Here is a 71738-nt window from a genome sequence, read left to right on the forward strand (position 1 = left end):
ATGAGCGAAGTCACGAGCACTACTCGGAAGATGCGCGATAACGTCCGACAGGATATGGGCACCACTACCCAGGGGGCAGAGCGCTTGGCGAATGTACTGATCGCCAAGTTGGACACACTGCAGGAGACCCTGATCGAGCTCTCCACCACACACAGCAGGGCCACTTCGGCCATTATCTCCCAGCTTGGGAATGTCACAGACGGGGTCACTCTCCTCATGGAACAGAACAGATTGAGAGGAGGAGCCACATCCTCGAGGAGACCCTAGCTGCTTTTGTTTTATTTTGACATGTATCTTTTGCTTTACTTATTGTATTCACAAATGTATTTATATATACATCAATACAATGAGTAGACATATTCATTTCAATACTGTGCCAATTGATCTCTGCTTGCTTGTGTGTTCTATTCACTTCCTTTTTGATACGATGACAAAAAGGGGGAGAAATATGTAATAGATATGTAAAAGGAATAAATGAAAATCAATAAAAAAAAAACTTTTAAAACACACAATAATTTGTTCTTAGTAGATTTGATACCTCGAGGCTCATTATCTCTCTGTTGGGGCTCCTAATGGAGTAATCTCCAGAATCTATTCAAGGGATATTCGGAGATTAGTTGAATCCTACTCAAGAACAAATTGACAGATTTTTCCTCTAAAAACCAAATACTTAAGTTCAAAAACTTCAATGCATTAAAAGAAAATTCAAAGAATCAAAACAAAGTAGAATGCATATGTTGAGGGGGAGAATCTGAATTTTTAAAGCTAAATCATTAAATATATATAAGCCAAACAATTGATTGCATGATATGAAGGCTTATATAATTCCAAATGAAAGGGGGAGCTTTAACTCCAAAATTTATTGTTTCACACCTTTCAAGCTTGGATAAATTAAATAACCAGACACTTGAATTCATTTATAGATCTTATTTCCTTGTTTATTGAGCAATTCACTTTACATATACTCAATGTTTTATCATCATCAAAAAGGGGGAGATTGTGGAGTGATTGATTAAAACCCTATTTGATTTTGATGAGCTCAAAGCATTTGAGTATATCTTTTGTTTACTAATGAATTCAATTGAGTGTTTCAGTGAAAATCTTGTCTAAGTGTTTCTAGATTTGGTTCAAGATATTTTGATAAGTTAAGAAGTCAGTTTGAGCCAAAGTCTGAGACTCGAGTCGACTCCAGAATAGTACGAGTCGACACCAAGCGTATCAGAATCCCTGGCACGGGCTCGAGTCGACTCCGGATCATTACGAGTCGACTCCGACTGAGAACAGACAGACGAACAGAAAGACTCAACTCAAAATCTGTCAGCGAGTCGACTCCTGAAGTGCGCGAGTCGACTCCGATGCTTACAGAGTCGACTCTGGAGTAGTATGAGTCGACTCCAAGGAGTTACAGACAGAAAAGTCAGAGAGCGATTTTCGACCCTGAGATTCGAGTCGACTCCTGTAGAACGCGAGTCGACTCCGATGGTTGGCAGGTCGACTCCAAAGAAAGCGAGAGTCGACTCTCAGTGGTACACAAGGCAAAAGTCAGAGAGCAGTTTTCGGACTCTGAAATCCGAGTCGACTCCCGCAATGCGCGAGTCGACTCCGAGACAGCGCGACCCCAAAAAGACAGAAGACCGAATTATTGTCTCTGAGAGCCGAGTCGACTCCCAGACAGCTCGAGTCGACTCTAAGGCAGCGCTACATCAAAAAGGCAGAAGGCTGTATTTCGGAAACTGAGAGCCGAGTCGACTCCGGAACAGTCCGAGTCGACTCCAAGACTGGACGAGCCAAAAGACAGAAGATCGGGAGTTCGAGCTCTGAGCGCCGAGTCGACTCCCAGGTTTGTCGAGTCGACTCGAGTGGGCCAAGTTGAAAAATTAGCTCCATGGACTTCATGGGATGAGCCGACTCCGAAAATGGCAAGTCAGCTCCAGAAGTTGGCGAGTCGACTCCGGGTTAAGTCGAGTCGACTCCCAGTCGCGGAGGTCACTTTAATTCAAATCTGGAACAGTTGCCGAGCCGACTCCAAAAAAGCATGAGTCGACTCCCTCTACAGCCGAGTCGACTCCAGATCGCGCGAGTCGACTCCGACCCCAACGGACATATTGTCAGGATGTGCAGAGTGTGCAGAACGGGCAGAAAAAGGTGTCTAACGGCTAGTTTCCGTGGGGGATGGCTTAAATAGCCACAGAGGACTGTAGCAAGGTAGAGAAGCACTATTCCACTCAAAGAAATCAAGCATCCTATCTCTGCCAACTGATTTTCAACAGAAAAGAAGGAAGAGCGCCATTAACTCCATCCAGCTACCTCTTTCCAGCATTTAAAGAAGTCTCCTCCTGCCTTCAAGTCGACCAGACATTCAAGAGGAGACTCACAGTTCAAGAAGCCCTACTCTACTCCAACTCAAACGTGTTTGAGGGCTCTTAACTTCTCTCTAGTTTATATCGCTGTATATCTGTTTTTTAGAAGCTTTGTTTTTCGGTTTGTCTCTGTTCTTTCCATCTTATCTTTGCTTGATTCAATCAGGAGATTGAATCAAGAGTGTGTAGAGGTTGGTTGGTGAGCCGAGGGTAAAACCAACGTGTAAGGGTTCGATTGTGATCCCGAGAAAACAATCGGGGTGGTTCTAGTCGGTGAGCCAGGGAAAACCGACCGAGTTCGTTGTGAGCTCGTAAAACAACAAGTTGGGTTGTGAGCTTGTAAAACAACCGGCTGTAATCCGAGAGGTTATAGTGAATTTCCAAGTGAGACTTGGGGAGTGGACGTAGGAGCTAGGATGAGCTCCGAACCACTATAAACATTGTGTTTGTGCTTGCTTGTGTCTCTTTCTCTCACTCTCATTTCACTCACAGCACATAGCAACTAATTATTCATCTTGCAAAAGTATTAATTAGTCATTCACAAACGTTTCAATTGCAAAATTATTTTTAAAACCCAATTCACCCCCCCTCTTGGGTTGTCTATCTGGGCAACAGTTTATATTTTCGTGGCTCTACATAGAATCAAAACATAGGTTTGAAGATTGTTCTTATGTTTGTAGCTCGACATGGTTGAAGAACTTTCAGTAATTCACTATATGGTGGTGCAAGCATGTGAACTCTCATTTTGATTATTCAAGAGGTGAATCATAGTTAATGCTATTACCATCTCTCTCAATAGGTTCAACATGCGAGATCTCACCAACATGAATATGATGTTTTTTCCTACTACCACTTCTCTTCATAAGTTGAATAAAACATGTTATCCAATATGCAAGTCTATTATCAAGTGTTATTTAATAAGTTAAGATCTATGGGATATTTTAGATGAGTTAGAGATGATGCTCATAGAAACTCTAAACAATAATATTGCAAAAAAAAAGTGGAATCTGAAATCTAAAAAAGTGATGTGGATTATTCAAGTTTTAATTGATAGAGAAAATTATCTCCATTTTCAAGTTATACAAGAGCTGAAGAAAGTATGAGATATATTTGCAGCCGTCCATTCAAGTTCTAGCAAGACGAGGCTTCACAAATAAAGAGTAGATTCTAGTCTTAGGCTTTTCCAAAAATCTAAAAAAAGAGCAGAATTGGTTTAGAGATGAAATTTTGAAGCAAGAGGAGCTTAATCAATCAGAAACTTGATCAAATTCTGAAAACTTAAAAGCATGACAAGTTTGATTGGTTCAAAAATAAATCAAGTCTACGCTAGCATGTGAGCCTTAAAAGCATTAGAGTAAACCAACAATTGTGCTCATAGAAAGATTGGAGATGCCAGCATGTGCGCTTCTGCAGTTTCTTGGTTGATGCTTCTGTGTTTGAAAAGACTACGCCATCTAGAAAATTTGAGAAGCTGGTACCGGAGCAGCCCAATATATTTGGGGGCCTAACCGCCTAAGCCTGTTTTGTCTTTGAGGCCTTTTCTGCAGTGGGCCGACCTAAGGCGAACTAACGGAAGGATTTTTTTTTTTCTATTTTGTCTTTGAGATCATTTTTACGATGATTCTTTTTTGAACCGGAGCCTTGGATGACTGTCTTGATCGTTTGAAAATTGGGCCGGTCCTAAGCTGATAGCTGAAGAATGTCTATCTCGTCCCCCCATTAACATGGAACTGCCAAGTGGTGCCACCTTGACAGACCAGCAGCAACCTCATGTTGCGGAAGATCATGCAGGGGCTTTTTACATGCAAGTGGTGACGTAGCCGTGGCTTCTTTCTGGTGCTGATAAAGTTCTTTGTCCTGAAGATGAGGATGAGTCCAAGAAGTCTGATATCTTCGAGGCGGGTAATTTTGACTTTACCGACAGCGAAAGGAAAGAAAATTTCAGAACTGCTCCCTTCAAGCATTTATGAACAAGGTGGATCAACTTTGGTCTCATTTGCCTCTAGCAATAGGGTCGATGCATGGGATCCTCGAAATAAAGGAACTTCTTGACAAGACGTCTTCAGTCGATGCAAGTTGGTTGTCAGCTTTTGCCAACAAATACCGGTTGTGTGGATTCTACGACGAAGACGTCTCCGGTCAATACAAAACACACACGGGTATGGGTATGGAAGTATCACGGTTACCCTAAAACCATTTGCAGCATTCTAAAATTTTACCAGTCAAAAATTAATTTTTGATTTTTTTATCCTATATAGATATTCAAGATATTTTCAGCAAATAATTAATGTGGAACTAAATACAAGCTCGCACAGATTCTCACATCTACCTCAACCCATTTGGTCATTTTGTTATTGGTGGACTGTGATGAAGGGTTTATTGGCCACAAGAGCATCATTAACATTTATGGTAGCTAGCGAGCCCATGGTGGTGGTGCTTTCTTTGGCAAGGATCCTCCAAAGTTAATTAGAGTGGTGCCTACATTTCAAGGCAGGCAGCAAAGAGCATTATTGCTAATAGGCTTGCATGCCACCATATTGTGTAGGTAATGATTGATGCTCTAAAAAGCAACAATTGTAGCAAACAACTTGAGGTTCAATGATGTAAGCTGGATGCTCGGTGCAATCCCCGCATAATGGCCATGGAGTTGGAACTGAAAGAAAGTGTTGAGGGATATTACCAACTCTAGAACATGGATCGAAAAGGACGAGCCAATAAAGACATTATTGTTCCAGCCAACAAACGAGCTCTATTATTTAATTGATTCGATAAGTTATTGCATATTATTGTTACTGTTGTAATATTGACAATAGCTATTGTAGCATTTCACAACATCAACGAATTCAATATTATCGGCATGAACTTTGCAATAAGAAAGAGTATTGAAAATCCATTGTTGGCCTTTTTTTTGCACTAGAATTTTATTTTTAGTTTATCTTTACTTCGTTTTGTTTTTTGTAAGACATGGTGATTTTTTTGTCTTATAGTGGGATAGAGAATGTGGTTTGTAAATAGAGGGAGACATATGTGAAGAGATTGGAGAGGATATTTTTGGTGAGGTGAGGCTGCTTCGTGAGAGGGTGCAAAACTTTTTATTTTGGCTTTTATTTCCCTTTGAATAAATTTGTTTCTCTCTCAAAATTTTTTGTTCCACTATTGTTGCTTGATTTGATTGATATTTATTCTGAATTCTGAGCTGGCACAGCCAATCTACGTTAGGTGGCACGCCATTTTACAAGCATAACTTCGGAATAGCTATAAGCACTTTTCATTATCCCAATGTAGTAGAACTTCTCATGATGCAAATGACAGCACGAAGACTTTTAGTTTACTATCTCATTCTTCATTTTTTACATAAAGGATTAGAAGTTGAGAATTTTGGGGTGCTTTTACAGTAAATCAGGCATCAGTAAAACTACTGTCTAAAGCCTAAATTGGTGAAAACGAAAAGGGAAGACAGCTCCAAGTTCCAACATCCGGATAGCCTAGTTAACCGCTTATTTTTGCTATGGAATGTACTTTCCGGATGTGTATTTTTTTAAAAAAATTTGAAAACTTTTTATCTGTTTAATCTCATCCCTTGAATCTAACAAGGCATAACTGATATATATATATATATATGCTATGCTAACTTTGGAAGCATCAAACTAGAGAGAGTGAGGTAGAAGAATAGAACTAGAGAGAGGGTATTGAACTAGAGATGGGTATTGAACTGGAGAGAGGAAGTGAGAGCACAAGGAGAATGGCCTGGAAGCAGGCGAAGCTGGAAAACAACAGCGGCGGGAGAGCGTGTGTGAGAGAGAGGAGTGATGCAATCCATTCCCATCATCCCACAAAGCATACTGCGCCATTTTAGTTCTAGCTAATCACAATGTTACTAGATATTTCTCACCGGTTCCTTAAGTATGCCTGGTTATAGCCAATCAAGCATGTAAATACGAGATATGGGATTGGTTTAAGTTGAGGGTGGCAATTTATGACCCAACCGATTAATCCAACCAACAAACAACTTGCTTTAAACAATTTGGGTTCGATATAAACAAATTTCGGCCATAAGCAGGTCAATCCATCTACACTTTATTAAATAGAATGAGTTTGAATTTTTTGATCCATTTTGATCTATCTAATAATTAGATCGGTCATTACTTGACTCATTTAACTTGTATAAAATTTGTTTAACTTATTTGAAACTTATTTAATTTGTTTCTGACCTATTTAGCCTGACTCATTTAACTTGTTTAATCTGTTTAAACCTGTTTAGTTTGACTTGACTTATTTAATAAATAAGTTATGTGAATCGGATCGGATTATTATTTTAATAAACAGATCGAATTCAGATTTAAAATTTTAACCTGTTAAACTTTTTTAAGACATATTTGTGAAAATCATGATATCTTGGTCACTATACTATTGGCCACAGTACTTGGGTTTTCGGCATTCACGACAAAAAGTTTAACATGTTAAAACCTCCCCTATCAACTGAAGATGAATTGAGATTTCATGTATCAAAAGATGACGGATAACGGATTAGATTAACATATTTTTGATCCAAACTTTCACCCAAAAATGGTCCAATCCAATATGAACCCGGTCGGTTCGATTCGGGCTTAAACCCAAAAATTTGACCTATTTGAATCTAGATCATATATCACACCAATTTGATGCACAAGTATACCATGTTTTTATCCACCATCCTGAAAGTTCTGGAATACAAGAAAATAACTTGGTATGCAGACACCTTTATATAACTAAACATCTAATGTGATAAGTTATATGTGATTATTAGTTAATCTAATATGAAAGACGTTGATAACTCCAATATATTGTTTTCTTTGCTGTCTTTTTGCATGATGAGATACATCCATGATGCAACCGACAGATTCAATATTTTATGGTCTGTGATTGAAATATTATTAATCCGATCCAATTTGAACCAAATTAATGAAAGTGGGGCCAGACAAGGCATCTCCACCCTAATTCAAGCATGGATCAGGCTAAGTCACATGGAAATCCCACTCCACCAAAGGAGCCGGAAGAAGCCTTGAAGGCAAAAATGGCTTTTAATGCTCCATTTCCTAACTCCATCTTATAGCGACATCTAGGCCGTTGAATGATGAAGCCCAACTTGCCTCGCCACTTTGTGGGCCCCGATAGCCAACGCCCTCCCACCCTTCCCCATTTCATTCAATTCCCCTCCGCCTTCGGTCAACGCGTTCCCCAACCTCTAATTCTTCCCTTCTCATGGGTCCATCCCCACCCTTCCCCTATGGCTGCCTTCTCGTCTCCTCTCCTCCTCCTCCTCCTCCTCCTCCTCCTCCGGCGCTTGGTCTCCTCCGGCGCTGCTACCGTCTCCACCGAATTCCTCTACCCCAACTTCACCGCCTCCACTCTCCATCTAATCAGCACCGCCGGCGTCTTCCTCGCCGCCCCCGGTGCCGCCTTCTCCGCCACCTTTCTTAACCCCGGCGGGCAGCAGCAGACCCGCTACTACCTCGCCGTCCTCCACTCTCCCTCCGACACCATCGTCTGGTCCGCCAACCCTAGCGCCCCCGTCCCCTCCTCCTCCGTCCTCTCCTTCTCCCCCGCCGGACTCTCCCTCTCGTTCCCCAACTCCTCCCTCGCCTGGTCCACTCCGCCCCTCCCCCGCCCCGCCGCAGCCCTCCGCCTCCTCGATTCGGGAGAGCTCCTCCTCCTCGACGCCTCCAACGCCTCCCTCTGGTCCTCCTTCAACCACCCCACCGATTCCCTCCTCCCCGGCCAGCCCCTCCCCGCCGGCGCCGCCCTCTCTTCCTCCACCTCCAACTCCGACCTCTCTCCCGGCGACTATCGCCTCCTCGTCACTCCCTCCGACGCCTTCCTCCAGTGGACCAAAAGCTCCCAGTTCTACTGGAGCTTTTCGACCGACAGCCGTTCCGTCAAGGACTCCAACGCCGAGGTCGCCTACGTGGCCATCAACGCCACCGGGCTTGACCTCTTCGCCAACGGCAGCGGCGGCCCAAGGACCGTCTTCGAGGTGACCTTCCCCCCGCCATCCTTCGCCGACGAGCTCCGCTTCGCCAAATTGGACTCCTCCGGGCGGCTTCGGGTACTCAGTTATGCGCCCAACAGATCTTCGTCGATGTTGGCGACCGATTTCGTGGCTCCGACAAGCAGCTGCGAGCTCCCCTTCACCTGCAAGGTCCTCGGCCTCTGCATCACCAACTCCAACTACTCCACCTGCACCTGCCCGTCCTCCTTCGTTTCATCCCCGGGCGGCGGGTGCTCGCCGGCCGACGGTTCTGTTCTATCCTCCTGCAGCAGCAGCAGCAGTGGCAGCGGCCTGCCACCTGGCTCCTACTTGAGCCTCGGAACTAAAATCGGCTACCTTGCGACCAAATTTGCTACGCCGGTATCCTCCGGCAAGGAGATCTCGGCGTGTCAAGACCTCTGCTCGGGAAACTGCTCCTGTCTCGGCTTCTTCTATAAGAATTCGTCCAAATCCTGCTACCTCCTGAAGGACCAATTGGGCTCCCTCGTCCGCACCACAGGGGATTCCACGGACACCTCGGTCGCCGTAGGCTATATCAAAACACTCAAGTCCTCTCCCTCAACCCGAACAGATCCCAAATCATCCACCCACTTCCTTCCCATCTTACTCCCCTCCCTGGCCATCGCTCTGCTCCTAGTCCTTCTCTTCTTCATTGGCTTCCGACGGTGGAAGAGGAAAACAAACAGAACTGTGGAAAGAACCAGACGGGGCACCCGGAGAGGGATGAAGCTCAACTTAGGGGCGGCGACGACGCCCTCCGACGAAGAGGAACGACCGGACAAAGACGACGATGACGACATCTGGATCCCCGGTCTGCCGACGAGATTCACGTACGCCGACCTCGAAGCGGCCACCGACGGATTCCGCACCCGGATCGGCTCCGGCGGCTTCGGCGCCGTCTACAAAGGCCAGCTCCCCGACAAGACCCTCGTCGCCGTCAAGAAAATCAACAACATCGGCGTCCAGGGCAAGCGCGAGTTCTGCACGGAGATCGCCGTCATCGGCAACATCCACCACGTCAACCTCGTCCGGCTCCGGGGCTTCTGCGCCCAGGGATCGAGAAGGCTCCTCGTCTACGAGTACATGAACCGGAGCTCGCTGGACCGGTCTCTGTTCGGGCCCGGTCCGGTGCTGGAGTGGCAGGAACGGCTCGACATCGCCATCGGCGCGGCGAGAGGCCTCGCCTACCTCCATTCCGGATGCGAGCGCAGGATAGTCCACTGCGACGTGAAGCCGGAGAACATCCTCCTCCATGACCGCAACCAGGTCAAGATTTCGGACTTCGGCCTCGCCAAGTTGATGAGTCCGGAGCAATCCGGGCTCTTCACCACGATGAGGGGGACGAGAGGGTACTTGGCTCCGGAGTGGCTGACCAACTCGGCGATCTCGGACAGGACGGACGTCTACAGCTTCGGGATGGTGTTGCTGGAGATAATAAGGGGGAGGAAGAACCGGTCGGAGGAGAGCTGGCCGGGGTCGAGCGGGTCGAGCGGGTCGAGTGGCGTGGCGGCCGGGAGGTGCGATTATTTTCCGATGGTGGCGTTGGAGAGGCACGAGAGGGGGAGGTACGAGGAGCTGGCGGACCCGAGGCTTGACGGGAGGGTGAGCGGACCGGAGATCGCGAGGATGGTGAAGGTGGCGCTGTGCTGCCTCCACGAGGAGCCCGGGCTGAGGCCGAGCATGTCGGCGGTGGTGGGGATGCTCGAGGGAGTCGTCCCGCTGTGGGAGCCGCGGGTGGAGTTGCTGCGGTTCCTGAGGGTGTACGGACGGGGGTTCCTGAAGGAGGGGAGCATGGGGAGTGGGGGTAACCATACCGGCTCGGTGGCCAGTGGCGCCACCACCACCAGCGGCTCGTCGCCGCCGCCGGCATCGTACTATATGTCGTCGCAGCAGCTGTCAGGTCCGAGATAGCGGCGGGGAGATTCGATTCGGCGGAAGTACGATCCGTGCAGGGAGCGGTACAACGCTCCCCTGTATAAATTTCCGAGCGGGAGTTGGTGTAGAATTCAATAATTAAGTTTTGTTAATAAGGATATGAGTATGTAATTTTTGAGAAATTATATTTACATAACTTTGCATTCCAAAATTATACGCTTTTTTTTTATATATATAAGTAAGATATTTTAGTGAATTGTAATTTATCGGAGAAAGAAAACAAACTGCCTGTATCTTTGTAGATGATGCAACAAAAATATTACACCAATGGAGAGTATTGTATGTTTTTCCTTGAGAGGACAAAGTTAGTGTTTTTTTGTATTCTATGTTTCACCATGCAGTGCAAAAATATCTATGGAGATGGAAAAAGATTAACAATGAAGATGGATATTATTGTATTCTAAGTTTTAGGGAGAATAAAAGTTAGACTTGCAAGATGGAGTCAAATTTTGAGAGATGCTTGAAAATAAAGTTGATTGTACCTTGTGCTAATAAAGTGGGGCCCTTACTTTAGCTAAGTCCAAGCTGTGACGGGTGCCAGACGTGATTATTTGACCATAATATTTTTAATTTAAATGATGATCACTAAGTCATGCATCAATAATATTTTGATTTAGATGGGACAATACTATTAAGTTACTTTAAAAGGAAGAATATCATGTGGATGTGATGTACAAGATGCAATGTATTCTTATATGTCTAGCTCTTGTTTAGAAGCAAACGCCAATTCACTTAGTTTTATTTTTTTAAAAAAATTTAGAATACTTTGTTTAGATAAAATTCTTTCAGAAATTCATCTTACCTAACAAGAGATATATCCATTCCTTGCTTTTATTTGGCGAACAACTGAACATACGTATGAATATACACGAAGAGTTGGTAAATTATTTGGGAAGAAGTGATCTCACTTTGTATATTTTAAACCAAAAATAAAATTAATAGATATTAAAACCATTATTATAATATTTTTATAGTAGAAAACGATGTCCAATATATAAATAATAAATTAGAAATCCTGCAAATTCAAAGAACATAAGAATTTGGTAATGCAGGTAGGACTTGAGTTCCTTTCGATGGGAAATGTAGAAATTAATGAAGAGGAAATCGTCTTGGTCACAACGCATGGTAGGGGCTGTGGATAAAATAATCATTTGCAAGCCACTTTCTCTTCCTTCGAGACTACGCCTTCCCTTAAACTCAATATTGGGAAGCGTAAATACCGCCCAGGCCCCAAGGTGGGCATTTGTTCAATGTATCAGTTTGATTGCGTCTCTCTCTATCTAAATTCGTGTATATGCACAGTAAACATTATATTGTATTTCTTCATCTAAATTGAGTAAATTCAGATGCTGCATCGACTCCTTTAAAATTAAAATAAACAAATTGTAGCCCTCAAATCATACAGGGAAAGATCAGCCTCGTCAACCTCACGATCACAATAGAACACAGTTCCAGTCCATTGAGAAATTCTACACGACTGTATCCAGGATAGCATTGTCTCTGTTTGCATGCATCTCTCTCCAATAATCACTTCTTCGTGAAGCAATTCCGTGACTATTTGATTTTTGTCTTTTAGATAGAATAAAAATACATATAAAAAAGATAAGAGCAACTTTTTTTTGCCTTAGTCATAGAGGATGGACCACTGTTTGGTTAAGTCTGATGGCCTTTGAAGAATTGCTGACTCAGCTAGTTGTGGTGGTTGAATGGATCTAAATAGTAGGGGTAGTGATCACTCATCTACACTTATATAATATTTTTAGGATTGAAAAAAAAATATGTCTGCATATTTATAGAGAGACGATAAGGCAGCAGACTGACATGTAGCATATGATTCTAATGAAATTTCTTTTCTCTATGATATTTTATTATTATTTAATTTTGCTGATTGTATTTATATCTGATGTGTACTATTGATCCGTCTAATTAAAAGAAATAAAAAATTTGTGAGAGGTGGAATGCCAAGATCCGGTTTTCCTGCTATCTTATTTTAATACTAGGTTGTTGGCGGCCTTTTTTTTCCCAGCTAACCAGAGGCTAGACTTAAAAAAATAAAGGTAGCCACCTTTAAAATGCGTCTTACCTCTTGAGGAGGACGTGAATTTCATCTCGGTCCTCTAAAAAATTTTGTATAGGAAAAGAAAAGCATGGCCCGTGATGTGGTGGGAATAGGTCATAGTTAAGCCATCCAAGATTTGTTGAGGTTGATGCCTGAAAAGGACACTGAATAATTTGGTGAGAACAACCAAAGCTGAAACTTTAGCAGCATTCCCTTGTGAAGGAGCCCTACTATGACCTATCAGCTCTGAAGGGAATTCAAGGAGATTGTGAACTTGTTATGAGTCCAATAAGCTTAAACTGCAATAGCTGTACATACGCAGGCGAAACAGTCCAGAACAATGATCTCCTCTTCCTCCTCCCATGGTAACATCCCCAAGCAACATTTCCTGATGTCCTGATACCTAGTTATGAGAAGATACATGAAATTTGCCAGACTTGGAGCCAAACTATCAATTATTTTTCTTTTTCCCTGGCTTAAATTTTTCCAATTCCCTGGACTCAAAGCAGGAAAAAATGTTCTAATTGACATTGACAAGGGATTAGCCCACCATTTCAAGCAAAGATAAGTTATTTTTAGGTTTTTTTGCATGAATACCCTCCTAAATATCAGATTTTGTATGAATATTCTTCAAAAATTGATATTTGCATGTGTACTCTCGTAAAACTTTATTATTGTACAAACGCCCATAATATAACGATTGTTCTAACGGTGTTAAGAAAAATCATATTTATATTAATTAAAAATAAAATAAAATTTTAAATTACGCTATTGTTTCTGTTTTCTTTTCCTGCCATCGGGATCGCAATCTACTTGCATGTCTACCCATTAAGGATATTTTAGTGATTTTAATTTGAAATCGTTAATTTTTTAACGTCGTTAAATAGCATAGGTACATATGCAAAAATAAAAATAAAAAAGGGTAGAATGGTCAAACAAATATTTAACGAGGGTATACATGCAAATATCAATTTTGAAAGGGTATTCATGTAAAATTCGATATTCAGGAGGGTATTCATGCAAAAAAACTCTTATTTCTATAATGTCCATAATAGATAGTGTCTAAACTAATCACAGAAGTGCCTTTTAGTGGCACTCAACTAACTAAAATTCACTTTGGTAAAGCATTCTGCCAACCTTTTCGTAAGACACTTTGATAACCAAATCATTGCTCATCACTTTAGTGGTAGTGGTAGCATTAGTGGTGGTGACGGTGGTCTTGCAATTTAGACGCATACTTCATCTATGCTTATGAGGAATTTCTCATGGGATCGATGATTGGCTGTGTTGGAGATGCGTTTGGCCAACTCCAATTGTGGTGCTAACCCGTGCTAAGATATCCACAAACTCCAGTAAATAACCATCTAATAATTAATTTCTCCTTAGATTACAAAAATTAAATACGATTATTTTATGTTTTTGCTGTGGACTTTTTGTATTGGGGTTGGTCGAATAGGACACCCATGTAGGTGTCAATGTCTCTTGGAGGTACTCTACCTTTCACGTACGTTTCAGACCAGATGATGAAGTTGACCTGAGCAAAACTTCACCATAAGAGCTATGAAAAGAACTCGATGATCATCTCTCCCTCTGACCGTGTAATTTAGTTGAATCAGATCGACCATTGAGCTAGTGGACCAATTCAACCATAAAGCAACATGCTTTACGATTGAACTAATCCACCAGCTGAACAGTGGATATATCTTGTCTGACCAATAACGTGCCACTCCTTTGACCCTGCTGCTCCGAAGTCAGCTCGACATTTATTTGCTTCACGCTCACATTATCTCTTAGGTGCGTCTTAAATTGAGTCACACCAAATGGAGTTGTATTTCATGGTGGAAGCCAAGAGTTGAACTAAGCTATCCAACAAACAAGTCACAATCTGCTTGATTCAAACATATATCCAAAGAGGATGGAAAGCCATCAAGAGCTATCGAAGAGTTTTTCATAGGGGTAGGTATTTTGTTTTGACTTTCCAGTCTTTTGTCATTAGGCTCTTGGTAGAATGGCAGGTGCGGACAGTTTTGTTGTACTTAGCTCTCCTATTATCTTTCTTGACTCAAAAGATCCGGAAAAAGGAAAAGAGAGAGGAATGTTCAAGTAACATTGTCATTCTTTCAAGAGTCTCATTCTTGTACTTCCTGATGCATTGAGCTCTTTACTCCAATCTAGATGAACCCAGAAACACACAAAGCTCTGGAAAACTAAGGAACATGCATGATTGTCAAACCAAAAGTACATCATACTGGCTGCAACCCATTTGAGATATATAAATTTCATAGCTAAAACTCAATATGTCGAGAATACTACTAACAAAGAGCTAAAAGTATGCCAGCCTGCATGTCCTCGCAGGCACCTCGATGAGAAACGCATGCTAATAGCGAGTATTAAGATTGGAGAGGTACGAACTGGATAAGAGATATAAGCTCTAATGGAGAGGATCACCCTACGTACCGATCCATGTCTCCGAGTAACATCAAACAAGGTATGTGAGCTACATAAAACCCAAAATTACTATCATGCTCATGCTTACTAGCTTATGCAAGGGAGAAGATGAAAGAATATATATATATATATATATATATATATATATATATATATATATATATATATATATATATATATATATATATATATATATAATATCCACTTTAAATAGAAGTGACCAATACTCTTACAAAGCTTTATTAGAAAAGATGCATGAAAGTTGATTTGGAGCAAAAATGTGATTAGATTAGCTTTCAGTCTCCACTGAAGCATTCGCTGTAAGGTTTTGCAAGTTATCCGGGACACTTACGCTATAAGGTTTCCTATCCCGACAAAATAGTTACCTTGTATGAAAACATTGAAAAATTTTGGAGCCCCTCTAAGAAAAACCTCCTCATCATACACTGAAGAACTCCAAGGCTGCTTACATCCTACTTGCAACAACTGCATTGAGATTATTTTTGTATAAAAAATTCCTAACAACCATGGTTCATGGCAATCTTGGTTTATATATATATTGCTGCACCGAGACACTCAAGCAGCGTTTTGGTTTGTTTGGTTATCTGGTTCCATCCTTTCGTGCTGAATACTCATTAACTTGGAAGACACAATGTCTCTTAAATCTGCTAAGAACAAGGCTTGGAGCTTATAACACAGTTTTACTGATTGCTCTAGCTTACTTTCAAGGAGTACCATGTATTCTTTCATCTTGCAGCTTAAAGTGCAGGTACAATGACTCGTGTGCCCAGAAAAAAGATGTTTAAAATTTGCCTCTTTAACTAGCGACCATGCAAATGAAAGAACACAGGTGTAAATCGATTTAAACCGTTCAACAGGATTAAAGGTGTTGGGGGAAAAACCCCAAGTCATATCGCCACGGAGGCGCTCGGCTAGAGAGCGCCGACCGGAAAGGCGCTCGGCCAAAAGGCGCCGACCAGAGAAAGCGCCAAGAGGCGCCCAACCGAAATAACCAAGTAGAGATGCTCGGCTAGAAAGAGCCGACCAGCGGGCGCCGACCAAAGAAGCGCTCAACTAGAAAGCGCTGACCAGAGACAGCGCCAAGTAGGGGCGCTCGGCTAGAAGGTGCTCGCCCAGAAGGCGCCGGCCAGGAATACTCAAAAGCAACCCCGCCACAGGGTGCCCCATTGGGCGACCAGCTCGGCTCGGCACCCTTGCCGAGCCGATGCCTTCACCAAATGATTCAACTCTCGCTTGACCCTCTAAGGGACCTGACAACTCCACTATAACCTGCCGCTATCTTCAAGCCATCAAGGCATAAGATCTCCGCAGGTATTTAGCACGACCTGCCATTAATGCACGAGGCTCCCTCAAGTCTCCGATGCACTCAGTCATTTAATGAACACGGCCCAAGACGATCTCCGGATCACTGAACCATCAGAGCGTATGGCTCTCCCTGACCGCCGGTTCATTCGGTAATAAATGCACTTACCATCCACGGACCCCAGGCCCACCACGGCCGGCGGTTCAGCCACTTCAACAGGTCCGATCGACCGTGACAACTTCCTGATTCCGGTCTGATCCGGTCCCGTTCTCCATCACGCCATTAATGGGCCAAATCGTGCCCAATTATTATAGAACGGGACAAACCTACTGTCACCTCCCAGGTAACCAAATCCTCCTATAAAAGGAAACCTGGGGGGAAGAGGAAGGGGGACTCGGACTGGACTCGGACTGGACTCTGACTTTCTTCCCTGCTCTCTCCACATATTCGCCCCCTCTGACTTAGGCATCGGAGGGCCGGCGCCGGGGAGCCCGGCCACCGGTTCTTCCTGCAGGACTCGCACCCCACAGTGGAGGACGCGACCAGCCGGCGCACCGTCGACCACCCTTCCAGCGGCGGAGCTCTGCCCCTCCAGGAGGACGCCACCAACCGGCGCACCGTCGACCACCCTTCCAGCGGCGGAGCTCTGCCCCTCCAGGAGGACGCCACCAGTCGGCGCGCCGTCGATCACCGCCCCTGCGGCGGAAGCCCCTCCTTCCCCGGCTTCGCGGCGGCCCCCGGGTTCAATTTCCAGCAACAAAAGGGATTTTACAATTAATGGGGTGGATAGTGTAAAAGGCTATAATTTTATCAATTTGGTTACTTCAGCTGAACTCCAGAAAGTTCAGGATTTAAGGATTTCTTGGTGGTATTAGCTGGGTGAACACTCAGGGCCTCTTTGGATGCTTTGCATCCATTATCGGTGATTAACTTACCGCTTGCAAGAAATTAACAGGGTGGAAGAGAGACATTGAAAGAAAACCTTGTAGAAACTCGCAGGTTGGGTGGCCGTTGGGAACCTTTAATCCCTACTTTTAAGGTAATTATCCGTTCAATTGCAGGTATGCTACTCATCTGTTGATGCTTGATATCATCCATTAGTAGCATGCTTTATTTGTCATTCAAAAGACCATATCTATCACAAAGAAAACCAAGCGGCCGACTAGATCACAAGCCATGCATCATACGATGACATCCACTTTGAAAATCAGGCTTAGTTCTATTTGACTTGAGCCTACTTTCCTAAGACTATAACTCGGATCCGACCCGGGCCCGAACTTTTGGATTGCATCCGGATTATACATGGACCCGACTTGGCCCGAATAATCCATTAAGTTAAAAATAGTAGCTGTGGACCCGAACCAACCCGATCTTCTATTGGGTTAAGTCTAGTTCCAAACAAAGAACCAGATTGGTCGGAGTCACTCAAGACCCGACCCGACCTATTTGCACCCCTAGCCGATCCTAAGATGGGGGCTCAATTAATGTAATCGGGACCATTGTGGTGTAGACAAAAGCGGAACATCGTCCCTCCATCCAGCGACACATCATGATTGAAACCGGACGACCCCATGGCTGCCTCGCCTTTGTTGGGAGCTGGCTACAACAGCATTACTTCATCGATAGGGGCGGAGAGATCTTGTTGCACCGGCAGGCTGCAAGGTGATCCGCCAGCCCGACGCCGCTTGGAACTCTGGTTTGCAACTTTGCATACGCCCCCATGAAGGGCCCACACCACCAAGGACACGGGTTGTATCGTTAGTGTGGGAACACCATGTGGGTTCATAGCCATGGCTTTATCCCATACTTGTATGGTAAATACGATGGCCATATCCAGTCGACAGTGGCATTGATGGCATCGACCATCGGAACGAAGTTGGATTGCCAAGCTTCGAGCTAGACCTGCCCATTGGGCAGGTCAAGCCAGATTCAAATAAGGCTTAGCCCAAGGTAACATATCATTTAGTCAAATCCGGATCCAACCCGATCTGACCTGGCTTTCAGGCTTAATTTCCAGATCCAAACCTGCTACTTATCGGGCTTCCGAGCTGGGCCCTCAGACTTTATACCTTGTTTTTTTTGAAGTATTGGCTTGGCCTAGGTCAAAGAGGGCAGAGTCGAAGGAAAAGAGGATGGGGATGAGTAGTTGGCCTCACCGATAGAGGCGACGGCAAACATGAATTGAGAGAGGAGATGTAACCTGCTGGTGCCCCCACTTCCCCCAAAGACAACATTATCTGAACTTATGTGCAGAACATGAAGATAACTCTGCAACAACATTATCTGAAACCATACGAAGATTTAGAAGATAGAGACAATGATTTTAACTCGCCTTCTGCTGGTTCAGTTGCATCAGTCGATATACAAACATAGGCAGCTTTTCTAACTATAAACATTATTCTTAATTCTTTCCTATCATCTCTAGTTTCACCTATAATACATCTGGTCTACTTTAGTCAGAGGGGTTAACATCAAAATCATCCCCCCAATTTGTTCAGCTTTCTTTTGAATGCTCAGAGGGAGCCGCAGGAACAATTCCACCAGTTGTTGGCCTGTAAAATCACAGATTATTAGGAATGCAATAGCAAAACTTTGGACTAAAGTTCTGATATTTGTTGGGGGGGGGGGGGGGGGTGATTGGAATGCTAGAGGGACTTACAGGCCAGCAAATACTTTAAAAGCATCATAGATTCCCCATTGTGCTCCAGTCAGAGTACCAATCATAACAATCCGAAGAGGAAGGCCACGAGTAAAAAGACCCCACAACCCAAGCTTTTTGACAGCCTGACCATGTAAAAATAACATACACAGGACTGCAGATTAAAGCAGCATATAGACATACATTAGATGCCAGAATGGAAGAAACCATGGATAGTTGGACGAAACTCACATCACCAACAGTGGCTCCTTTGGCATTATTAAGGAAAGACACAAGGTTGTCAGCCGGATGAGACACAACAGCGCAGAAGACCCCAGCAATGTAGCCACCTGCAAAGCTCACTCCCAGCTGGAGCGGTTTGGTACATTGATCTTTTGGTGTGGGAATGACATGTTTGTAGATCAATTCAACAATCGTCTCAAAGGAAGCAAATTTCATCATCGTATCTGCAAGTTTTATCTATATAGTTATAAAAAAAAAATGCATGTGTGCCAACAAATCAATAGGAAAAAAAATATTTTCCACCTCACTATTTTTCTGTCTTCTTAGATGCATATTCAATACAAAGCATAAAGGAACCCAGTCTGCACTTCTCATGTCTGGTAACACCACCAATACCTGCATAGCCCTACCATCATCCAGCTATTCACAATAACTATAATCATAAACCCTGGACTGTTCCATATCCAAAATTAAAAATCCCATCTAGAAAAAGCATGGACCCCAGCAGTTTTTTTCTTTCCTTAAGAGGCCCTTATACGAAGATATCAATTGAAAGATATCACCTTTCCCAAGTGGATGGATGAAAAAAACCAAAATTATGAATTATATAAATTCCTTCTTCAGAGTAAAAATCCATTTGAGATTCAACTGATTTAGGAAAACTAGAATGGATTAATTAATGTACATGCGTCCGAGTCTAGCAAGATAGATGGCTGCATTTTCTATGTGCAACAGGTTAACGATGAGAAAATGAGAGCATAAAATGTTAGTTTTTAGAATGTAAAGATTGAAGAAAGTCAGAGTATAAGAATTCTGCAATATAAGCAGTAGATGAACAGAATATCATGAATTATACAGAAAATTAAATATGCACAGTGCTGCAATGAGAGAAAAGTAGAGGGGCATGCAGGTCAGAGTCATTGATGAATTTTGTAGACCATCTGAATGTAATTTAAAATGGCTTGAGCATATGGCATTAATCTACAAGATCCTATCTGTGTGCAACTGAATGATTAAAGAGTGCATGGTATGAGAAAAGAATGAGGACTACAGAATAATAAAGTTTATACAAAGTAGAAGAATTAGAATTTTGAACAGTGAGAATCTTTTTACTTCAGGAAAAAAAACCTATCAGAATCTTAAATATATGCAATATGCAGACAATATCACAAACATTCAAATTATGCAATACCAAGAACCAAGGATTCGTGTCCCAGCAAATCCCAACATATCCTGTTGGTAATGTATCATTCTGATGAGAAAATGGTACCCGGGCACTCCTGGGACACCAGTTCACTCGTGTACTACAATGACCCAACATATCCTGGTTGGCACCAACAGAGAGGGACCAGGATAGTTGCATCCTGATACTTAGGACAGACTGCCATACTAGAACACAATTTTTTCCTCTCAAGTCTTGTTGCCAATGGCTGTTACCACCCGATCCATCCCGACACCTTACCAACCTGAGAACCAACTAGGATGGGTACCGGTAGTAACACTTTAATCCTTATTAAGAAGGTTTAAAAATAGGTAATGTGCTTCGCAGGGAGATATAAGATGGACAACAAAACAATTCCCCAAGCCCTTTTCATCAATGGACTCCTGACATATACGAAGGAGTGTGGTTCGTTCGACAAATTCCCACCTCTATATCTATCTCTGAGATATTTGGATTTTTTAAAACTCCATAGACATGCAAAAGAAAAATGCTATCCCCATTAGGACCAAGACATAACTTTTACCCAAAAAAAGTTTATTGTGATCTTTTTGTTCAAATAACAATTAAGGTGAAGCAGGATCAGAAACAACGAATCTCTAATGGACAACATTATACCACAGCACCATTTAATACTAAGCCAAAGAAGACTTTAGCAGAGAGTGTCTTGTGATTGCGCATAAAAAAATCTTGGAAAACAACTTGAGAAAAATGTACAGTATACGCGTAATGGGGAAACCATAGCTTGCAAGAAATTGAACCAAAAAGTCCGCGTGTAGCCTCATAAGATGGAAGAACAATCCATTACACAGATTTAAACTTCTACATAGAACTCAAATAATTAAAATAAATGCTGAATGCGACAAAAACAAACCACATTTCTTAAAGTAAAACATAAAAATGAATTAAACGTCTATAAACATTGGAACCCACCCCCCGCAGAAAAGAAAAAGAAAAATATTTCTAGCAGGCATGAACTGGTTGCAAGAAAAAGCTTAGACGACTGGAGATTGTAGACCACTATGTTGGAGTGCAACTCCATTAATGAGGAGAAGACTCAAGCAGAGAGGATAATTTGCTATATGCACACCTCAAATCTTACCAATCACGATCAGATTACAAGAAGAACTATGTTCATAGGAATATAGAATGGTAGAATGGCAAAATCAGAATTTCAATGATAGAAACTTGCAGACATGGATGAATACCAACCAAACATACCACTGTATGCATCTTCAGGAGATATTTGGTATTTCATTATATTGATGACAGATAAAAGGTTAAACCAGCCACAAGCATAAACATAAAACAATTGATCAATTCAATTATTACTGATCACTTATAGGTAAAATATAATTTAGAACTCCCTATATCGTTCACTTGAAAATTCTAAGCGAAGAGCATTTGCATGTGCTGACATGGTTTGCAGGGAACAAAATTGTTACTACCAAAGGTTTAATCATTTACCAAACAGTAGAAATATAACTTTTCCAAATTGCCATGATAAATAAGATACATGGCTTTTGATTGCAAGCTGAAATAACTTGTTCATAACTATGGGTTTTCAAAGGGAAGGAGAAAAAGAATTCATAAATGAAAATAGCAACATAACTTCAATCAGCAAAATTCAAAGCCTGTTCTTACTTTATAGGTAGATTTAATATGTGTGGTAATATTGATATAATTAAAGATGGTGGAAGTCATGATATTAAAACCCAGTTTAGCTTTTTATCCTATTAACTATCTGGTATTGATATAAGAACTTAAGTTCAAAAATTATTACATATCCAAAATTACCTGATGAATGTTCCATAAATGTATCTTCTGCAATAACTATAATGCACAGCTATTGTAATCTTCAAAATTTAAGAGGATGTTCGAGTTATCATCTTTCAGACAAATATTATAAAAGCAATACTCCACATGACTTGCAAAAAAAATTTTAGCATCAGATGATGATTAAAAGAGATTATTAACGAAAATCTAAAGTACTAAAATGGTAAACATCACTAGCAAATGCAAAAGAGAGATAATCTACTCACAAGGAATCTGACGACCCCAAAGTGGAACCAGTCCTTTGTACAATCTGAAATTTCACCAAAATGTATATAAAAGATTAATAATGACAAGTTAAAAACACATTCAACAAGGCAGAGAACAAAATTTGACAAAGAAGGGGAAAAACATCATACCCCAAAGCACCTTCAGACTTGACAAACTTTGGAAATCCATCAAGCAAACCCCTAGCAAACCCTGGCTGAGTCTGGACTCGCACCTTTACAGCTTCCATGGGGCAAAGAGCTACATCGGCAATCACCTCAGCAGAAGCAGACCCCGCAAGGTAGATTAGGGTCTTATACTTGACTGCATATTCTGGCCCAGCAATGTCTGAATAATACTTCTTGAAGAACTCATAAAACCCAAACTTGCATGCACCTTGAGCGCTATACCCAAGTAGAGTTGGCACCCAACCCTTGAAGAAGCCTCTGAGCCCCTGCTCTCTCAGCAGGACACCAAATCCTGATGTGATGCTCTTATACTTGAAAGGGTCGATCTGAGCGCACATAATAAAGTCATAAGAAATAAAACAATACACTAACATTATGAAGAAACAAAAAAAGAAAAACAAAAATATCCTCATCCGATATTTCTGCCAGCATCTAGAGAGTAGCCAAAGATATTAAAGATTCAGAAAAATATTAGAAACAAAAAAAATTCTTATGCAATTAATTAGTGATTTACTAATATGTGTATGTTATGAATGAAGGTTCAATAACCTTCAAAAACTTTGGTATATAATGCATCCATTTGGAAAGATAACAAATTTACAAATGGATGAAGTGATTCGGAAAAAATAATGTAAATGTGATTGGATATTATATATACTTCAAAGAATACAAAGCAAAACATTATGAGAGAGATTTCATAGTCAAGACCAAAGATAATTGCAGAATGAAGAAAAAACAGCGATTAAAATGCAAAGCATATCAAGCAAAACATGCTAATCCTCAGTCTTCCATGTCCCATCAAGAACCAAAGAAATGACATTTCGCCCCACCGCATCTCATATCTTCACACCTTATGCGATTCTAAGTGCTGATAAAAAACAAGTATAAATACCAAAAAAAAATCGATCAAATGCGATTCTAAAGGGGAGAAAAATCCAGACATTTTAACCATAAATAACCAAGAAATCAATCAAACGAAATGGTACCATGGCGACCGACCATAAGAAATCAATCAAACAAAATTCTTTTTTGTTGAACAAAATCAATCAAAGAAAAAACCCTAATTCTATTGCGAATGAAACCTCGCCTGCATGTTGCATTTGACGAGGTCGAGCGGGGTGACAGCCATGTGGGTGAGGCCACAGCTGGCGATCCCGCCGGCGGTGCAGGCGGCGTAGTAGAGCGGCGAGTACAGCTCGATCTTGCCGGGCTCGCTCGGGGCCTGGGCAAGGAAAGGGTCCGGCCTCGGCGGAGTATCCACCGCCGGAGAAGGAGGAGGAGGTGCCGGCGAGCTAGGATTTCGACTCAGGAGGCGTTCCGGGGCGAGGGATCGGATAGGGGAGGAGGAGTAGAGGAAGCCGGGGAGGAAGAAATGGGGAGAAGAGTTCTCGGATGTCGCCATGGCGAGAGAGAGAAAAGAGGAAGAGGAGAGGAGGTAGAGATCAATCGCTTCGAGGATCAGGGTTAGGGTTTTTGGAGGGGACAGTGATGGTCAGTGAGAGTACGCGATGGCGTACTCCACCGCTCTCGCTTCGGTCCGGCGACCGGTAGCGTAGATCGGAGCTGATCCCGCTTCTTCGTGATGGACACCGCTTTTGGATACACGCACATAAAATTATTATATAAGGCAACGATCTTCCGTACACGTGGCATATATACGAGTTCTGATGCGTTACCTAGTTGCGTCGCTACGGGGGAAGCATCTTGCGAATGAGCGACTCAACGGTTGAAGGACGGGAATAGAAGCCTCTCGTTTGCGAGACGGAGCTGAGTGAGGAGCGTGTCATTCACGAGGAAAAAAAAAAAAAAAAAAAAAAGGTAGAGAGAGAGAGAGAGAGAGAGAGAGAGAGGGGCTGTTGGGCCATTCAGGCAGTGCATGTCTATTAAAAATAAATTTATTGCCGACGGGATCGTTCCCTATGCAGCTCAACACTTCGAAAAGGCCATATGGACTCATTAGAAAGCCTCCTCTGCACCACTTTGATGGGCTGCACTTATACTAAAGTAAGGTGAGCAATCACTGTATCAAAAAAAAAAAAAAAACAAGTATCATCCTTGCACGAAGATACAAGAACTTTGCTCATAAGCGAATTCGAGTCCGATGTGCTCTGACAGATTCCGCATGGAGAGCATACAAGAATACTTACAAGTAAAATATTTTTTATTAAAAATATAATATATATTTTATATTTTTTAAAAGAAATATTCAACTAAATATAAATTATTTTAAAATATATCATTTTTTATAATTGATTAAATATATAAAAATTATTTTGTTGGACATCATATATTTAGCATCAGTTTTTAAAAAAATATGTTAGTAGAAGAAATTTAGAAGCCAAATAAATTATGAAATAACTATAAAAATTTTTGCATCATGAAATCATGGTACCTTAACTAACCAAAAGCTGCAGTGATATGAACCGATTCTTTTGCCCTTCTTTTATTTATTTATTTATTTATTTATTTATTTATGCGGGCGTCTCACAGTATACGTGTATGGAGACATTCAATAAAATCAAAAAACAATATATCACGGAAAACCATGGGCAACTCTCCTTCTGCACCCACAAAATGCTGTCTGAGTGACTGGCCACATAAGAGACCACATAATCAGCGGCCCCATCAGCCTTCCTATAAATATGCCTGGCCAGGAAGGCGTCTCCATCTCTACCTATGGTCCAAATATTTCGAAGTAGGGGATGGTCCCACCCCAACACCCTTGGACCCTCCTGGATCCATCCTATAATAATGGCTGAGTTACCCTCCATAATAATGGAGCAAGCCTGCAACACTCGCCGCGCATATCGAAGGCCCTCCCATGCAGCCCTTAGCTCGGCATTGGGGACCGAAGTCTCTGCTAGTTGACATCCACCAGCCGCTACTACACGAAAGCTCAGGTCCCTAATGACGAACCCAGCGCCCCTCTACCTCCACCATCCTGTACCGACCCGTCAAAGATAACTTTGAGGAAGTTCGGAGGTAGAAGCTTCTAGGTGAAAAACACCAAATGAGGCGCCGCGTGAGCGGAATGAGAGTCCCATATATTTCGAACTATGAGAGATCCACCTGACGAGGTCCCGTAATTAAGCTCTTCTGCTTGTACACAAGCATACTCTACCACATATCTCGGCGACATACGGTGTCCTATTCATATTTCAATTCAAGGAGCGTGTCGTTCTTTTTGATATACGTTATAGTTACAGCAATATCAATTTATATCAATTTCAGCAAATGTTCCGCCGGCCGAAATAATGAGGACCTGCGGTTACATGTTTTCTGGAAAAAAAAAAACAAAACAAATGGAAGCACGTAGAAAGACCAACTAGAAACAACCTTGCACTCATACTGACTGGTATACACAAAATCAAACTATACCAGATACTTGTGATGTAAAAGGCAAATAAAAGTTCATCAAAAATATGAAAAACAACAGATTAGGAAGCTCCAAAGAAAAACAACAGATGTATGAAAGAATAAACAGAGGGAGAATGAGGGATTTAATTGATAATTGGGTACATGAAAAAATTCTGATCTGTTGTCACCGCCGCTATCCAGCACAACCATTTTAGCCAATCAGTTGGAATCCTTTTTTTTTTTTTTGGTGCATTGGCGTCTCACTACATTCAGCCGTGAGTATGCCCAGAATAATCATAGTACAAAATACGCTCTAGTGCTACCGGTACGTGTTCCAAAATTCCTCATGAGATGGTCCTAGAGTGGTATGCTGTAAAAGAGGCGATCCAGTCTGCCGTACTGTTCGCCTCCCAAAAGATATACGCGACTTGGAAGAAGTCAAACCCGATCAGTTCGAATCCTTCCAAGGTGTACTCATTAATCCATATGCTGCTATTCACTGGTTCAAAGAGATGTTAGACCAACTTATTGGTGTACCTCAAGTTCTAAACTTGCACATGTAGATGATAAGCGAAAAGATAAGCAACACTGGGGCTCCTATTCCCTCATATGATAATTTTGTCTTCATTACGTGAATGCACATTAAATTATGATTAAGGACCTAGCAATCTAAGTAGGTTTATGTGAGATTTAGGTCCATATCATGATGCATCCAAGTCATCCATGAATCGGATTGAGGCTAAAACTACACTACCAATAAAAATTTACCAATTCATCGCAAGGCTAATCAGTTGGCTAATTGGATAGGTGGGAGTCTAAACCACACATATCTATCGCAAGGCCAAAGTTTTGACCCATAGGCCTTAAACATGAGGCCTGTAGCTGGTGGTGAATGGTGACTCCCAAATCCAATTAGGTAACGTGTTTCAAGCTTTCTACATATTATTATGGGAGCTCACTTTATTACCCTAAACCAATGAAGGCCTTAAACAGAATGTTATATTCTGCTTCTATTCTATGGGAAAGACAAATTAATTAAATTCTGGAGAAATCACATGCGTTATGTTTTTTAACATAAAAATATCAATGCAACCAATGTTATATAAATTATTAAAATATTTGTAGAAGAAGTAAAAAATAAAAAAAAGAGAGAAAAAAGTAATTTTATTTCTTTGTTTCAGCACATTTGGTACATCTCAGAAGTTATATATACTCATATACAGACTCCATACAAGAAAAATAATATAAGTTGATATAAAATCATGCTAATAAAAAAAAACTAATACTTGCTAATATAAATTGTTGTATGATCTCTAAAATCACTCCAATAAGATCATTCTAACAAAGAAATATAATACTGACTGATATAGAATTATGCTTAACAAAAAAAAAATACTAACGATACAAGATCACGCTAACAAAGAAAAATAATATGGATTGATACAGGTTATTATATGATTTTTAAAATTATACTAATATAAATCAAGTGAAATCAGTCTTATTGGAGAAGGGATAAAGAAAAAAAATGATGGGTTGCCCAAAAAAAAAATAAAAAAATAATGCTGGTGGGCAAAACTCTTTGGGGACTAATCATTTCCTTTAAATAATAATTAAAAAAAAAGACAAAACTCTTCCAAGAAGCTGGTAGAGCCCATCAATCCTGGTCAAGGGGCTGTCCATTTAATTAAGCATAGGTTTGGTACTTTCGAAAAGTAGTTAATAGGATTTATTAGTAATTTTTTATTGCTTTTTGTACTCAAGCGCACAGTTTGAAGTCACCGTCTTTAGTTGTCTTTGCTTGTCCTCAGGAATGGTCAATCTTATCATTAGGAAGTACATCTCAAGGGAGCTTTTAGTACAGATGACGAACTTGGCCGTTCGTTGCTAATAAAGCTTGCTGTGAACAGAACTTATCAATTTCTCTTGCTTATTCTATATTTTATGACTTGGATGCCTTACCACACCAAGCCTTCATTTTGTCAATCTCTGCTATAAAACCTTAATCCGTCTCTGTTCATTCCAGAATACGTTTGCTTCACTTCATGTAAATGATTTTTTTATTATCTCCACTCTTATTTGATGACAAGGACATCATCTTTTTGAGTAAATTTAATGCAAGATATCAAATTTAAGGTGTCCAGTTGAGTTCTTGATTTGATAGACTCAATTATAGCTTAATCTCCCCTTTGCCACCAGTGAAGCTTGCGTTGGATCTTATCCGATAGTCTTGTTCACTGCATATGATGATCTTTTGGATGGGGAAATAATATTGCTTTCAATCATGTTAAATGTTGCTAACCATCTTCAGCTAGGATCTTTTTTTCAAATTGTTTTATTCACATTTCATGCATTAAAACAAGGCGATCAGATGCTCATTTTGCTCAAAAAAGAAGACATAAGAAAAATAAAATTGCCATGAAGCTTGTTTTCTCATGCATCAAGTCATTTCCAACAAAAGCAGGAAGAAGCACTAGTTAATAGTTCCTCAATGTATTTCCAATGGTATCCAAAGAGTTTCTTGATGCTTTGCAGCCAATTACCTTCATTCCAATGACAGATTTCTCTCTATTTGCCCAAAAACGCAACCTTAAAAAAATTTAATCAATGAGAGGGAAAGGGATGGGCTACTAACCATAGTCCTCTTGGATTGTTATTGTCAAAGATCAAACTCTGTTGCTTCTCCAAAAAATAAGGTAGGTCAGTGTCACGGATGTAGCCCAAGAAGACCAAAACCTTGGTGCATGATGATGCCATGATGGTATCGGACCTACCCTTGCAACAATATAATTCCATAGCTATCACTCCCTTGGACCACTACGTGAATGGCTGTAGAACATAAAACAAATCAAGGAAGGTGCTGAGCTCTATAGATTAGGAAGTGTGATGGGTCTGAAGCAACTGATGTTGGAAAATGCCAGGTGGTGACAATGCTCCAATTGTCGCCTTTTTGTACTCTTTTGGGTATTAAAATGGTCGAAGGGCGGCTGCCAAAGCGCATGATGTGGAAGATACGGCGATTGACGGAGGGTACAAAGCCGCATTCGGTGAGCCTCCACCATGATCCTTTGAAACTTGCTCAGCATCCAAGGCTTCAAGAAGGAAAGGATTTAGGTGCAGCATGAAAGTTAATATCATGCTTGGAGTATCTTAAAGTCATGGTTCTTGACCCTTTTAAGAAGGCTGCTTGTTGAGTCATAATAGACCTGTTCTTGAAATAATTATTCTTATATTCTTTGCTGATGGCTAAAAGCCGTAATAGTTTGGTCTGAGTAGTTGAAATGGTTTCTCCTATCAAAAAATATGCATTAAGTCTCTTGTGGTAGCTCTTCTATAGTGTTAGAAGAAGTAACATAAAATTTTGGGTTGAATTAGACATGCTATATATCATAAATTACCTGTTGGAAAGCTAACTTATTTAGCTATTTAGAATTAAATCGTACTTCATGATGCTTGCGATCTATTTATTCGATTTCAAGAGCATTGTGTCATGTACGCATGACATGAAAAGAAGTCGATCAGGATAGCAGATTGGTTTACGAGAGAGACTGAGAAAGCATTGCTTATAATGACAACTTCATTTCCCAAGGGAGTAAACAAATTCAGCAGACCGAGATTTTATCATTCAGTCATCTTGGATATGTGGACTTTACTTAGATGTTGATTGAATTTCCAGAAAATGTAACACTTCTTTGTTATTTTTGCATTATTGCTTTCTTATATTTTTATAGATGCATTATATGCAATGATTCCATTGATCAAGAGTCGAAGGGTATTAGATTCAACGAGCATCAAATAAAATAAACAAAAATCTATAGTAGATAGAAGTAGCTATAACCATTAAGTAAAACACATGGTGCAAAGCCTATCTATTGAGAGAGTCTTGATCTGACTAATAAAGGGGTAAAAATCATTTTGCTGTTTTGGTTCAAGGAATATCCTATCCGAATGATGTTTGCCATGAAGCAAAGCTCTACGGACATTTGAACTCAATAAATATGAAGCTAGGACCTGGATTTCAAGAGTCATCTTTTACAGACATCGTCATTTCTATATTATCTTGAATGCTAGAATCATGCATGTATGCAGTTAGCATATTGAGGAACATCTCATTCCTTCTAGTAGTCCACACTTCGCAATCAGGTGCATATAGTCAAAACCTTTAATTTATGTGCTCAAGATGGTATTTTCTTTTTTCTCTTTCGAAGCCAATTCAGGCTGTCGATCTTTTTTAACACGGCATGAATGGCTTATTGCTAGATCGACATCAAGAACAGATGGTTAAAGTAATTATAATCAAAGATATTCAAGTCTTGTTTTGACTATTTCAAGTTGAATCTATGATCCTCTTTTGCCTATCATTCATTATCATGGTTGCTAGTGATGCTATTATAAACTTTTCTTAAAACTCACTAATTCATGCAATGCTGCAGAACCCAAGCCATAACTAGCATTTCAGTCGTTTTTTTTGGGGGGTTAAATTGCATATTTTTTTTCCTTCTTTTAAATCATTTGGCTTTAGTTTTAGCGAGTCTTTTACCCTTGAAAAAAATAATTCCTCCCAACACTAGATTCCACGAGTTCTTATCGATCCTCTGGATCGGTTACGCTGTCAATGCAAGATCCAGCCAAGGAAAGGTTCATCTAATTAGCTGGTCTCCATATTGTTATCTCCTTTGCATTGGAGTCTTTTAGCTTGTAACCTGCCGGAGTTGCTCTTTGGAATTTAAGATTCCTGTTCCATGAATATTTAAGTAGTCTGCTCCATTTCAGGCTTCATTTATCTCTTCTTTGGAGAAGAAAGCAGTGTTGATAGTTTCCCTGGATATAAACCAACATATTTTCCCCCCGTTCCAGGCATTAGACTTTGTCTCATTCTACACTGAAGACAAACAAAACCTTATTAACAATTTAGGCCGGAAAATGACTGCATTCGGAGCAATTTATTGGGCTGGTCGGGTGATCCAGCTACTGTTTATGGTGCTGGCATCATAGAAACCATATGCAGCCAAATACATCACATTCCCGACCAATCTTCGCCTGTTCAACCTTCCAACCAATTCTTGTCCTTTTTCTCTCAACTTGTTCCTTGTCTAAAGCCCAGACCTTGTCCTCTGGCGTGTGACCTTGGTCTCCCACAACCATCTTGCTAGAACCGTCACTACTTGTAGAACTCAGGAGAGGCATATGGGAAGCTCATTCTGAGCATGGTCTTATAAAGCAACCATGGAATGGCTTTGGGGCATCTTTCTAGATTCACCAAAAAAACAAAAAACAAAACGAAAAGAAAGAGGTATTAACGGCTCAGAAATAACTTCGTTGTGTATACGTTATGAAGTTTTAAGGCATTATATATCAAAGGTCACAAAAGCCATCGTTTAACATGGTGACTTCCTATTAGTGCTTCTGAAATGCATGTATAATATGATTTAGGCATAAAATAATAGATTCAGAGTGCATTTCTTTTGAGAAAATGTGCCCATAATGGCATTGTTTTTGGTTGCTTTAATTAAGCCATTGTGCGGTGATACATAAATCGATATCATTTTTGATTCTTTTTAACCAAACAACCATTTGTGTGGCCATGTTTTGAGAAAACTCTCTTGTAGATGTTTTAACAAAAATTGCAAGTATCTGATATTCACAGAGCTTTTATCAAAAATTGAACATATCTGATAAATATAGAGCTTTTACTAAAAATTGAAAATATCAGATTCATAAAGCCGATGACATGCGGATTGAATCTACCAAACTCTTTTCCCTTAATAGAGGAAAAAAACAAGGAAAAAGCTGATGACATAAGATTGGATAAGGCTTCAGAGAGGATGCACTAATCTTCCTCCTTATTCACAGACCTAAGGGGTGTCAATAGAGACCACATATATAAAGAAAAGCTGCACAGGAAAATAAAAATAAAAATTTTGCCAAAATTTTATAATAAATAATTTGAGCACATCCTAAGTTTTCTAGTGAGTCAAGACGTATGAAAAGAATGACACAATTTTAAGAGATAACATACTTCCTTGGTCTTGGGAATTTTGTAGTGTTAGAAATATTTAATGTTTATTGAAAAAAGAAGAAGAAAATCTCTGAAAAAAGATATATAAGAAGCACAAGAGTTAAGCTAACTTGGGGTAATTTATTTAAATTTATTAGTTTCCACTGTAACTTAGGATCTGAGCTGTAATAACTTGATAAATGTGGTTGGTGCTTGCATTAAAGAGAAACTTGATTGCTTGGTCCTTGCCATTGGAGACCACTAAGCTTTGCTAATTGCTATGGCCATGCTTACCTAATCTTGTACATCTTTTCTATTTAAATGCACCCCACCACATGAGCATTTTAATTTATAACTAACACCTGTAAGGCACAAACAAAAGAGTTTATATTTATATGAAGTTATTAGAGTTTATGCCAAATTAAAGTATATACTTTGGCATACCAAAACCAATATAGAAATGTTCAAAGTATAAGAAATAAAATACTAGAGATCATGTAGCTCATCATGCGACCTTCTACTGATGTTTGTTAATTATAATTTTTATAGGATGCCTTGCGCTATAATCTTTTTAGATAGTCATAAACTTAAACTATAACTCTTTCCCTAACAGCCAAACCTTCCAAATGAGATGACCTAAGCTAAAGCATATTAAGAGCATCTAACTGGAAGGTACTGGTCTATGTCTTGTTACTATATTTCTGTATATTATTAATTTGTAAAAATAATGACTTTTTTTTTTTGTGGTAAAAAATTCTAGAAGCATCATGACCTAAAATAAAAGCACATAGAGAATCTCTCTAGTTGAAGCACACTATTCTATTCTTCAATTCACGAGTTCGTTCTAATACTTACACCAGCAAGTGGTTTATATTTTGGAAGGTGCAACAACTAGTTTAGTTCATATAATTTGGTAGTGTAAGTAAAAGAGGAGTTTTGAGTTTATTGCTCCTGGGGGAGCACATAAGTTTGGAAAATATCAGAGTGAGATTTTAATTATGACTGCATTTAAGAACTTATTTCTTTCCTTTTTGAAAATCTCCTTTCTGCTAATGAACTTGATTGCAACATAATGAGGTCAAAGGAACAAATTTAACTGGAGGTGAAGGATTCATGGTATGATATATAAGAGTGCCATGGCCAAGAGGGTTGGAATTCTGCATTATTTAGTTCTCTTTGTTATTGCTTTTCTCTTCCTCTCCCATGAGTAGTGTTTGTGCTCGTGTCAAATGGTTAAGAAAGATTTTAGATTTTACAGTAGCCTTTCAAGATATGCTCCAATTACTCCTCTCCAGGAAAAAAAAATGCTTTGATAATTTATTTGACCATCTCTCTTATCCACTTTTTGTACGAAACATAATAATCTGATATGTAATTTTTTTTTTTCATACCAAATTATCTCCCAGGGCTCTTAGTGTGCAAGGGCTGTGGCCACCCTTCTATATAACTATAATTACAAGCCTCATGCCAACTATTATAGGTCGCATTCTTTGTCTACTATCTTTTCTAGTAATCTTTCCATGCATATGTATCATGTCTCTCACATTATTTTTTATACCCTTGAATACAAATCTGAGCCTCCTTTCCTACCATTACAGCATTACCTTGTTACTTAGGTCTTCCCTGTACAAGGCCATAACAAACAAATAATACACAATTTAAAAGGACCCTTTATATATATTAGCCCTGTCAAATGGACTGAAATTATTTAAAAATTATTTAATTTGGTCATATTTACTCCTCCCTTCCTAAGCCAGCCCGCCCTCTACATTTTTTTTCTGAAAATCCAAGAGTACACACATCTGAGGGGAAACTTGGACTTGCTTCTAAATTCTTTAGCAATTAGATGCTTCGTAAAAATGCGTGCAAAAATCCAAGGACTGACGGTTATGGCCGGCGAGGTGGTGGCTTTGGCCAAGGACCTCGCAAATGTTTTACTTTGCCGTCCAGCTTCATACCAAAACACAAGTATAGTCTCTCGGTATTCACATCTAGTTAAAAACATGGACGGACCGAACAGTATCCATAACTAAAACATACCATGAAATATAATTCGATAAGAACAACGGGTATCTGTAATTTAAAAACGTCGTCCTTGTTCTTTACAACGTTTGGTGTATTCGTTCTAACATCTCATGAATGAACAATGGGTACCAATCCCTATCTTTATCTCTCACTGTCAAGAATTAGGAGAGAGGGGGGGAGAGAGAGAGAGAGAGAACATCCTATAAACTCCTCAGCAGTACGGTCTAATTTTTAGAAGAACTTAGAATATGCATTATAGTTATAGAATGATTTTTCCTTTTTTCCACAAAAGAATTAGAGAGGATAAAATTTTTATGAGTTTGTAAATATTGCTAACAATGATGGGGATCATATGGTAAAATCTTTTTTGAGAATGTATAATACAAAGTTTGTTATAAGCTAGATGGAAAAATACATAAAAGGCATAGTACATATTCATAGAGATAAAGTCGATCTGTTAGGCGGGTTATAAATGAAATATTCTTATTACACATTGCTCTACACTTTGGAGTAGAAGACATTACAACGTGGGGCTCCTTGGAGCCGATCACAGATTGGTTGTGGAATTTGTGAAGAAAGGACACTACAATTTATATGAAAAGAGTATATGAGAACTTGTGCGAATATGTTTAGCTTAGTAAATCTTAGGTATTATATAAAGTCAAAGAATTTGAATAAAATTTTTTAGCTAGCTTTTTGAGTTAAAGTCTTAAATTATCACAAATGGTATCAAAGAAAACTTAGCCCATAGCCTATGCGGGCCAAGGAACAATGCATCCAATACCTATTAACAATTGACCGTGGGTTGATCATAGTATTTGGAGCTGACCATAGGTTGACCACATAAGCGTATATATATACAAGATCAAGTAACCCAAATGATTCCTTGCCGAATAAAATTCCAAATTGCCACATTGCATATGTGGTTCGTATAATAGTTTCTTGCTATTTCTCAACCAAAGTTAACATCCAACGTGGTAACACCTGAACTTCGTATGGCTTCATTATTATCATATACCATTATGAAGAATATCTAAAAATAATATAATAATTATTACAACGATCATTTCTATGATTTTAATGAAATATGAAGAATAATAATATAAAATATTATTTCTATTCAAAAAAAATTTCTTCATCTGATAACTAAAAGATACTTTTATTGGCTAGCACACGAAATTCAATTTTAAGAATTATTTTGTTCCAATGAACAATAAAAATGTTGCAAAATGATCATTAGTTTTGTTATCCAACACTGGTACATTAAAACACAGTTCAAAAAAGGAACTTAAAACCCAGTTCTTTATTTGAGGATCATCCTACTTTAAAATCATGAGCAAGAGCAGAATACAAAATCTCAGAATGGCAGGCTAGCGAGTACTTGGAACTACGGATTTGTGGGCCTGCCGAAGAATGGCCGGGGAGGGACCACCGAATGGATTCAAATCACCGATCGGATGGCACAGGTTGACCGAAATAAATCCTTAAGATCTTTCCCATTCCGTCACCTTGTCGCTGTGCCACCAAACAGGCTCCCCTCTCGTCCCCTGAGGGACCTCCTTGTCACTAACTCGAAGCACGAGGGCTCAGGCCGGCGACGATTCCGGCCGTGCCGGCGAGATTATGCTGCGGTCGTCGTCGGATCACTCCTTACTCCGGCAAGGAAATGTCCTCTACCAATTCGCTAAAGGCCTCCAGGTGGCAAGCTATGAATTCAATACAGCAAGCCAAGCGAAAGAACCAAGTAAAAAAATATATTTAAAAAAAATCTCTTGGGGGATCTAAATGTCTGCTATCTATTTTCACTTGAATTGTTTCGTAAAATTGATAGAATTATTTTGTTGTTATACTTTGGAAGAATTGCTTGGTTACATGTTCATTCAGGCTTCACATCTTAAAGTGCGACAAAACTTGCTCTTGGAACTTGGATTTTTTGGGGTGGGAAACGGTCCTGGCTACCACTGTACGTAGTTCCTCTCAATATACTTTCCTCCAATACTATCATATTTAATTAGCTAGATGGCTGATTTCCAGAACTATGTATAGATAATAATGGTTTTTGAAAGTGAGGGTGCCAGATGGCTGCTTTGGATTTAATCCGCTCCTAGACTTTTTAAATAAATTCTTTAATTTAAGAAATAAATATTATATTTCAGTTTGCGATCAACAAAATAGACTTTCTTACCATCCAATCAGAGCTATATGGACTTTAATAGAGCCTTATTTCTTCCATATATTTATCTCCGCCAATAACTTTAAACAATGAACATCATGCTGATGATTGTAAAACATGCTCAAATTTTCCTCCAAGTACAACCTGCTCAATCTTGAAAGATGATGATAAAAGGTGTGACAAGAAGTAATTTATATTCTTGGGGGAGGTAGACTTTCTTGATGATCTCCATGCTTCTTATTTGGTGGAGCATGGTCACTCTGCCTAGTTCTTTGTATACATTATTAAAGTTCTCCATTGTTTTTTTTAACCACTAGTTCCCAAAGACCAACCTCCACCAAATAAGATAAACCAAATTCTCTGGAGTTAAGCCTCTAAATCTGATCTAAGCCCTCCTAACCCCCATACATAAATAAATCTCAAGTGGTAAACACTTCCTCCGTCCCTTCCCGTCTCTCCCTTCATCCACCCCCAAAATTCAAGTCTATATAAGAGAATAGGAGAGTCTAGGTGGACATAAAAATAGGAAATAAACCTTGCAGTGGCCATGGAGGAAGCAGGAGATCTCGAGATCTCCGGCGTCGGCTCCAACTCCACCATCAACGATGACGGCGGCTGCGCATGGACCGATTGGTCCCCAGTCATCGACTGGGGGCCTCTCTCCGCCGATGATGACTTCCGGGGCCTCGTCGAGGCCATGATGTGCGACGACAATGACGACGTCGCCCACGCCGGTGTAACCCGCATGGCCTATGATCCATACTGGAATTCTAACCCGAGCAGCACCACCACCAGCACCGGCACGCCGCCGGCAGAGGAACCTAGTAGCAGCGATGGTGGCGGCGGCGGCAATGATGACAAGGGGCTGCGGCTGGTGCATCTATTGGTGGCGGCGGCAGAGGCACTGGCCGGCCCCTACAAGAGCCGGGAACTGGCCCGGGTGATATTGGTTCGGCTCAAGGAGTTGGTGTCCCCGGCAGGCGGCGCCGCCGGTTGCGGTGGAGGGACTAGCATGGAGCGACTCGCCGCGTACTTCACCAATGCCCTCCAGGGCCTGCTTGACGGCTCCTCCGCCACAGCCTGCAGCCGGCAATCAGCGTCGCACCTCGATGGCCAAGTCGGGGATGTACTGGCTGCATTTCAGCTGCTCCAGGACATGTCCCCCTACGAGAAATTCGGCCACTTCACCGCCAACCAGGCGATCCTGGAGGCGGTGGCCCGCTACCGGCGAGTCCACATCGTTGACTACGACATCGCCGAGGGCGTCCAGTGGGCATCGCTCATGCAGGCGCTCGTCTCCCGGAAGGACGGTCCCCCACCGCCGCACCTGCGTATCACCGCCGTCACGCAGCGTGGCAGCGGGACGCGGGCGGTGCAGGAGACCGGGCGGCGGCTGGCGGCATTTGCGGCATCTCTCGGACAGCCCTTCTCCTTCGGGCAGTGCCGGCTGGAGGCCGACGAGCGGTTCCGGCCGGCGGGGGTGAAAGTGGTGAAGGGAGAAACAGTGGTCCTAAACTGCGTGCTGCAGCCGCCGCATGCGGCGGGGGCGGCAACAACTCGGGGGGCGGGGTCGGTGGCGTCGTTCCTGTCGGGGGCGGCGACTCTGGGGGCGAGGGTGGTGGCGGTGGTGGAGGAGGAAGGTGTGGCGGAGGACGGGAACTTTGTGGGGAGGTTCATGGGCGAGTTGCACCGGTACTCGGCGGTGTGGGACTCGCTGGAGGCCGGGTTTCCGATGCAAGGCCGGGCTAGGGGTCTCGTCGAGAGGTTGATACTGGGGCCGAGGATCGCCGGAGCCGTGAGGAGGGCTTACAGAGCTACTGGAGAAGGAGGGTGGGGGGAGTGGATGGCAAGGATGGGGTTTGGAAGGGTTGGTATCAGTTGTTTCAACCACTGCCAAGCCAGGCTGTTGCTGGGGCTCTTCAGTGACGGATACCAGGTGGAGGAGGACGGGCCTAACAAGCTGGTGTTGGGGTGGAAGTCTCGGAGGCTCACCTCAGCCTCCATTTGGTCACCTCCTCCTCCTGCACCAGCTTCTGTACCTCCTGCCAATATTGGAGTTAGCAGCAGCATGGAGGATTCTGATTTCTTGCTGGATTGATTACTTCTCCACTTTCTTTCTTGCAATTGGTTTGTTCTGGTATCATGGATTTCCTCTCGTTTTCCTTGCCCGTCACTGCGTCACTGTATTGATTGGTGTCCTTTTTTTATGTTCCTATTTTTTTCGGAAAAGGGTTTTTTTATTGATCCTGGTTGATTCTTATTTTATGTTTCATGACAACAACTTTTGTCCTCAAGTGCCAATTGTTGGATTACCCGAAAGGAAACAATATAGGACGGTATGATTCGTCATCCGGAAAGCTATTTGATAAGGAATTAGAAGAGAAGAAAAAAAGGGAGAGGCTACAATTATTGTGTTCTTTCCTTCAGTAAGCTACCTTTTACGTGGTTGACACTACTTACAAGGATTTTATATTGATAATCTACCTTTTACGTGCTTGACACTACTTAAAGGAATTTTATATATCAATATGAATAGTTGGATATTTATATTATACGAAGTACAGCTTTTCTTTCATTAAAATTTAATTATAAATATCACGATCAGCTCGTAGCCAGTCTAAATAGGCCCGTGCTATAGCATCCATGAGTTCATATAGATTATGAGTCAGATTTGCTCTAGTATAATTTGTAACAATTTAGGACTTGATCTAAAAAAGCTAGCGAGAAGATATTATTTAGATTTCTAAATCTTGTAGAAGTATCCAATATCTTTTCGACGAATAATCAATATAGAACTAAGCGCACGCCTGAATCGGTTCTCATAATATGTGCATGTTCTGTAGGTACGCTTCAATATACAGAAGTTCCACAGTCTCTCTTCCATTTGGGGACCACGAAGAGTCTTGAGCTTGATTCCACAGTGAAGCAATAGAATTATAAACGCATGCCAACAACTTGCTCCCCGTCGTTGCCTGGGAATTGTCCATGAAAATTTTATTCATGTATTACCGCATTCTAATTTGTGTTGAGGAGGATTCTATTAACGGACGCTTTTGATGGCAAAAACTTCTAGCTTCCACCTTTCAGATGTTGGATAGCCGCAGAGAACATTAGGATTTAAGAACCCATTTTGTTGAGCAGCATTAGAGCATATTACGGTTTCTTCTCCTTTAATGATCTTAATCTGATGAGTATGAAATTTAGCAGCATAAGATATTTTGGAGTTAGCATGCAGTGACTACAGAGGGAAAAGAACACAATTTTTTTTATATTCTTCCCTCCTTTCCTTTGACTCTTATCGTTTAAATATATTGTATACACTCATTAGAGCCCAACGATAGTTCTCTGTGTTCATGAGCTATTTGGTGTGTAGACTTGTACAGTACTATTACATGATCTAGAAATATGAGATAATAATTTACAAGAATCGCAAAAAAAAAGAAAAGAAAGAAAAAAAGGCTGGTGCATGTGTCGACATTTGGTCTAAACAAAACAATAGAGATCTAGCCATGGAGTCTGAAATGTTAAACTACGCACGAGCATGGAAGCAGGGCATTGAGTTTGATTTATCATTTTTATGTTAGGTTGTAGCTCTTAGGCAAACAATAAAGAAATAAGAAATACCTTTAAAAGAAAAATAAGATATAACAATTAATATGAGATGAAAAACCCAAATTCAGTTCGTTCAATTCCATTTTTTGTAACGACTCAAACATGAGCTATGTTATGTCATACATACCTCAATAAACATGGGAAATAATTTATGAATTGATAAAAATATGTGCCGCTTGCAGGTATATATATATATATGCATGCATGCATGCACACACATATAATAGATTAAAAGATTGGTTGCGTGAAAGTATGGAATTGCCTTACTTTGTTTTTTAGCACATTCATGGTGTACATTGAAGTAGTAGAAAAATAAATTTGCATTCTCAATTACAATTCCCATTCCAAAGTTTGTGGGAACATTAATTCTGAGAGTAATTAACATGCAGCTTGGCTTGCTAACCAGAGCTAACAACATGTAGAGAAATTATTAGATAGATCAAATCTACTGTAGATCTAGGATAAAATGAATCTATATAATAGATTCATCCTAAATCTATAGTGAATCTGATCCACCTAATAATTTTTCATATTGATGGCCGAATTTGATTGCCGATGACGACCATACAAAGCATGTTTCAGTGAAGCTAATGAGACTGCGGACTGGGTGGCTAGTTATTTAGCCAGTCAATTCGGTAGTATTCTGTGGGCTGGAGATGGAGAGTTGCCTCTGATACTATGAGATATTTTATTTTTTGATTTTATTGAATGTATCCGTACCCATCAGGTATGTTCCACCCGCCTTAGCAAAAAAAAAAGAAAAAAAAAAGAGCCCATAATAACTAGTAGGGGGACAGCTTTAGCCCAATGGCGGACACGATTGACCCTCGAACCAAGAGTACACTAGAATATAGCGCTAAGGATGCGAATGGTCCAGGCCTGGGCTTAGGGTATGTCAACGTTTGGAATGGGGCCGGACAAAATGTGGCCCTTGGACCAGCCCATTTGCATTTCTTCATGGTTGAAGGAAAGAAATACTTGTAATGAGAATAGCAGTCTTACGTTGGACGAACTTTTTCTTATGAAAACAAAATTATGTCAATTTTTTCTGGTCTTTGGGTGACATCTGAATAAGTTACATTGATTTTTTTTGGTTGTGCTCTTGGGATCCTTAAAGATGATAGAATTTCAAATCTCTGGTTGCAATGCATGGCTACCAGCTTGTGTCTCAACTTGGAAGGAAAAGGTTCTTTCCATAACTCTGGTTTTCAGTTGAATATTTCATGCAAATCTCTTGTTGGGTTGTGTTAAGGTAATTAAGCCAATTAAAACACTTTCTCCATTGTTTGATAACGTGACGAGCAAAGGGCATATAACAGAGTTTTTGGACTCTATATTTTGCACATTTCTTTCATCCTGAGGTTTGAAAAGAGCATAAGCTTATTATATCTGGAATCACGAACCATTGCATCTGTTGGGGGAATAAGGTTTTTCCTCCAAATGACACGAATGCCCCAAAGAAGCCGCACAATCGTCGACCCTGGAAGGCCGAAGTCGGCACCCGAACTCGGAACCTCCGACCTAAGAGAAACCCCAATGCCCGAGGCCTACTTTTGTCAGCCACCTACTACGGCTATACGTCTCCGAGGTCCGGCCAGAGACCGTACTATGACGCCCCTCCGGCATTTATTGCGCATGACCGCTGTGATCCTCCGGCACACTCCACAATAAATATGGATCTCCAGCTTACTCCACAATAAATATGGATCTCCGGCTTACTCCACAATGAATGCGGATCTCCGGCTTACTCCACAATAAATGCGGATCTCCGGCTTACTCCACAATAAATGTGGATCTCCGGCTCACTCAACAATTAATGCACGTGACTCCTGTCATCTACGGACTCCCAGCTCTCCACGGCAAATAAGCCCAGCAGAGTCTAGTCAACTGTGATAAGTCTCTGATCTCGGCCATACCTCCGACACTGATGCAATAAATTCGCCTGGTAGCGTGCTAGTTCGGGTTGTACAACGCCCTCATCGCCGACATCAGTGCAATTATTCGCCTGACCAAGCGCCGACCTGAACGACATGCCGAGCCGTACTACGGCTTCGCCCCGTTACATCGCAGGTAAACCGACCCCCGGTCTATAAAAGGGGGTTGGAAAATCGATACTGGGGACACGCACCGTTTACCTCTACTCTACACGATTTGCCCCCTCCCTGACTTGAGCGTCGGAGGGCCGGCGCCGGGAGACCCGGCCACCGGCTCGTGTGCAGGCACCCAGACGGAGGACGCCGCCCACTGTCGGATCGTCGCCCAGCCGCGGGAATCAGCCGCTCCTTCTCGCCGATCGCCCCAGACGGAGGACGCCGCCCGTCGACGAACCACCGCCCCACCGTGAGTAACCACCTCCCGCTCCCTCTCCTCGACCGAAGATTGCCCCCGGGTCCAATTTCCAGCAACAGTTGGCGCTAGAGGAAGGGACCGAGTAGCAGTCATGAAGTTGAGAAGTAAGGGAGCCTCTAACGTCTCCCGGCGTCCCCCGCAAAGTCCTGGACACTCCGTCCAGAATTTCCCAACTCCAGCTGACCCAGGTCCTCAGGTCCAGCTGGAACAGTTCAATGCCCTGGTACAGCAAGTCCAGGCCCTGGCCGCCGCCGTGCAGGGCCTACGGCGCGTGGAAGCTTCATCGGCGCTTCCCCCGCAGGCCCAGGCCCCGCCGGAGTGTCTCCCCAACGGCCCGGTTCTCCCCAGTCAAAATCTGCATGGCTCCTCCAGAGCCAACAACGGAGAACGGGCTACTCCCCGTAGGGAGTTACCGAAAGAAGGTTTCGATCGGAGACCCCAACTTTCCGAGGCGGAGTCAGCCCCGGACCGCCAAGGGCCGGCGCAAACCACAACGACAATCCCACGGGTGGGGGAGCTCGACCGAAAAGTTGAGCATCTGGAGCGCCAGATTGCGGCACTCCACGGCAAGAAGGCAAGACAGGAAGGGGACTTTGAGTTCACTGCCAAGTCCCCCTTCTCCCGCCAGATCGAGGACGAGCCGGTTCCCGTGAGATTCAAAATGCCTCAGGTGGAGCCCTACAGCGGAATCACCGACCCCCTCGACCACTTGGAGAGTTATCGGGCCCTCATGGCCCTACAAGGGTCCTCGGAGGCCATACTCTGCAAAGCCTTTCCAGCGACCCTCCGAGGGACCGCTCGGCTTTGGTTTTCTGGACTGAAGCCGAACACGGTGTCCTCCTTTGAGCAGCTCGGCAGGCAGTTCGCCACCAACTTTGCTGCCAGCCGGCGCCAGCGACGGACATCAGACTCCCTCCTGGACATCAAGCAGAAGGAGGGGGAGTCCCTCAAAGAGTACCTGGACCGCTTTACCGCCGCCACATGGGAGGTCCGCGAGCTAGACCAGTCGATAGCCATGTCGGCTCTGAAAACTGGGGTTCGCTCCTACCGATTCCTCTTCTCCATCGAGAAGAGCTTCCCGGCCGACTTCACCGAAATGCTGGCCCGAGCCCGGAAGTATGCTAAGGCCGAGGAGGCAGTCGCCTCCAGGCGGGGAGCAATCGAGCCCGCCTCTAAGAAGCAGAAGAAGCGCCGCGAGGAGCGCGGCCGACAAAGGAGCCGGTCTCCCCGCAGAGAGAAAAATCTCCCCAGACTGAGGAGTCCGCCCCGTCAGCAGGGGCGACCTCAGCAGAGGACACCTCCTCGTCCGAGGTCTCAACCACGGCCCCGGACGTACCAGGCGAGGTACGAGAACTATACACCCGTCAATGCGCCCCGGGCCGAGATCCTGATGGAAATTGAGGGTCGGGACTTCTTCCGACCCCCGCCTCCTATGCGAGACACGGGATTTCCCCGAAATACCAGGAAGTATTGCCGCTTCCACCGAGACCGTGGGCACGACACGGAGGACTGCTTCCAACTCCGGGACGAGATAGAAGCGCTCATCCGACGGGGAGTACTCAACCGGTTCGTGAGGAATCGACCTGAGGAAAGAAGGCCGGCGGAGAATGTCGCACCAACCGAAAATTCAGGCGACAACAGGCCCATCGCCGGCACCATCAACATGATCGGGCGGGCCTCGGCAGGAACGGCCGCCCAGGGAACACCCCCGAAGCGCCCACGTACTGATGAAGTCATCTCGTTCTCGGACGAGGACTTAGAAGGGGTCGAGACCCCTCACGATGACGCTGTGGTCATCTCCATGATTGTAAATAGGTTTGATGTAAAGCGTGTCCTAGTTGACAATGGAAGTTCAGCCAACATTTTGTACTACCATGCCTACCAAAAAATGGGGTTGACAGGAAGACATCTCCGGAGAATCAATGCCCCGCTAGTCGGGTTTACCGGAGATGCGGTCTCGGTTGAAGGTGAGGCTAGCTTCCTTGTCACAGTTGGCCTCGCCCCCCGGGAGAGCACTGTGAGGATGGACTTCTTGGTGGTCCGTCTGCCCTCGGTCTACAACGCCATCCTTGGGCGCCCAGGGTTAAACACCCTTCGAGCCGTGGTTTCAACCCGCCATTTACTCATGCGGTTCCCCACCGGCCAAGGAGTAGGCGAGGTCCGCGGAGACCAACTGGTCGCCAAGCAATGCTACATGGCGGCCCACACAGTGAAACAACCAGCTGAGGCGCCAGACCGCCCGACGCGCCCCTCACTCCCCATAGAAACCCTCGATGCAAGGGACACCCCCTGGAAGAAGCAAGTAGAGCCCGGTGAGCTCCTTATTCAAATCCCACTACGAGAAAATTTTCCCAAGCTAACCGTGCAGGTCGGCTCCGGCCTCGGCGCCCATGAGAGGGATCGCCTCGTCAGCTTCCTGCGGGATAATGCCGACGTCTTCGCCTGGTCGCCCGCGGACGTGCCAGGAATTGACCCTGAGGTCATGGTCCACCGACTTCAGGTGAAACCAACCAGCAGGCCTATAAAGCAGAAGAAAAGAGGCTCCGCCCCCGAGCGACAACGAGCTGCGGCCGAGGAGGTGGACAAACTCCTCGGAGCCGGCTTCATCCGGGAGGTCTCCTACCCGGACTGGCTCGCCAACATAGTCCTCGTAAAGAAGGCCAACGGAAAATGGCGTATGTGTGTGGACTACACCGACCTGAACAAGGCCTGCCCAAAAGACAGTTTCCCCCTCCCGAGCATCGACCAGCTCGTCGACTCCACCTCGGGACACCAACTGCTAACTTTTATGGACGCCTTTTCAGGATACAATCAAATCCGAATGGCGCCAGAAGACGAGGAGAAGACGGCCTTCATCACCGACAAGGGCACCTACTGCTATAAGGTGATGCCCTTTGGCCTGAAAAACGCTGGGGCCACCTATCAGAGGCTGGTCAGCCAGATTTTTAAAGACCAGATCGGCCGGAACATGGAAGTCTACGTGGACGACATGTTGGTGAAGAGCCGAGCAGCGGAACACCACATAGCCGATCTCGACGAGACGTTCGCCAAGCTCAGAAAATATCAAATGAAACACAATCCAGCGAAGTGCGCGTTCGGGGTCACCTCGGGCAAGTTCCTGGGTTTCATAGTGACCCAGCGCGGAATTGAGGCCAACCCGGAGAAAATCCGGGCACTACAAGAGATGTCGCCTCCAAAGACAGTTAAGGAGGTGCAGCGGCTCGCGGGGCGGGTAGCCGCCCTGGGAAGGTTCGTCTCTCGGTCAGCCGAGCGTTGCCTCCCCTTCTTCAAGAGCCTCAAACGGCCGAAAGACTTCCGGTGGACAGAAGAATGCCAGCAGGCCTTTGAAGATCTTCGGAGCCTTCTGGCTTCTCCCCCGCTGCTCACCAAGCCCCGGAAAGGCGAGGTCCTTTACTTATATCTGGCCGTCTCCCCAGCCGCAGTGAGCTCAGTTCTCGTCCGGGAAGAGGACAAGCTCCAAAAGCCGGTCTATTACACCAGCCGGGTTCTCAGGGATGCCGAGACCCGATATTCTAAACTTGAGAAGACCATCTTCGCTCTCATCATCTCGGCTCGGAGACTCAGGCCTTACTTCCAAGCCCACACGATAGTTATATTGACTGACCAGCCCATGAAGCAAATATTGCAGAGGTCGGATCGTGCGGGGAGGATCGCCAAATGGGCGGTCGAGCTCGGGGAATTCGACCTCGAATATCGGCCCAGGCCGGCTATCAAAGCTCAGATACTCGCCGACTTCATCGTGGAGTGCACCCTTCCGGACGACCCCGACCTGCCATCTGGACCCGCGGAGGAGGCCCCGAGGCGGCCATGGGTCCTGCACTCGGACGGGTCTTCGACCTCGGGGGGTAACGGGGCCGGACTTATCCTCACTAGTCCAGACGGAGTGGTGGCTGAGCAAGCCCTGCGCCTCGAGTTCCCGGCCTCGAACAATGAGGCCGAGTATGAGGCCCTGATCGCCGGGCTCAAACTGGCGAAAGAACTAAACGTGGGAGACTTGACGGCATTCAGCGACTCCCAGCTGGTGGTGAACCAGGTCCAAGGAGATTTTGAAGCTAAAGAGCCATCCATGCAAAAGTATCTCCAAAAGGTGCGGGAACTCATATCTGCCCTGAATTCTTTCAACATTCAGTACATTCCCAGAACGGAAAACCTCAGGGCAGACCAGCTATCCAAGCTGGCAAGCTCCCGCATGAGCGAGCTTCCTAAGGGAACCGCGCTCGAGTATCTTCAGACCCCCAGCACGGAGGAACCCGAGCCTACCATGTGCATCGGCTCCGAGCCAAGCTGGATCGACGGGCTCGTCTGCTACCTTCAGGACGGAACCCTACCTCATGACGAGATGGAGGCTCGCCGAATCAAGCGCCAGGCCCCCCGATATGTCCTATACGAGAACAGGCTCTATCGACGATCATTTACTTCCCCCCTTCTCAGATGCCTCCGCCCCTCCGAGGCGGACTATGCTCTCCGAGAGGTCCATGAAGGGATCTGCGGAAATCACCTGGGGGGCCGGGCCTTGGCCCATAAGATCCTGCGGCAGGGATATTACTGGCCCACACTCCAAAAAGACGCAACAGATTTCGTCCGCAAGTGCGATCGGTGCCAGCGAAACGCCAATATCCAGCGCCGACCTTCAGCTCTGCTGACCTCCATCATCGCCCCCTGGCCGTTTGCCCAATGGGGGATCGACATCCTGGGGCCCTTTCCCCTCGCCACCGGACAGAGAAAGTTCCTGGTCGTCTCCATCGACTATTTCACCAAATGGGTCGAGGCCGAACCTGTCGCCCGGATCACCGAGCAAAGGATGCGGGATTTCGTATGGAAGTCTATAATCTGCCGATTCGGACTACCCCGTATCCTTATATCTGATAATGGTCGACAATTTGACAATATTCATTTCAGGGAGTTTTGCTCTGAACTCGGCATTGATCATCGCTTCACCTCGGTTGCCCATCCCCAGACAAACGGGGAAACCGAGGTAACTAACCGAACTATTTTGCAGGGACTTAAAGCTAGGCTTGATCGGTCCAAAGGACAGTGGGTCGAGGACTTGTACAATGTCCTTTGGGCGTACCGGACCACGTTCCGACTACCCACGGGAGAGACCCCCTTCAACCTAGCATACGGCACTGAGGCCGTCATCCCGCTGGAGATCGGCCTGCCTTCTCCCAGAATGGAGCATTACGACCCCGACACCAATTCTTCCCAGCTAAGGAGCAACTTGGACCTTGTCGAAGAAACGAGAGAGGTCGTCCGGGTTCGCATGGCGAGATACCAACAGCGAACGGCCCAATACTACAACTCCAGAGTCAAGCCCAAGCTCTTCAAAGTAGGGGACCTCGTCCTCAGGAGAGTCGAGGCTTCTCAACCGACCGAGCAAGGAAAGCTCGCCCCAAATTGGGAAGGGCCGTATCAAATCGCCCGGGTACAACGACCAGGGGCGTACAAATTGAAGTCCCTGGAGGGGACTCTGATCCCACGAAGCTGGAACTCCGAGAATCTACGGATGTATTACCAATGAAACCCTAAGGGGTTCAAAACAATCAGGACAATGGACTCAGCTCCTTTTTCTGCAAAAATTTCTCTCACCTTGATAACTGTAATCCTCTTTTAATATTGGGTCGTCTGTGATCCTCAGATTCCTCGGCCAAAATCGGGATGCCTCGAGGCTCGACCGTAGAGTCCCAAACTCCCTCGACCTCGGGAAGGATCGCAAGACGACGAAACGTGGAATGGAGCAGGATTCCTCGACTAAGGCCGAGATGCCCCGAGTGTCGACAGTGCGTGCCCAGACCCCTCGACACTTCGGGAAGACGGGGTAGTACCTTCGCGGCCCTCCGTGGCGCTCATCACCAACAACGGGGTAGTACCTTCGCGGCCCCCCGTAGCGCCTCCTCAACTAAGGTTGGGATGCCCCGAAGGTCGACCGTAGAGAACCAGACTCCCTCGACCTCGGGAAGCGTCGCAGGTCGACAGTGCGTACCCAGACCCCTCGACCTGACGAACGATTCCTCGACCAAGGTCGGGATGCCCCGAGGGTCGACCGTAGAGAACCAGACTCCCTTGACCTCGGGAAGGCGCCGTGAGGGGTGGAAAGGGTGGCTCCACCTGGGGCGCCACGAAGTGGACCCCCAGGAGCGGTCGACGATCCCCGATCCCCGAAGCGAGCGATCCCTCGACTAAGGTCGAGATGCCCCGAGTGTCGACAGTGCGTGCCCAGACCCCTCGACACTTCGGGAAGACGGGGTAGTACCTTCGCGGCCCCCCGTGGCGCTCATCATCAACAACGGGGTAGTACCTTCGCAGTCCCCCGTAGCGCCCCCTCGACTAAGGTCGGGATACCCCGAGGATCGACCGTAGAGAACCAGACTCCCTCGACCTCGGGAAGCATCGCAGGTCGGTAGAGCGTGCCCAGACCCGCCGACCTGACGTATGATCCCTCGATTGAGGTCGGGATGCCCCGAGGGTCGACCGTAGAGAATCAGACTCCCTCGACTTCGGGAGGTACCACAGGTCAGCAAAGCGTCCGCGGACCCGCCGACCTGACACAAGACCCCTCGGCCAAAGTTGAGGTGCCCCGAGGTCCGACCACAGGGTCTCAAACTCCCTCGACCTCGCAAAGAGCTACAAATCAATAAAGCCTCCCCAAGCCCTCTCAACCTCGGCGGGTGCTGTCGGGTCCGTGAGAAGCCCGAGCCCCCTTAAAGTCAAAAATGACTCCGCAGGTCGACGAGGAAGGGAAGCAGCCTACTCCACCATGCGAAGCATAACTCTGAGAATGAAAGAGGTACATTCAACTGGACGCCCTCCTTGTCAAATTTTATTTACATATTGCTGAACGGAATCTTAATGTTGAAGCCTTATCTCGCCCCAAAGTCGGGCCTCTCTAACGGGTCGGCTTAGGATCGACCTCCTAATTACATTATGCATGCACCGTTCGTCAAGTCTCCGAAACTGGTACAGAGGATTTCATAAATTAGTGCCCGACTTGGCTCTTCGACGTAAACTCCTACGTCCGGCTAAAAAGTGGTCCCGGCCACGAATGCGCCAGCCAAACACGGGTACCAAGGCAATCTCTGGAAACCCCAGCCTTGCTCACCGAAGCCTCGGCAGAGTCCGAGAACAATAACTACGAAAACCTTCGGTAATAACCTGCCTATTGGCCCGCGCTCCCTCTGAGGAGTTTGGAGTTAAGTTCGGAGACCCGACTAAACTCCCCGATTAGCGGCACATACCGACCTAGTCCGGTCTTAGTTAAAGGGCTAAGGCCCGACCTCGACACCTTGGGACTTCCCTAAAGGCTAAACGCGATGACCTCCACGTCTCCCAAATCGAGCTATAGGACTTAGGGAAATTTTCTAAAAAACTCAAGACTCGGAGCTCCTCTTCGTCGGGATGACTGGAACCCGAGAAGGCTAAGACGTAGCCCGGGAAGAAGGGCAACTTCGTTAAGCAGCCCGGAAATTAAAATGCAAAGCTAGGCCATCGAGGCTGTTCGCTAAGGCCCTGGCCTCGGTCACGACAACAGAGGGAAAGATGAACACGGAATGGCAAAAATACTTTTTCATTAACAAAGGGCCGGAAGGCCAATTACAAAATTGGAAGTCGGCCGCTCAAGGGCCGACCTCGGATACAATGAAAAAGAAAGAAAAATACGCTAAGTCCTAAGCGGCGGGAGCCACATCCGGGGGGTCGTCCGGCACATTGATGACCTCAAGACCTTCCTCCGGAACAGGCTCGGGGTCGGGAGCAGGAGCTTCGGGCACCACCTCCGGGACAGCGTCCGTCTCGGCCGCCAGAGCCACCTCCATGACACCGTCCGCCTCGGCTACCCTCGTCGAAGGCTCGGCGGGGTCTTGCTCATATATTCCCGCCTCGGATGTCAGGATGGTGGGAAGGGCTCGCACGTCGGACCCCCAGCCCCGGTCCTCCCTCGGACGGACCGTCGAGAAGTCATACTGAGGGCAGTACAGGCGCACCTGCTCTCGGAAGTTCTCGAAGCCTCGAAGGAAACCGTCGACCGTCTCCTCCTCCAACATGTCGCGGAACTCTTGCGACTCTTTGAAGAGCTCCACGGCGTGCTCGGCTCGTTCGAGAGCCCTCCTCTCTCGGGCCTCAAGTTGCTCGATTCGGAGGCGAAGGGCCCTCTCCTCATACTCGAGGGCCGCGACCCTGGCCTGGACCTCCCCCAAGCGCGCCTCCGTGCCGCGCATGGTTGCCTTGGTCATGGCGTGAGCCGCCTTCTCCTCCTCAAGCGCCTCCACCACGGCAAGGCGCTCGGCCTCGGTGGCCGCCCACCGAGCCTCGGCCGCGGCCGACACCGCTTCTAGCTCGGCGATTCTTTTCTTGGCCGGCTCCAGCTGCTGGCCGAGCTGCCGAACTTCTTCTCGATACCCGTGGGCGAGGAACGCCATGGTGTCGAGCTCGAGAATATGCTGAAAAAAAAAAAAAAGAAGAAGCGAGGGTATTGTGAGTTGAAAGGCACGTATACCCGGGCGGTGCTGCAGTAAGCACTGCCGGCGACCTCCTCCAGCGAAATCCCCCGGAACGCGGCCCGGTCCGCTGGGAGCACTGCACGCCGCAACGTGGAGCGTGCGACCTCGGCGTCCTGAAGGGCCGAGCTCCCCTCAGGAACGGAAGAGTCTGGCTCAACCGACTCTTCTCGGAAAGCTCGGGAAGAGCTCGGCACGATCGGACCCGAGGTCCCGGAGCCGCTCGCCTCGGGGCCTCGGGCAGGCCCGGGTCCTGGCTGCTGCGGCCGGGCCACGAATGATTCCCCCCGCTGGGCAAGGGGGGCAGGGCAAGGAGGGGCCGATGGGCTCGCACCACTGACCACCCGCTCCCGCCTCGGGTCGGCCGCAGGAGCCCCCGCCTCGGGGCCACTCATCCCGGCCGACGAGGAAGCGCCGTCCGTCCTCGCCCTCCTCCGAGGCTGGGGATTAGCCCCCCCGGCCTCGGCCTCCCGCCTCCTCAGGCGGGAAAAAAGCGACGTGTTGCTGGTCGGCATGCGGGGAATATCTGAAATCAAAAATTTTGTTAAGTGTCAGGCCAGTGGCAGTAAAAGCGAAAGACAAAGAATGAAAATAACGTAGCCGCCCTTACCCTCGGGGCGCGCCGAGCTCAGACCCACGCTCGCCAGGGCGCCCTCCCGCAGGAGCTCGGTCAGGTCGTTGCCCCTCCCGAGGGCTCGCACAGAGTCTAGGATCCTCAGCTCCCTCCCCGTGGGCTCGGAGAGTCTGTTGAGGGCCTTCAGCCGTGGGTGTCCCCACCTCGGCTCAAACCCCCAAGGCGCCGCGGACGCCAGGAAGAAAAACTTCACCTTCCACTCGTGGATCGAGGAAGGGGCGCCCCGGAAGAGTGACATACCGCCCCGAAAGGCGAAATATAGCCACCCTGCGTCCGCCGGGTTCTTCTTTAACAGAAAACACCGGCGGAAAAGGCCTACCGTGATCGGAATCCCGTGCCCGAGGCACAGGGACAAAAACCCGATTATGGTCCTCCATGAGTTCGGAGCCAACTGCGCCGGGACGAGCTGGTACTCGGCCAGCAAGCTGCTCACGAACTCATGGGTGGGAAAACGCAGGCCCGCCCAGAGTGTCTCGCGGTAAACCGCGATCCGACCTGGGGGCGGCTGCGTCACCCTGTCCCCCGGCCCTGCGGTTTCAAGACGAAACCCGGGCTGGAAGAAGAAACGGGAGCGGATTGTCTCCAGTTCCTCCTCTGACATATTCGACCCAACTTCTTCGGGACCGAGACTCATTCTCACAGAAGAATGGAGTAAAAATTAAGAGCAGAAAATGGAAGTTGGCAAGGAGAAGAAAAGAGGAAACTCTAGAGAAAACAGGAAGAAAACCTACTGGACATTGCCAGAAATTGCTCCGAGCACCGCCGGCAAAATTCGGTTGAGGGAGAAAACAAGGGAAAAAAGACGACGAAAATGAGGGGAAGCCAAACAAGACCTTTAGGGCAGACTCGTGGGGTTTATATAGACCCCCCTGACGGCCCAGATCGATGGGGTCGGTTCCCATCCCCCGATCGGGCTGCGCCACGTGGCGACCTCTGAGGCCGAGGCACTGCATCCACTCCGGATCAATAAATCGAATACGAAATCAAAGTGTTGTCCCATCGGATCTCGGGACCTCATTATGGGTCCACAGAACCCCATCGCCTCGAAGAATGAGCGGACGGCACCCCCGCTCCCCTCGTTTAATAAAATCTGGGACACGTGGAGCCCCGGTGTGGCCTCCACTCCTCCGAAATTATGACCCGGTAACACGAAATCGGAAGCGTCCGACCCCTGGTCATGCCGCGTGTCCGTTTTGAAACCCAAAATGGCACGCTCATTGATGAGCGGGAATTCTCGATTGTGGGGCCGAGGCGCCACCCCGTCGAACCCGAGGACCCTCATCCTGGGTCCGCCTCACAAACCAACCTCGGTAATCCAAGAGACACCGCCCCCGCTATAGTCGCCTTGAAAGACGTAGGGATATGGACCCCATCATTAATTCGCCGAACAAAGTAACCTCGAAACGCCCAAGGGCGCAGGTCCTACCACGAAAATTCCAAGAAACATGAGGGTGCGGACGAAGTTCGCCCCCCAACTTTAACGATGGACTTTACTTCCTACGTCCGAGCCCACAAGCCGCTCGAACTCGGAAGTCGGGGGGTAGTGTTGGGGGAATAAGGTTTTTCCCCCAAATGACACGAATGCCCCAAAGAAGCCGCACAATCGTCGACCCTGGAAGGCCGAAGTCGGCACCCGAACTCGGAACCTCCGACCTAAGAGAAACCCCAATGCCCGAGGCCTACTTTTGTCAGCCACCTACTACGGCTATACGTCTCCGAGGTCCGGCCAGAGACCGTACTATGACGCCCCTCCGACATTTATTGCGCATGACCGCTGTGATCCTCCGGCACACTCCACAATAAATATGGATCTCCAGCTTACTCCACAATAAATATGGATCTCCGGCTTACTCCACAATGAATGCGGATCTCCGGCTTACTCCACAATAAATGCGGATCTCCGGCTTACTCCACAATAAATGTGGATCTCCGGCTCACTCAACAATTAATGCACGTGACTCCTGTCATCTACGGACTCCCAGCTCTCCACGGCAAATAAGCCCAGCAGAGTCTAGTCAACTGTGATAAGTCTCTGATCTCGGCCATACCTCCGACACTGATGCAATAAATTCGCCTGGTAGCGTGCTAGTTCGGGTTGTACAACGCCCTCATCGCCGACATCAGTGCAATTATTCGCCTGACCAAGCGCCGACCTGAACGACATGCCGAGCCGTACTACGGCTTCGCCCCGTTACATCGCAGGTAAACCGACCCCCGGTCTATAAAAGGGGGTTGGAAAATCGATACTGGGGACACGCACCGTTTACCTCTACTCTACACGATTTGCCCCCTCCCTGACTTGAGCGTCGGAGGGCCGGCGCCGGGAGACCCGGCCACCGGCTCGTGTGCAGGCACCCAGACGGAGGACGCCGCCCACTGTCGGATCGTCGCCCAGCCGCGGGAATCAGCCGCTCCTTCTCGCCGATCGCCCCAGACGGAGGACGCCGCCCGTCGACGAACCACCGCCCCACCGTGAGTAACCACCTCCCGCTCCCTCTCCTCGACCGAAGATTGCCCCCGGGTCCAATTTCCAGCAACAGCATCAGTTACATGTAGAGGGGTAATTGTGATCTTTTGTGATCTATTTATTTATTTATTAGTTATTTTATAAACTATAATGAATTATTAATTATTATAAAAATTTGCTCTTAATTTCTAGATTCGCCCAATTATCTGAAACTGTAATTAAGCCTAATATTAGTTAGTGTGGAAAAATATGTCATATTAGAACTATTTCCATATGCTATGTAAAAATAAATAAAAGCAAATAAATTAATCACATAATTTTCAAGGCTATTGAAAAAGACATAGGATTGAATTTATTGATTTTCTTGCATGGTAAACGAGTAACATTCAAATTGGTCCCATATTTTTCTATCCACAACATGTTAATTATAAATAATAACATGCTAAGATTTAGAATCACAATATCACCGTATTCAAGTTTGAGAGGTATACCTGTAGAAGACATATTGAATACTGTTGCTGGAAATTGGACCCCGGGGCGATCGTCGGTCGAGGAGGGGGAGCGGCGGTGGACACAGGAGAGTGGCGGTCCGTCGGCGGGCGGCGTCCTCCGTCGGGGTGCCTGCAGAAAAGCCGGTGGCCGGGTTTTCCGGCGTCGGCCCTCCGATGCTTAAGTCAGAAGGGGGCTATCTGTGTTCAAAGGAGAAAGAGGAGAACGGTATTTTTTGAGTTTTTTTGCCCCCTTTTTTCCTTTTGAGAAGCAAGGGTTCCCTTTTATAGGGGGTCGGTTTACCTGTGATGTGACGGGGTGAGGCCGTCGTACGGCTCGGCATGTTGCTTGGACTGACAAACGATCGGGTGAATCATTGCATTGGTGTCGGAGGTGAGGTCGAGATCAGAGGCTTATCACAGTTGATTGGACTCCGCTGAGCTGATTTGCCATGGAGAGCCGTAGGTCCGTAGATAATAGAAGTCATGCGTATTAATTGTTGAGTAAGCCGGAGGTGCGCATTAATAGTTGAGTAGGCCGGAGAGTCGCATTAATTGTTGAGTAAACTGGGGGTTTGCAGAGGTCATGCGTAATAAATGCTGGGGCAGTGGCAGAATATGGCCCTCGGCCGGACTTTGGAGGGGTTCGGCCGTAGTAGGTGGTCGACAAGGACAGACCTTTGGGGTCGGAAATTCTCTAGGTCGGACGTTTCGAGGTCGGACGTTCTGAGGTCGGACGTTCAGAGGTCGGACGCCGACCTCAGTCGTCCAAGCTCGGTGGCTATGCGGCCTTTTGGAGATGGGGTTACTATATTGCTGGGGGAAAAACTGTATTCCCCCAATACTACCCCCCGACTTCCGAGTTCGAGCGGCTTGCCAGCTCGGACGTGGGAAGTAGAGGTTGTCATTATGGCTATTGAGGCCGAAGGAGGTCATGTTTGCACCCTTACGTACCTCGAAACTTTTAAAACGGAGTCTGCGCCTTTTGGCTTTTCGAGGTCGCTCCACATGGCGAACTTATACCGAGGTCTGCGTCCTTACACATCCCGAAGCAGCTACAACGGGGACAGCACCCTTTGGATCTCCGAGATCGCTTTGTGCGGCGAACTCATGATGAGGGTCCCTGGGCCCAATGGGGCGGCGCCTCGATCCCGTGGTCGAGGCCTCCCTTTTGAATAGGTACGCCGCTTCGCGCCTCAAAACGGACACGCGGCATGATCCGAGGTCGGATGTTTCTGATCTCGTATTGGCAGGATAGTGATCTGGGGAGGCTGAGGCTACATCGGCGCTCCACGTGTCCCTGAGGCTTATTAAATGGAGGGAGCGGGGGTGACGTCTGCTCGTCTTTCAAGGTGGTCCGGTTTTACGGACCCATGATGAGGCCGTGAGATCCGATGGGACGGCGCTTCGATTTTGTACCCGACTTATTGATCTGGAGTGAATGCGGTGCTTCGGCTTCCGAGGCCGACACGTGGTGCAATCCAGACGGGGGGTGGGAACCGAACCCGCCGATCTGGGCTGTCAGGGGGGTCTATATAAACCCCATGAATCTGCCCTAAGGGTTCCACTTGGTTGCCTTTCATTTTGCCATTTCCTCCTTCATCCTACCTTTCGACCAAATCTTGCCGGCGGTGCTCGGAGCGATTTCCGGCGACTTTCCCGTAGGTTTCCACCCTGTATTAGCTAGGGTTCCCCTTCCTCCTCCTCTTTACTCCCTTTACCTTTAGTTTATTTCATTTCTCTGTAAAAATGGGTTTCGGTCTAGAGGAAGTAGGGTCGAGTTTGTCGGGGGAGGAGTTGGAATTAATCCGCTTCCGGTTCTTCTTCCAGCCCGGGGTTCGTCTCGAAACCACGGGGCCGGAGGATAGGGTGACGCGGCCGCCCCCAGGTCGGATCGCGATCCATCGCGAGACGCTCTGGGCCGGTCTGCAGTTCCCTGTTCACGAGTTCGTGAAAAACTTGCTGGTAGAGTATCAACTCGTTCCAGCACAGCTTGCTCCGAACTCGTGGAGGACTATAATCGGGTTCTTGTCCTTGTGTCTTGCGCACGGGATCCCGATCTCGGTGAGTATTTTCCGCCGTTGTTTTTTATTAAAGAAAAATCCGGCGGATGCGGGGTGGCTATACTTCGCCTTTCGGGGCGGTATGTCACTCTTTCAGGGTGCCCCTTCCTCTATTCATGATTGGAAGATAAAATTTTTCTTTCTTGCGTCTGAAGCGCCGTGGGGGTTCAACCCGAGGTGGGGGCACCCTCGGTTGAAAGCTCTCAACAGGCTCTCCGAGCCCTCGGGGAGGGAGCTGAGGGTCTTGGACTCCCTACGGGCCCTCGGAAAGGGGTTCAACCTAACCGAGCTCCTACGGGAGGAGGCCTTGGCGAGCGTGGGCTTGAGTTCGGCGCGCCCCGAGGGTAAGAGTAGTCGTATCGCTTTGTTTTTATCTGTTTTCTCTTTTTACTAACATTGGTCTGACACTTAAGAAAATTTTTGGTTTCAGACATCCCCCATATGCCGACCAGCAGCACGTCCCTCTTCTCTCGACTGAAGAGGCGGGAGGCCGAGGCCGGGGGGGCTATTCCCCAGCCTCGGAAGAAGTCCAGGTCGGTCGCCACTTCTACCTCGGCCGCGACGGGAGGCCCAGAGGCGGGGGTCTCTGGAACCGTTCGAGGGCGAGCATCAGCTGCCGGCGATGCGGGCTCGGCGGCCCCATCTTGTCCGGCTCCTGTCGCCCAACGGGGAGGGCCGACAGTGATCCGGCTGCAGCGTTCGGGGCCCGAGCCGAGCAGGGGGCCCCGAGGTCCCCAGCTCGGATGAGCCGAGCTCCTCAAGGGGCCAAAGGGGGGAAACAGCCGAGCCAGGGTCCCCGCTCCTCGAGGGGAGCTCGGCCTTCCACGATGCCGACGTCGCGCGCGCGGTGTTTCGGCATGCCATGCTTCCAGCGGACCGAGCCGAGTTCCGAAGCTCGTCACTGGAAGAGATCGTCGACAGTACTTACCGCAATACTGTTCGGGTGAGCCATTATCTCAATTTTCCTTTGGCTACTAGCGTATATACATATTGCCTGTTTTTTACTTATAATCGCTTCCTCTTTTTCCTCTTGTAGCATATTCATGAAGTCGACGCCCTGGTGTTTATTGCCCAAGGGTGTCAGGAGGAGACTCGGCGACTCAGCCGGCAGTTGAAGCCGGCCAAGAAGAGGGTCGCCGAGCTAGAGGCCGCGCTGGCCGAGGCCGAAGCGCGGAGGGAAGCGACGGAGGCTGGGCGGATGGCCGTCGTTGAATAGCTCGAGGAGGAAAGGGCCGCTCATTCTCTCGCCAAGTCGGCCCTGCGCGCTTCAGAGGCGCGTCTGGCGGAGGCTCAGTCCGAGGTTGCAGGCCTCAAATACGAGGGCGGGGTCTTGCGCCTGAAGGTCGAGCAGCTTGAGGCCCGGGAGAGGAGGGCGGTCGAGCGAGCTGAGCATGCCGTGGACTTCTTCAAGGACTCGGACGAATTCCGCGACATGCTAGAGGAGGAAACCGTGGATGGGTTCCTCCGCGGCTTCGAGAACTTCCGGAGGCAGATGGCTCGGTTCTGCCCCCAGCTCGATCTCTCCACGATTCGTCCGAGGATGAGGTTGGGCTGCGACTCTGACGACGACGTTCCTGATGCCCTCGCGCCCGAGGAGGAGTCTACCGAGGCTGAGGCGGACACAGCCGCGCTGGCGGTGACGGAGGCTCCCCCTCGCGGAATTACCGAGGACGCTCCTGAGGTGCCCGCCGAGGTCCCCGCCGCAGACCCCGAGCCCGTGTCCGCCGAAGGCCCCCAGGTCATCGCCATAGATGACCCCGAGGGCGACGCCGACGCTGCTGCCGCCTCTTAGGGCGTAGACTTTTTTCTTCCCTTTACTGTAAATGAGGTCGGCCTTCAAAATTGTTGATCGGCCGACCTCTAATTTTGTACTTAGCCTTCCGGCGCTTTATTAATGAAAAGATTTCCTTTCGTGATTCTGCGCCTATTCTTTCCTTTTACTTTCTTCAGTTGTGAGCGAGGCCGGTACTTCAACTTATTATTTTACCGATCCTCGACTTTGTATCCTAGCCTTTGGGCGGCTCATCAATGAATACACGTTTCTCAGCTGTATTTTGCTTTTCTTTTCCTTAACTTGTTTTCCAACAAATTTCACCAAGTCTTGGAGCTCGAATTTGAGCGTCCGACAAGTTTTGGAGCCCGGATTTAGAGCTCGCAAAGGTTGCCGGGTTTGATTTTCGGATTCTTGAGGCACCAAGCTCAGGCCTCGGACCCCGAGAGGGGCCTTGTCAGACTCGCATAGGTCGCTATCAGGGGGCCTAGCCGAGCTTTCGGGCTCGGCTCTCGGACCGTAGGTCAATAAAAAGGTTAGCTATCGCCCTCGGACCCCGCCGAGGCTTCAGCGAGCGGGGCCGAAATCTGTAGAGGATACCTCGACCTTCTCGAGCTCGATCAGTATGCCCGCGGTCGAGGTCATCTTCATAGGTCAACATTGGGGTTTCTGCGTATGAGGGCCGAATTGGGCCCTGGTGCCTGTGGGTTCACATAAGTTGTCGAGGAGGTTATCGGTAGACGGAGCATGCATGAGGTCAGTAGACTAAACCGACTTGCAGGAGCAATGCAACCTTGGCCAGAATAAGGTCCCGATTTTAATCGGGATGTGGCTGGCAATATGTAGATAAATATAACAAGGCAAACATCAAGTAGGGTGTACCTTTTGTATTTCCAAAATTGCGCTCCTTGTAGCGGAGTGGGCGGCCTTATTTCCTTGCCGACTTTCGGAGTAATTCTTTGACTTTAGGAGAACTCGGGCTTTTCATGGGCCCGATGGCGCCCGCCGAGGTTGAAGGGGTTTGGGAATGCTCCATTAATCTGCGATTCTTCTCGAGGTCGAGGAAGTTTGGGACTCTACGGTCGACCCTCGAGGCATCCCGACCTTGGTCGAAGAATCGTACTTCAGGTCGATGGGTCTGGGAAAGCTCTATCGACCTGCGACGCTTCCCGAGGTCGAGGGAGTTTGGGACTCTACAGTCGACCCTCGGGGCATCCCGACCTTAGTCGAGGAACCGTGCGTCAGGTCGATGGGTCTGAGAACGCTCTATCGACCTGCGACGCTTCTCGAGATCGAGGGAGTTTGGAACTCTACGGTCGACCCTCGGGGCATCCCGACTTTAGTCGAGGAATCGTACGTCAGGTCGATGGGTCTGGGAACGCTCTATCGACCTGCGACGCTTTTCGAGGTCGAGGGAGTTTGGGACTCTACGGTCGACCCTCGGGGCATCCCAACCTTAGAGGGAAATCTTGCGTCAAGTCGATACTTTATCGTCCTGCGATACTTTCCGAGGTCATAGGAGTTTGGAACTCTATGGTCGGGCCTCGAGGCATCCCGATCTTAATTGAGGAATTTGAGGATCACAAATGACCCGACGTTAGAAGAAATAATCATAATTATTGGAATGGACGAATCATTTGTAAAAAGGAGACTGAGTCCATGTTCCTGATTGTCTTGAACCCCTAGGGGTTTCATTGGTAGTACATTCGTAGATTCTCGGAGTTCCAGCTTCGCGGAATTGGAGTCCCTTCGAGGAATTTCAACTTGTATGCTCCGGGTCGTTGTACTCTGGCGATTTGATATGGCCCTTCACAATTTGGGGCGAGCTTTTCCTGCTCAGTTGGCTGAGAAGCCTCGGCTCTCCTGAGGACGAGGTTCCCTACTTTGAAGAGCTTGGGCTTGGCTCTGGAGTTGTAGTATTGGGCCGTTTTCTGTTGGTATCTTTCCATACGGACCCGGACGACCTCTCGTGTCTCTTCAACGAGATCCAGATTACCCCTGAGTCGGGAAGAGTTGGAGTCGGGGTCGTAGTGCTCCACCCTTGAAGAAGGGAGGCCGATTTCCAGCGGGATGACAGCCTCTGTGCCATATGATAGGTTGAAGGGGGTCTCTCCTGTGGAAAATCGGAACGTAGTCCGGTATGCCCAGAGGACGTTGTACAAGTCCTCGACCCACTGTCCTTTGGATCGATCAAGCCTAGCCTCGAGTCCCTGCAAAATGGTACGGTTAGTTACCTACGTTTCTCCGTTTGTCTGGGGATGGGCGACCGAGGTGAAGCGGTGATCGATGCCGAGCTCGGAGCAAAATTCTCTGAAGTGGATGTTGTCGAATTGTCGGCCATTGTCAGATATAAGGATTCGGGGGAGTCCGAATCTGCAGATTATGGACTTCCACACGAAGTCCCGCATCTTTTGCTCGGTGATCCGGGCTACAGGTTCAGCTTCAACCCATTTAGTGAAGTAGTTGATGGAGACGACCAGAAATTTTCTTTGCCCGGTGGCCAGAGGAAAGGGCCCCAGAATGTCGATCCCCCACTGGGCAAACGGCCAGGGGGCGATGATTGAAGTTAGCAGGGCCGAAGGTCGGCGTTGGATGTTGGTGTTCCGTTGGCACCGGTCGCACTTCCGAACGAAGTCCGTCGCATCCTTCTGGAGCGTGGGCCAGTAATATCCTTGTCGCAGGATCTTATGGGCTAACGCCCGACCTCCCAGATGGTTTCCGCAAATTCCTTCATGGACTTCTCGGAGGGCGTAGTCCGCCTCAGAGGGGCGGAGACATCTGAGAAGAGGAGAAGTGAATGATCGACGATAGAGCTTGTTTTCATATAGGACATACCGGGAAGCTTGGCGCTTGATCCGGTGAGCCTCTGTCTCATCATGGGGGAGGGTTCCGTCCTGGAGATAGCGGATGAACCCGTCAATCCAGCTCGGCTCGAAGTCGATGCACATGGTGGGTTCGGGTTCCTCCGTGCTGGGTGTCTGAAGATACTCGAGCATTGTCTCCTTGGAAAGCTCGCTCATGCGGGAGGTCGCCAGTTTGGACAACTGCTCTGCCCTGAGATTCTCCGCTCTGAAAATGTACTGGATGCTAAAAAAGCCCAAGGCAGACGTGAGCTCCCGCACTTTTTGGAGATATTTTTGCATTGATGGCTCTCTTGCTTCAAAGTCTCCCTGGATCTGGCTCACTATCAGCTGGGAATCGCTGAAGGCCTTCAGGTCTTCCACTTTCAGTTCCTTCGCCAATTTGAGCCCAGCAATGAGAGTCTCATACTCTGCCTCGTTGTTTGAGGCCGGAAATTCGAGGCGCAAGGCTTGTTCGGCCACCACTTCGTCCGGGTTGGTGAGGATGAGTCCAGCTCCGCTACCCCCCGAAGTTGAGGACCCATCCGAATATAGGACCCATGGTAGCCCCGGGGTTCCCTTCATAGGTGCAGACGGTAGCTCGGGGTCGTCTGGCAAGGTGCACTCCGCGTGGAAGTCGGCGAGTATTTGAGCTTTAATGGCAGGCCTGGGCCGATACTCGAGGTCGAACTCCCCGAGCTCGACCGCCCATTTGGCGATCCTTCCCGCACGATCTGACCTTTGCAATATTTGCTTCATAGGCTGGTCGGTCAGTATGACTATTGTATGTGCTTGAAAATAAGGCCGGAGTCTTCGAGCCGAGATGATAAGGGCAAAAATTGTCTTCTCAAGCTTAGAATATCGGGTCTCAGCATCCCTGAGGACCCGGCTGATGTAGTAGACCGGCTTTTGAAGCTTGTCCTCTTTCCGGACCAGGACCGAGCTTACTGCAACCGGGGAGACGGCCAGGTATAAGTAAAGAACTTCGTCCCGCTGAGGCTTGGTGAGTAGCGGGGGAGAGGCCAGAAGGCGCCTAAGCTCTTCAAAAAGGTCTGCTGGCATTCTTCTGACCACAGGAAGTCCTTTGGCCGCTTAAGGATCTTGAAGAAGGAGAGGCAGCGCTCAGCCGATCGGGAGACAAATCTCCCCAAGGCGGCAACCCGTCCGGTAAGCCGCTGCACCTCTTTGATTGTCTTCGGGGGCGTCATTTCTTGCAGCGCTCGGATCTTCTTGGGGTTGGCTTCAATTCCGCGCTGGGTCACTATGAAACCCAGGAATTTGCCCGAGGTAACTCCGAACGCGCACTTTGCTGGGTTGAGCTTCATTCGGTATCTCCCGAGCTTGGAGAACGTCTCGTTGAGGTCAGCTACATGGTGCTCCGCCACTTGGCTCTTCACCAACATGTCATCCACATAAACTTCCATATTTCGGCCGATCTGGTCCTCAAAAATTTGGCTGACCAGCCTCTGATAGGTGGCTCCAGTGTTCTTCAGACCGAAAGTCATCACCTTATAGCAATAGGTGCCCTTGTCGGTGTGAAGGCCGTCTTCTCCTCGTCTTCTGGCGCCATTCGGATTTGATTATATCCTGAGAAGGCGTCCATGAAGGTCAGCAATTGATGTCCTGAGGTGGAATCGACGAGCTGGTCAATGCTCGGAAGGGGGAACTGTCTTTCGGGCAGGCCTTGTTCAGGTCGGTGTAGTCCACGCACATGCGCCATTTCCCATTGGCCTTCCTCACGAGGACTATGTTGGCGAGCCAGTCTGGGTAGGAGACCTCCCGGATGAAGCCAGCTTCAAGGAGTTTATCCACTTCCTCGGCCGCAGCTCGTTGTCGTTCCGGGGCGGATCCTCTCTTTTTCTGCTTCACAGGTCTGCTGGTCGGCTTTACCTGGAGTCGATGGACCATGACCTCAGGGTCAATTCCTGGTACATCGGCGGGTGACCAGGCGAAGACATCGGCATTATCCCGCAGGAAGCTGATGAGGTGATCCCTCTCGCAGACGCCAAGGTCGGAGCCGACCTGCACAGTTAGCTCGGGAAAATTTTCTCGTAGAGGAACTTGAATGAGAAGCTCACCGGGCTCTACTTGCTTCTTCTAGAGGTCGTCCCTTACGTCCAGGGTTTCTATGGGTAGCGGGGGCCCGTTGCCTGAGTCGGCGCCTCAGTTGGTTGCTTCACTCTGTGAGCCGCCATGTAGCACTGCTTGGCGACCAGCTGATCCCCGCGGACCTCGCCTACTCCTTGGCCGGTGGGGAATCGCATGAGTAGATGGCGGGTTGAGACCACAGCTCGGAGGGCATTTAGCCCCGGTCGCCCAAGGATGGCGTTGTAGACTGAGGATAGACGGACCACAAGGAAGTCCGTCCTCACAATGCTTTCCTGGGGAGCGAGGCCGACCATGACAAGGAAGCTAACCTCACCCTCGACTGGGACCGAGTCTCCGGTGAACCCGACTAGTGGGGTATCAATTCTCCGGAGATGTCCTTCTGGCGACCCCATTTTTTGGTAGGCGTGGTAGTACAAAATGTTGGCTGAACTTTCATTGTCAACTAGGACACGTTTTACATCAAACTTATTTACAATCATGGAGATGACCACAGCATCATCGTGAGGGGTCTCAACCCCTTCCAAGTCCTCGTCCGAGAACGAAATGACTTCAGCAGTACGCGGGCGCTTCGGGGAGACTCCTCGGGCTGACCTTCCTGCCGAGGCTCCTCCAATTACATTGATGGTGCCGGCGATAGGCCTGTTGTCGTCCGGATTTTCGGGCGGTGTGGCGTTTTCCGCTGGCCTCCTTTCCTCACGTCGGTTCCTTACGAACCGATTGAGTACTCCGCGGCGGATAAGCGCCTCTATCTCGTCTCGGAGCTGAAAGCAATCCTCCGTGTCGTGCCCGCGATCTTGGTGGAAGCGGCAGTACTTCCTGGGATTGCGGGGAACTCCTGTATCCTGCATAGGAGGCGGAAGTCGGAAAAAATCCCGACCTTCGATTTCCATCAAAATCTCGGCCCGGGGAGCATTGACAGGTGTGTAATTCTCGTACCTCCCTGGGTACGTCCGAGGCTGTGGTGGGGACCTTGGTCGAGGTGGGGTCCTCCGTTGCGGTTGTCCCCGCTGCCGAGGCGGGCTCCTCAGTCGGAGGAGGTTCTTCTCTTGACGGGGGGATCGGCTTCTTTGTCGGCCGCGCTCCTCGCGGCGTTTCTTCTGCTTCCTTGAGGCGGGCTCGACCGCACCCCGCCTGGAGGCGATTGCCTCCTCCGCCTTTGCATATTTCCGAGCTCGGGCCAGCATCTCGGTGAAGTCGGCGGGGAAGCTCTTCTCGATAGAGAAGAGGAATCGATAAGAGCGAACCCCAGTCTTTAGAGCTGACATGGCTATTGACTGGTCCAGCTTGCGAACTTCCCTCGTGGCGGCGGTAAACCGGTCTAGATACTCCTTGAGGGATTCCCCCTCCTTCTGCTTGACATCCAGGAGGGAATCCGACGTCCGCCGTTGGCGTCGGCTGGCAGCAAAATTAGTGGCAAACTGCCTGTCGAGTTGCTCGAAGGAAAATACCGTGTTCGGCTTTAGCCTAGAGAACCAAAGCCGAGCCGTCCCTCGGAGAGTCGCCGGGAAGGCCTTACAAAGTACAGCCTCCGAGGATCCTTGTAGGGCCATGAGAGCTCGGTAACTCTCCAAGTGGTCGAGGGGGTCGGTAATTCCGCTGTAGGGCTCCACTTAAGGCATCTTAAACCTCGCGGGGACCGGCTCATCCTCGATCTGGCGGGAGAAGGGGGACTTGGTAGTGAATTCAAAATCCCCCTCTTGTCTTGCCCTCTTGCGTGGAGCGCTTCGATCTGGCGCTCCAAATGTTCGACTTTCCTGTTGAGCTCTCCAACCCGTGGAATCGCCACCGTGGTTTGCTCCGGCTTACGGTGGTCAGGGGCTGATTCGGCTTCAGAGGGTTGGGGTCTTCTGTTGGGACCTTCCCCCGGCAGCTCTCCCTGGGGGGAGGCCCGCCCTTCGTTGTTGGCCCTGGAGGAGCCGTGAAGATTCTGGCCTGGGAGAATCGGGCCATTGGGAGGAAAATCCGGCAAGACCTGGGCCTGCGGGGGAAGCGTCGGTAAGGCCTCCTCGTGCCGCAGGCCTTGAACGGCAGCGGCCAGGGCCTGAACTTGCTGCACGAGAGCATTGAATTGCTCCGGCTGGACCCGGGGATCCGGGTCAGCCGGAGTAGGCGAATTCTGGACGGAGTGTCCAGGACTCTGTGGGGGACGCTGGGAGATATTGGAGGCTCCCTTACTTCTCAACTTCATGATCGCGACTCGGTCCCTTCCTCTAGTGCCAACTGTTGCTGGAAATTGGACCCGGGGGCGATCGTCGGTCGAGGAGGGGGAGCGGCGGTGGACACAGGAGAGTGGCGGTCCGTCGGCGGGCGGCGTCCTCCGTCGGGGTGCCTGCAGAAAAGCCGGTGGCCGGGTTTTCCTGCGCCGGCCCTCCGATGCTTAAGTCAGAAGGGGGCTATCTGTGTTCAAAGGAGAAAGAGGAGAACAGTATTTTTTGAGTTTTTTTGCCCCCTTTTTTCCTTTTGAGAAGCAAGGGTTCCCTTTTATAGGGGGGTCGGTTTACCTGTGATGTGACGGGGCGAGGCCATCGTACGGCTCGGCATGTTGCTTGGACTGACAAACGATCGGGTGAATCATTGCATTGGTGTCGGAGGTGAGGCCGAGATCAGAGGCTTATCACAGTTGATTGGACTCCGCTGAGCTGATTTGCCATGGAGAGCCGTATGTCCGTAGATAATAGGAGCCATGCGTATTAATTGTTGAGTAAGCCGGAGGTGCGCATTAATAGTTGAGTAGGCCGGAGAGTCGCATTAATTGTTGAGTAAACTGGGGGTTTGCAGAGGTCATACGCAATAAATGCTGGGGCAGTGGCAGGATATGGCCCTCGGCCGGACTTTGGAGGGGTTCGGCCGTAGTAGGTGGTCGACAAGGACAGACCTTTGGGGTCGGAAATTCTCTAGGTCGGACGTTTCGAGGTCGGATGTTCTGAGGTCGGACGTTCAGAGGTCGGACGCCGACCTCAGTCGTCCAAGCTCGGTGGCTATACGGCCTTTTGGAGGTGGGGTTACTATATTGCTGGGGGGAAAACTGTATTCCCCCAACAAATATGATTCTTCAATCACCTAGAATAATAGCGATTGGATCTTTCCTTCCTTGCTCCTCATAAAAGATAGCTGCCAATGGGCAACTATGAACCATATGGAAAGGAGAGAGAGACCTAGCCTTTATATGGAAAATATAAGGGAGCCTTCCCATTAAGGGCTCCAAACTCTAATTGGGTTTTCTGGCCTACATACCAAAATTATCACAACAAATAGGATGCAATCCTATACATCCAAGGTGCACCAAATTCCATAAAACAAAGTGATCACACATCATATTGGGCTTAACCATAGTACCATTATGAGCCATATGTCTAACTTGTTTTATAAAATAAAAAATACGCAATCAGTGGAAGCTCATATTTTGAAATTATTCTAATATTCTCCCACTTGGGTGAACATAGATTGTCATATTAATTTAAAAAATTTTGTTTTGAAAACGACTCTCGGGTCAGACTACATAGGTAGCCATACATATAGCTCAAATGATAATCACATTGGATACATGATCCAGTCCAACAAAAATATCAACATCGAACATAGAAGTTGTTACACCATTTAATCGATGTAAGACCACTCCACAGCTACAAATACTAACATCCTTATCGACATGGATCCCTACATCCAACCAATGTGCTAATATGTAGTATGAACTTAGCACCAAAATGTGATCAAAAGTTATGCTAATTCGCATCAGTCCTCATAAATGCTTCAAAAAGAAGTCACATGTTTCAAAAGAAACTCACATCATGTCTTTATACATTATATCTCGAGATCAAAATGGTATCATAATAAAAGACATATGTGAAATGCATGCTTAAATATAATTATATTTTTGTGCACAAAATACATAATTATAAACGGAGAGATAAATGTTTTTATGATTGAAAGATGTTGGACCCGAAATATATGGGTTGTCTACGTATCCCATAAAAAGGGATTAAGCCAAAATGTAGTTCTTTTACATAAATAATTTCTACTAACCAAAAATATCAAAGGTTTCCATAATGCCTATATTATCAATATGTGTCTTGAAGACTTTCAGTGCGAATCCCTTAGTCAACGGGTTTGCAATCATTGCCTCTGTATTTATATACTCTATTTTGTCTAGGCCTGTTAATGAGCCGAGCCGAGCCCGAGCCTCGGCTCGTTTCATAGAAGCTTAAGCTCAAGCTCGGGCTAGACTCGGTACCGAGCTCTGTATTGGGCTCGAGCTCGGGCTTGCTTGGCAAAGCAAAGGCTTGGGTTTGAGCTTGTAAAGCTCGTTCAATTACAAGCTCAAGCTCGAGCTCGATAACAAGCTCAGGCTCGGGCAGCATTTATGAATAGGCCTGTTAACGAGCCAAGCCGAGTCCGAGTTTATTATCGAGGCCGAGCCCGAGCTCTTCATTGAGAAGCCGAATATATTCCCAGTGTTTTTTACAAGGTATGCCAGCTGAGAAGAACCCTTCTCAGCATTATTGTGCTTATATTCCCAGTGTTTTACAAGGTATGCCAGCTGAGAAGAACCCTTCTCACTGTAACTGGTTAGTTCTAAGAGGCGTTTGAAATCCACAACAGAAGGGTCGTCCTTGATCGTAACATCCTCCAGCTTATCCCGATTCACACCAGGTCTTTTCATGTTAAACTGCTTCTTGGCTTCATTCCCAATACCATCAGGCCACATAGAAGGCAAGACATGCATCCATGTCTGCTTCTTCAATAAAGTCACCTCCCATCTTAAAGATAGTGTAAAACAACTACACTGACGCATCAGTTTATCACTTTTAACATATTAGCTCAAAGCACAAAAAGTTCTAGGCATCATCTCAACAGCATAACCTATCGCCACTGACAGTAAAGTAACATTCAGCTCAGCATTATACTCAATGTCGCTGGAAATTGGATCCGAGGGCGGCTGTCGGCTGAGGAGGAGGAGCTCCGACGAACATTGGCGGGCGGCGATCTGTCGGCGAGCGGCGTCCTCCGTAGGGGGGCCTGCAAAAAGCCGGTGGCCGGGGTTTCCGGCGCCGGCCCTCCGATGCTTAAGTCAGAGGCGGGGCTTAATTTTAAAAAGAAGAGAGGAGGAAGATGTATTCTTGCTGAGTTTTTCTGAGTCCAACCCCCCATTGAGAAGGAGGAGTTCCTCTTTATAGGGGGGGTCGGATTATCTGTGATGTGATGGGGCGAGGTCGTCGTACGACTTAGCACGTTGCTCGAGTTGATGCGCGATCAGGTGAATTAATGCTTTGATGTCGGAGGTGAGGCCGGGATCAGAGAGTTGTCACGGCTGACTGAACACTGCCGAGCCGTTTTGCCGTGGAGGACTGAGGATCCGTAAATAACAGGAGCTACGCGCATTGATTGTTGAGTGAGCCGGAGATACATATTAATTGTTGAGTGAGTCGGAGACATGCATTAATTGTTGAGTGAGTCGGAGACATGCATTAATTGTTGAGTGAGTCGGAGGTTTGCAGAGGTCATACGCATTAAATGCTGGAGGCGGTGGCAGGGTATGGCCCCTGACTGGACTTCGGAAGGGTGCAACTGCGGTAGGTGGACAGCGGGGTTGGATTTTCGAGGTCAAAAGCCCTGAAGCTAGACGCCTGGTGGGGCGCCAGGTCGGGTGTTCTGAAGTCGGACGTCAAGCTCGGCCGTCCGAGGTCGGCCGTCATCCGATCTCGTATCGGCAAGATTCTCATGTACTCGGAGGAACCTGCGTTCCACCAACACTCAACATTCAGCAAAATTCGGTTGCAGTACAAGTGAACTTTCAATGGACAACAGAGCACTGATATTTCAGCTGTAGCTTGGTCTTGACTCTCCTTCAAAATACATCAACAGGGCAAAAACCAACATAATACACCGTTAGAATTGATATCAGTAGTTTCATACAGCATGGAACGAAAAGAAAGAAAGAAACAAAGAAACAAAATATATTCATACCAAAGTGAGCAATGATGATTGCAATGAACAAGCGCAGTATGGTACAAGCTCTAAACTTGTTAACGACATTTAAAGCAAGGAAAGCATAGTATCTGTTGCTGGAAATTGGACCCGGGGGCGGCCACTTAGCTGAGGAGGAGGAGCTCCGGCGAACATTGGCGGGCGGCGATCCGTCGGCGAGCGGCGTCATCCGTGGGGGGCCTGCAAAAAGCCGGTGGCCGGGGTTTCCGGCGCCGGCCCTCCGATGCTTAAGTCAGAGGGGGGCTTAATTTTGGAGAAGGAGAGGGACTGTATTTTCCAGTCCGAAGCCTCTCTTTTGGGAGGAAGAAGCCTCCCTTTTTATAAGGAGAGTGGCAGGATTACCTGTGATGTGACTGGACGAATTAATGGGTTACCGTCACGATTGGACGTGGGCGTGTGAAGTAATGAGTTGCCGTGGATGGCTCGTTCCCATCATGGGAGGAGATGGCGCGTAGCTAGAGCTTGCTTGTGGCGCGCAGTGCAGTACATTCTTGGGAATGGTGAGGCGTTGACAGTCGTAGCAGGGTATGGTCCCTGATTGATATATCATGGCGTGGCCGGCAAGTAAAGCATGGTGCGGTGAGGCTGCTGCAGGGCATGGCCGCAGCATATAGACGACGAGGTCGGCCTTTCGAGCTCAGCAGCCTTCTGTGCTCGTCCTTCTGAGCTCGGCAGCCTTCTGTGCTCGGCCTTCTGGCCTTAGCCTTCTGAGCTCGGCGGCCTGGATGAGCTCGGCAGCCTTTTATGCTCGGCGGCCTGGATGAGCTCGGCAGCTTCTGTGCTCGGCCTTCTAGCCTTAGTCTTCTGAGCTCGGCAGCCTGGATGTGCTCGGCGGCCTGGATGAGCTCGGCCTGGATGAGCTCGGCAGCTTCTGTGCTCGGCCTTCTGGCCTTAGCCTTCTGAGCTCGGCGGCCTGGATGAGCTCGGCCTGGATGAGCTCGGCAGCTTCTGTGCTCGGCCTTCTGGCCTTAGTCTTCTGAGCTCGGCAGCCTGGATGAGCTCGGCAGCTTCTATGCTCGGCCTTCTGGCCTTAGCTTTCTGAGCTCGGCAGCCTGGATGGGCTCGGCCTTCTGGCCTTAGCCTTCTGAGCTCGGCCTGGATGAGCTCGGCAGCTTCTGTGCTCGGCCTTCTGGCCTTAGCCTTTTGAGCTCGGCAGCCTGGATGAGCTCGGCCTTCTGGCCTTAGTCTTCTAAGCTCGGCTCGACTCTTTGAGCTCGGCCTGCATGATGAGCTCGGCCTGCATGATGAGCTCAGGCTTATTGTCAGATTTGGGTGCTTTAATTGTATGTGTGGGGTGGTCTATTTTTTTCCCCAACACTACCCCCCGACTTCTAAGTTTGAGCTGCTTTTTGGCTCGGGCGAAGAAAGTAGTCCAGTCGTCGATCATCCTGTAATATAGCCAAATATATATGGAGATGTGCGTGCCAAGTAGGGTGTACCTCTCATACAGTTGGAATCAAGTGCTTCAGGTCGACTCAGCAGCCTTCTTTGGCTTGTGGTCGACTCAGCTCTCGAGAACGTCGAGACGACACGACAGATCTTCCGCGTCGCACTTCTCCCAGCTGACAAGGCGAAAATTCGGGCCATGAGCCCCCTTTTTTTACTGTCGGAGTCGAGTGTCTCACGCCGAGGTCTGCAGCTTTGCTCCTCGACTAACTTTTGTGGACGCTCTTTTATTCGGGGTCCGCTTTCTAGGGACGCCGGCACAATAGGAGAAATAGTTGCCATTAGAGATCTGTGTGGGCGTTGCTTTGTTGTTATCCACGAACATTTTGGGGGTGCTTTGTTGTCAATCACGAACGTTTTGGGGGGCCGCGAAGGTACTACCCCGTCATTCCGAGGTCGAGGGAGCTCGGGCTCACTGGCGACTCGTCGGGGCATCTCGACCTTAGTCGAGGAGGCGCTACAGGAGGCTGCGAAGGTACTACCCTGTTGTTGGTGTTGAGCGCCACGGAGGGTCGCGAAGGTACTATTCCGTCTTTCCGAAGTGTCGAGGGGTCTGGGCACGCACTGTCGACACTCGGGGCATCTCGACCTTAGTCGAGGAGGCGCTACGGGGGGCCGCAAAAGTACTACCCCATTGTTGGTGTTGAGCGCCACGGAGGGCCGCGAAGGTACTACCCCGTCTTTCCGAAGTATCGAGGGGTCTGGGCACGCACTGTCGACACTCGGGGCATCTCGACCTTGGTCGAGGAGGCACTACGGGGGGCCGCAAAGGTACTACCCCGTTGTTGGTGTTGAGCGCCACGGTGGGCTGCGAAGGTACTACCCCATCTTTCCGAAGTGTCGAGGGGTCTGGGCACGCACTGTCGACACTCGGGGCATCCCGAACTTAGTCGGGGCATCATTGGAGATACATACAGGAGATGGACTTCATTGGCGATCGTGCGCCCTTATTCGGAGCGGGGCGACGTTGGAGATAGGGATACCCGTAGGTCGTTTTTTGGATTCTCCGACCTGAAAATAGATGAAATATTGAAATTATTTGAAGCCAAAGTGGCATCCTGTACCTTTTGGAGATATTTTGATGGCTCTCGAGCTTCGAAGTTCCTCAGGACTTGGCTCAGCACTGGCCTTCTTTGGCTCGATTTTCTGGAAGGTGTTCTGCGCTCGGGCTTCTTAGCTCGGCAGCCTGTTGAGCTCGGCCTTCTGAGCTCGGCTTGCATGAGCTCGGCTTGCATGAGCTCGGCTCGGCCTTCTGAGCTCGGCCTGCATGATGAGCTCGGCTCGGCCTTCTGAGCTCGACAGCATGGATGATGAGCTCGACTCAGTCTTCTGAGCTCGGCTCGGCTCTCTGAGCTCGGCCTGCATGATGAGCTCGGTGATGAGAGCACAAAAGTGCGACCTACATATTACTAAAATTAGTGTTATTGTTAAC

General features: G+C 47.1%; 3 protein-coding genes across 4 annotated transcripts; 2 read left to right on the forward strand and 1 right to left on the reverse strand.

Moving 5' to 3' along the window:
* Nucleotides 1-7572: 7572 nt before the first annotated feature.
* LOC103720305 (G-type lectin S-receptor-like serine/threonine-protein kinase At5g35370) lies at nt 7573-10618 on the forward strand. The gene has a single exon (XM_008809950.4). It carries the CDS (start codon nt 7627-7629, stop codon nt 10297-10299), a length of 2673 nt encoding a protein of 890 aa, XP_008808172.2. The 5' UTR covers nt 7573-7626; the 3' UTR covers nt 10300-10618.
* Nucleotides 10619-18454: 7836 nt separating this feature from the next.
* On the reverse strand, nt 18455-24091 carry LOC103720301 (mitochondrial phosphate carrier protein 3, mitochondrial-like). Of its 2 annotated transcripts, none has more exons than XR_003388112.2 (6): nt 23570-24091; nt 22447-22808; nt 22297-22340; nt 19045-19259; nt 18814-18967; nt 18455-18706 (listed from the first exon to the last, which is right to left on the reverse strand). XR_003388112.2 is itself a non-coding variant. In XM_008809945.3 (6 exons), exons 1-6 carry the CDS (start codon nt 23882-23884, stop codon nt 18649-18651), a joined length of 1119 nt encoding a protein of 372 aa, XP_008808167.2. In that variant the 5' UTR covers nt 23885-24089; the 3' UTR covers nt 18455-18648. The 2 variants fall into 2 exon arrangements, 1 of the variants encoding a protein (XP_008808167.2); XM_008809945.3 differs by having other exon boundaries at nt 18814-18938; nt 23570-24089.
* A 12200-nt stretch (nt 24092-36291) lies between these two features.
* Nucleotides 36292-38272, forward strand: LOC103720306 (protein NODULATION SIGNALING PATHWAY 2-like). The gene has a single exon (XM_008809951.4). The coding sequence runs from the start codon at nt 36580-36582 to the stop codon at nt 38128-38130; it is 1551 nt and encodes a 516-aa protein (XP_008808173.2). The 5' UTR covers nt 36292-36579; the 3' UTR covers nt 38131-38272.
* Nucleotides 38273-71738: the final 33466 nt, after the last annotated feature.

Source organism: Phoenix dactylifera, unplaced genomic scaffold, assembly GCF_009389715.1.
Source record: "Phoenix dactylifera cultivar Barhee BC4 unplaced genomic scaffold, palm_55x_up_171113_PBpolish2nd_filt_p 000924F, whole genome shotgun sequence".
In the NCBI taxonomy this organism is placed as follows: domain Eukaryota; kingdom Viridiplantae; phylum Streptophyta; class Magnoliopsida; order Arecales; family Arecaceae; genus Phoenix; species Phoenix dactylifera.

Coding starts and splice junctions, on each gene's coding strand:
- LOC103720301 (XM_008809945.3), bottom strand. CDS start 23,884: ATGGCGACATCCGAGAACTCTTCTCCCCATTTCTTCCTCCCCGGCTTC. Junction 22,809..23,569: donor TCGTCAAATGCAACATGCAG/GCGAGGTTTCAT, acceptor ATGTGCGCTCAG/ATCGACCCTTTCAAGTATAA. Junction 18,707..18,813: donor TTTAAAGTATTTGCTGGCCT/GTAAGTCCCTCT, acceptor GTGATTTTACAG/GCCAACAACTGGTGGAATTG.
- LOC103720305 (XM_008809950.4), top strand. CDS start 7,627: ATGGCTGCCTTCTCGTCTCCTCTCCTCCTCCTCCTCCTCCTCCTCCTC.
- LOC103720306 (XM_008809951.4), top strand. CDS start 36,580: ATGGAGGAAGCAGGAGATCTCGAGATCTCCGGCGTCGGCTCCAACTCC.